The sequence below is a fragment of the Trematomus bernacchii genome, unplaced genomic scaffold (assembly GCF_902827165.1).
Source record: "Trematomus bernacchii unplaced genomic scaffold, fTreBer1.1, whole genome shotgun sequence".
Taxonomy (NCBI): Eukaryota; Metazoa; Chordata; class Actinopteri; order Perciformes; family Nototheniidae; genus Trematomus; species Trematomus bernacchii.
Genome location: NW_022987869.1, coordinates 1,355,125 through 1,426,730, shown reverse-complemented (window position 1 = coordinate 1,426,730; position 71,606 = coordinate 1,355,125). Strand labels below are relative to the sequence as shown.

The following is a 71,606-nucleotide window of genomic DNA, read 5'->3' as shown; positions in this document are numbered from 1 at the left end:
CTTTTGAGGCACTATTTTGGGGTATAATTTTTACATTTTGACCCCTTTGCCCGGTTATCACCAAAGTTGAGTTGGATGATTTCGACCATGGAGGAATGTCAGGGGAGTCCGCGGGGGACTCCTGCGGGGTCATGAGGCACTATTTTGGGGTACAATTTTTACATTTTGACCCCTTTTCCCGGTTCTCACCAAAGTTGAGTTGGATGATTTCGACCATGGAGGAATGTCAGGGGAGTCCGCGGGGGACTCCTGCGGGGTCATGAGGCACTATTTTCGGACACTTTTTTCCCATTTTCCCCCCTTTTGCCTGGTTCTTTTTATTTTTATTTTTTTTCCTGTTTTGGCCCGTTTGACCCGGTTCCTTCTGCCGGGGGCACTGCCCGGTCCCGGGTGCCCCCCCCAGGGCTCGCGTACAGCCGTTTCACCCCCCCACATTGACGGATTTTGACCCCTTTGCCCGGTTCTCACCAAAGTTGAGTGTGATGATTGCTGAGTCATGATGCACTATTTTGGGGTACATTTCCCCCATTATCAACACGGACTAGAGATGTCTCGGAGATGGCTCGGAGCCCACACCCTGGTTCTATGTAACCCTGGAGGAATGTCACATGAGTCGACAGGGGACTGCTGCTGGCTAATGAAGGACTATTTTGGGGTACATTTCCCCCATTATCAACACGGACTAGAGATGTCTCGGAGATGGCTTGGAGCCCACACCCTGGTTCTATGTAACCCTGGAGGAATGTCACATGAGTCGACAGGGGACTGCTGCTGGCTAATGAAGGACTATTTTGGGGTACATTTCCCCCATTATCAACACGGACTAGAGATGTCTCGGAGATGGCTCGGAGCCCACACCCTGGTTCTATGTAACCCTGGAGGAATGTCACATGAGTCGACAGGGGACTGCTGCTGGCTAATGAAGGACTATTTTGGGGTACTTTTTTTTCATTTTCACCCAAATTTCCCTGGATGAAATATTTTTTAGTTTTTTTAGTTTTTAGCCCAGTTTTGGCCACAGCGTTGCCTGGAGGATAGGACCGAGATATGACAGACTCTCTGGCCGCCTCACAAGTCACTATTGTCGGACACTTTCTTTGCTTTACCCCGGTTCTATCACTCTTTCCTCCTTTGACCATACAACCCGTTTCCTGCTGGGGTGGTGCCTGGTTCCGGGGTACCCCAAACCCTCTCATGGTCGGGGCACCATGTATTGATGCATCGGACCCAATGTTGCCATCACCAGCCCCGCGTTGGTGCGGAAGTGGGACCATCTGACCCGGTGGTAACCCAATACTTCCCTTCGTCCATGCACCATGAATTGATGCATCGGACCCAGTGTCGCAACCACCGCTCACGCTAACGCATATAAACGGAGAACTATAACATAATTTTGATCAAAATCATTATGTGTGTTTCAGGAAGGATGTCATCTGAATGCCCGGTGTGCAGACTCTTCTATCTGGCATTGAACAAACACCTTAAGCACAAGCATGCAGTGCGGAACTTGGAGGAGAGGGGAATCCTCCTGAAAATAGCCAGTGGAAGGATAAATGTTCGGACCAAACCCTGTCCCATCGCTGGGTGTTCGTACGCTGGGAAGAGACTGGACCGTCATGTAAAACATGACCACCCTGAGTTGTCCCGACATAAGGCACATCAGGTCATGGCAAGGCTGAAGCATAGTGTGGCACTGCAGTTGCTCCATGACCTCCGTGAGACTAACCCCATCATTGGAATGGCTACATCATTGGATATAGACAATGAGGAGGAATACCCCGGGCACCCTCCACCCTTCTCCCCACATACCGAGTGTGACAACGAGGACTGCAGGCAGGTGATGCTGGAAAATGTGGCATTGAGGGCTCAGAAGGATGCCCTCAATGATGAGGTGAAGACCCTGCGCTCCAGGCTGAAAAAGGAGCTAAAACCCAGGAAGCAGAGTGCTGCTGTTCTTGAGGAAGAGGACGAATGTATACGATTTAAGGGCCTGGCAATCCCAAATACCTCCGGCATAAACACAGTAGCCTCAGGCAGCAATACCCCTGTGAAGAGCCCGGTGAAGACTGTCATGCAGTCCCCAGTAACCTCCGGTAGCGAGACCCCTGTGAGGAGCCCGGTGAAGACTGTCATGCTTGCAGTAGCCTCCGGTGGGAAGAGACCGGTCAAGAACCCTGTGAAGAGCCCAATGAAGACTGTCATGCTTGCAGTAGCCTCCGGTGGAAAGAGACCGGTCAAGAACCCTGTGAAGAGCCCAGTGAAGACTGTCATATTACCAGTTTCCTCCGGTAGCGAGACCCCTGAGAAGAGCCCGGTGAAGACTGTCATGTTTGCAGTAGCCTCCAGTAGCGAGACCCCTGTGAAGACCCCGGTGAAGACTGTCATGTTTGCAGTAGCCTCCGGTAGCGAGACCCCTGTGAAGACCCCGGTGGAAACTGTCATGTTTGCAGTAGCCTCCGGTAGCGAGACCCCTGTGAAGACCCCGGTGGAAACTGTCATGTTTGCAGTAGCCTCCGGTAGCGAGACCCCTGTGAAGACCCCGGTGGAAACTGTCATGTTTGCAGTAGCCTCCGGTAGCGAGACCCCTGTGAAGACCCCGGTGGAAACTGTCATGTTTGCAGTAGCCTCCGGTAGCGAGACCCCTGTGAAGACCCCGGTGGAAACTGTCATGTTTGCAGTAGCCTCCGGTAGCGAGACCCCTGTATGCCGGAAGACCCGTGCCTCTAAGCTGGCTAATGACTTGCCCTCTCCCTCAAATTACTGGTCCACTGGGTGTGGACGGGGGAATACCATGCGTGAAATCACGTTGCCTAGAAGCATGGAGGCGTACCTTCAGACATACTTGGATCACTGTTTGGGTGTCGCTCCGACAGTAAAACAGAAAGACAATGTTGTGTCGAAGATCAGCCGGATAAAGAACTTCATAGTATACATGGCCCATGGTGTTAACCGCCTGTCAGACTGGCTGTTCCTAAGAAACATGAAGATGATCCGTGGCTGGAGCGAGTATATTGTAAAGCCGGGCCGGGCAGTCACAACATCAGAGTTCTTCCTGAAGAATGTGCACCAGTTCATGGGGTACATGTCTGAGTCAAAGCCCCGGGGGTGCAAGCTCACCCAGTCTGATATGACCCACATAATGAGAGAGGTGAAAGCCAACATGAAACACTTGAATAAGGCAGTCACTCTACATCAGTTTAAGGTGAAGAGGAACAAACTGGATCGTCTGCCGAGCCAGGCGGAGCTTCTCGCCGCCATGGCGGCCGCTGAGAAGCGCATCCCGGAGCTCCTCGACCTGATGGCCGGCACGCCGACCTCAACCACCCAGAAGCTTCTCTATGGCTATCTCACCCTCCATTGGAGCCTCCTGTATGGCCACCGTACGGGCGTGTACGCAAACATGAAAAACAGTGAGGTCTTAGAGGCAGCCATAAGGGGAACTGCTGAGGGCTACATCATCCATGTGCAGGATCACAAGACGGCCAAGACATATGGCGAAGCACAGCTGGCGCTTACAGTAGAGGAGTTTAGCTGGGTCATGCGGTGGATGGGGATTAAAGAGGCATTGCTGGGTCCTCAGAATGAATTCTTCCTTTTCACAAGGGGGAATCGGGCCTCCAAGAACCTGAACGCTCACTTGAAGAGGGCATGGGCTGATGCTGGGCTAGAAACAGCCGTCACCTTCACAATCCTGCGCACTGCCCTGGCTGACAATATCAAGCATCACCAAGATCCAGAAAGCCGGTCGATTCTCGCCAGGTTTATGTGTCACGACGTAACCACGGCGGACCGGTTCTACGCGAATGCGCCAGGTATAAAGGAGGCATTGAGAATCCGCTCCATGTTCAGGGCGTCATCAGATGCGGCAGCAGCTGCATCATCATCAGAAGGATGTCTACCGCTGTCAGATGGGGAGACCTCCGAAGAGGGCTGCTATAACAGTACAACTCTATCATCTTCACCTGATGGGTCATTGGAGCGGCAGCAGCAGCGGAAGCGGAAGCGGGAGGGAAAGAGGCCAATGAAGTCGGGACCGGGGCTGGTTGACACTCCTGATGATGGGGCAGGGGCCGTGGACTCAACCTGTTTGCCCTGGTGCACCGTGAGAATTAGACGCCTAATTTGGTCCCCTGAATCCCGCTAAACATTGTGAATATGTATACCGTGTATATAATTATTATTATAATCCTGTGTATACATTTTGTAAATAGTACAATATCTCCAGGGCGCATAACTGCACTTTACAAGCCAGGAAAGGTGCCAGAATCCTGGGCATACATTTTGTTAATAGTGCAACACCTCCAGGGCGCATAACTGCACTTTAAAACGTAGGTTAAGAAATTTAGTAGTACTGTTATAGTAGCAGTAGTACGTGTAAATAGTTTATGTTTTAGCCTCTCTGTACTGTCAACTGTGTTTTTTGTTCAAATAAAATAAAAAAAAAAAAAAAAACAATAACCTTGATGATTACCAGGGGCAGAAAAAGTGCCACTTTCCATCAGCACCGGGGAGGCACTCTCCTTGGTGCTGAACCCTGTGATGAGCGCTCAAGTGTTGGCGGAGGAGGTGTAAGCCAGAGGAGGGTGAACAAAAGTTAAAGTGTTTGAACCTCCAGCCCAGAAGGGGGGGTGATGCCGTGAAGAAAGCCGAATATGGATGCTGATGGGCGGACACAGAAGCACCATAAAACCACCCCCTTGTAAGGTCACCAGGGGCACGAGAATACCCTCCACAGAAGGGGGGGTGATGCCGTGAAGAAGGCCCAATATGGATGCTGATGGGCGGACACAGAAGCACCATAAAACCACCCCCTTGTAAGGTCACCAGGGGCACGAGAATACCCTCCACAGAAGGGGGGGTGATGCCGTGAAGAAGGCCCAATATGGATGCTGATGGGCGGACACAGAAGCACCATAAAACCACCCCCTTGTAAGGTCACCAGGGGCACGAGAATACCCTCCACAGAAGGGGGGGTGATGCCGTGAAGAAGGCCCAATATGGATGCTGATGGGCGGACACAGAAGCACCATAAAACCACCCCCTTGTAAGGTCACCAGGGGCACGAGGTTCTGGTGGGTGTGAATACCTGTGTTTAGTCCGTGGGGGAGTGCTTAACTGTGGGGGCCCGGGGACTCAGGGTGTGCAAGGTTATGGAGGTCCCACTGTTAGGGGCCCATGCTGGAGGTAATTAGTCCGTCCTTGGGGCTCTGTGAGCGGGCAAAAAGAGGTGATTTCCCCCTGGTCTCTGCTGGAGGTGCAGAGTCCCACTGTTAGGGGCCCATGCTGGAGGTAATTAGTCCGTCCTTCGGGGCTCTGTGAGCGGGCAATGAGAGGTGATTTTCCCGGTCTCCGCCCTGGAGGTGTGAAATAAACAGAGTCCCCCTGTTAGGGACTGGTGCTGGAGGTCTCTAGTCCGTCCTTCGGTGCTCTGTGAGCGGGCAAAAAGAGGTGATTTCCCCCTGGTCTCTGCTGGAGGTGCAGAGTCCCACTGTTAGGGGCCCATGCTGGAGGTAATTAGTCCGTCCTTGGGGCTCTGTGAGCGGGCAGAGAGAGGTGATTTCCCCCTGGTCTCTGCTGGAGCTGTGAAAGAAACAGAGTCCCACTGTTATGGGGACATGCTGGAGGTAATTAGTCCGTCCTTGGGGCTCTGTGAGGGGGCAGAGAGAGGTGATTTTCCCCTGGTCTCTGCTGGAGCTGTGAAAGAAACAGAGTCCCACTGTTATGGGGACATGCTGGAGGTAATTAGTCCGTCCTTGGGGCTCTGTGAGGGGGCAGAGAGAGGTGATTTTCCCCTGGTCTCTGCTGGAGCTGTGAAAGAAACAGAGTCCCACTGTTATGGGGACATGCTGGAGGTAATTAGTCCGTCCTTGGGGCTCTGTGAGGGGGCAGAGAGAGGTGATTTCCCCCTGGTCTCTGCTGGAGGTGCAGAGTCCCACTGTTAGGGGCCCATGCTGGAGGTAATTAGTCCGTCCTTGGGGCTCTGTGAGCGGGCAGAGAGAGGTGATTTTCCCGGTCTCCGCCCTGGAGGTGTGAAATAAACAGAGTCCCCCTGTTAGGGACTGGTGCTGGAGGTCTCTAGTCCGTCCTTCGGTGCTCTGTGAGCGGGCAAAAAGAGGTGATTTCCCCCTGGTCTCTGCTGGAGGTGCAGAGTCCCACTGTTAGGGGCCCATGCTGGAGGTAATTAGTCCGTCCTTGGGGCTCTGTGAGGGGGCAGAGAGAGGTGATTTTCCCCTGGTCTCTGCTGGAGCTGTGAAAGAAACAGAGTCCCACTGTTATGGGGACATGCTGGAGGTAATTAGTCCGTCCTTGGGGCTCTGTGAGGGGGCAGAGAGAGGTGATTTCCCCCTGGTCTCTCCTGGAGGTGTGAAATAAACAGAGTGCTACATTTTGTAAATAGTGCAATATCTCCAGGGCGCATAACTGCACTTTACAAGCCAGAAATAATGTTTAAATGGTCGGGGAAAGTATTTTTAAATGTCTGGAAGAGAGTTTTAGACAGTCATTTTGCACGAAATCATTTAACATAGACGCTCTCCTGAAAATGCACAGAATATGTGCTTTTTCAGGAGACCGTCAATGTTAAATGATTTCGTGCAAAATGACTGGCTAAAACCTCGGAATAAGTGTTTGAAAAGCGGGGAAAAGTTGTTTAAAATAGTCTGATACCTCCAGGGCGCATCACCAAAAATGTACAAGCCAGGGAAGATGCCTGAATCCCGGATACTTTAGGTCTGTCACTTAGGGTGACCGCACCACTCCGACGCTCCCGAGAGTGGACGTCCATTGTTTGTAAGGCACCTAAGAGGGAAAATCTGCCACTTCCTTACAGAGCCCCTCCTCCAACACACACGAACGCGCACATGACCAATGAGGGCACGAGATAAGTGTGTGCACAGATGGAAGGCTGACAGGCAGGTAGGCCATCCAGTTATTTTAGCCGGGCCGGCTAAAATGATTGGTCGTGCTTTTTACAGTACTACGGCTTCCACAGATGACATTTTGTTATGGATTTTTTGTCAAAGCACTTCAGATATTCATTGCTATCGGGATGTTAAGAGCATTCCATGGAATATAACAAAAAGTGTATCTCGAGCCGGTTTCTCAAACTTACCTACCCTACCTTTAAGTACAGTACTTGAATACATGTACTCAATGACTTAACAACACTGAACCTTATCCAATAAACTTAATAATACAAAAAATAAACATTTATATTTATAATCTTGTAGTGTCTCGCTACAGGAACTCAATGAGACGTTATATGTCTTTGCCCCACGAATGTAGAACAGAACACAGGTTACTGTGGGCCGTAAACAAGGAACTTATTATACATCAATGTTCGTGACTCTCAAACACTCCGCTAAGGGTTTTAACAAAGAAATGAAATGTGTGAGAAGAAGCTTCTTCAATCACGGGGGTGATAACAGAGAGTGAAACAGAGGGTGGGGTGAGACCAGTGTTCGAAATGGGGGGGAGCCAGGGGGAGCTTGGCTCCCCTAAAGAGGGGGGAGCTCCCCTGAAGGCCGACTTAGAGATAAATAGGGGGAGCCCAAAACAATCATGCATATTTGTGTCACACAGATTAGAAATGTTGAGTTTCTGTAAATAACAGTTCTGTAAATAAATAATAGTTATTGTTCATTACAGTTTCTGAATATTTGTGAATATTTGTGAATATTTCTGGGTGTTGCCATCTGTACGTGGCGGCGCTGCATTCTTTACGCTACTTACGTTGCTATGGTTACGGTGGTGATGCCGGCGCGGTATTTGAAATGTTCATATTGATATATTTTTTAACTCTGGCTTTGTAATAAAAAATATGGCAAAACGAAAACAGCCAAGCCTCGCAGCTTTTGGATTCACAAGCAAAGAAGCGAAGGAGTCTAAAAATGACAACGTGAACGGAACAACTTTTAGTTGGCCGGCTGAAAGCGGCGTTAGGGTCGAGTTTGACAGCTCCACACCGAGAGAGAGGCCTGCCGATGCGGAGCCTGAAGAGGCTTCAACAACGGCCACAGCCGCCGGCGCCACCTGCACTAGCGAACCTGACGCTGACGATGCCCATGATGACCTGCCGTTTAACTGGACACAGAAAAGATGGAGTGAGTGGAATGAAAGGAATCCATGGCTTTTCATAAAAAATGTGGATGTGAGATTTGCAAAGCGGCAAAAAGTATATTGATCTCACTGCCGCTCACAGAAAAATCCACCGGAGTGCACCTTTAAAAAAAAAAACATAGGGCTCCCCCGAAAGCAAATGGGTAATTCGAATACTGGGTGAGACAGAGGGTGAGACAGAGAGTGGGGTGAGACAGAGGGTGGGGTGAGACAGAGGGTGAGACAGAGAGTGGAGTGAGACAGAGGGTGGGGTGAGACAGAGGGTGGGGTGATAACAGAGAGTGATACAGAGGGTGGGGTGAGACAGAGGGTGGGGTGATAACAGAGAGTGATACAGAGGGTGGGGTGAGACAGAGGGTGAGACAGAGTGGGGTGAGACAGAGAGTGGGGTGAGACAGAGAGTGGGGTGAGACAGAGAGTGAGACAGAGGGTGAGACAGAGGGTGAGACAGAGAGTGAGACAGAGAGTGAGACAGAGGGTGAGACAGAGGGTGAGACAGAGGGTGAGACAGAGGGTGGAGCAGAGATATCACAGAGAGAGAGAGACACTGCTGCACACTGACACACATGAAGACTGTGGGCCAGTGGCGTAACAAGGTTGTGATTGGCCCCGGTGCAAATATTGTTTTGGGCCCATCGCCCCAAACATAAGCGCACGCTGATGCGCTCACACACGCACGGACATACACAACCACTCAGAAGCGCCACATGTATAGGCTATCAACAACAGCCTGCCCTGGCCTCAGACCACCACAGCCTGACAACGGCACAGCGAACTAAGAAGAGGATTAAACCTGTTTCCTTGATGTTTGTTTCTGGGGAATGGGCCGGTAGGCCTACATAGACCGGTTGCTATAATATAGCTTTTGATCTTGGCGTCGGGGGTCTCAATAGCGCCATAGAGTCCCCTATCAGTTGGGGCCCTTGGGGGAACTGTTGGACCACCGCCGGGCACAGCCAAATCCAGCCTCTCCTCCTGGCTGGCTGGAGAAGAAGGTTGCACAGCCACGGCCACGGATACAGCTTCACTTGTGGAGCTAGATGGCAATGATGGTGGTGAGCTATCGTTAGCCTCCGGCTCCGGCTGCACATCAACATTGCTAACGTTAGCGCTCGATTTCGAGGACGATGTATGACAAAAAACGGTCTAATTTCATCAGTTTAGCTGTTACATCTCCTTGTTCTCTCTTGTCCTTTCTCTTTTGAGCGCTGCTCTTGTGCTTTGGTTTGCTGTACATTATAAATGCAAGCTATTACATTTTTTATAATGCTACCGAACTTGCTGCTGCTAGCTACAGTACAGTACAGGTTGATTAAACGGTTCGCTCGTCACGCAAGGTATCACATGACATGAAAGGGAGCAAGGTCATTGGACAGACAAATTACAAATTAATTTAGGTTGCTTGGTTACTTTGAAGACTGCATGAACCGGTCAATGCCATTGGGGCCCCAAAAAAAAATATGAAAAAAGAATATTAAAAAAAAGATATTATATTTTTTTTTTGCATGGGCCCCTTGCCGGCTCGGGGCCCCGGTGCGTTGCACCGGCTGCACCGTCGATAGTTACGCCACTGCTGTGGGCTATAACACACACGCATGCACACACACACACACACACACACACACACACACACACACACACACACACACACACACACACACACTGACACACATGAAGACTGTGGGCTATAACACACACACACACACACACACACACACACACACACACACACACACACACACACACACACACACACACACACACACTGCCAGCACGCTCAGGTCTGGACGGTGACCTTTGTGTTTGTAGGCTACCGGCCTTTAACCTAGGAGGTCACAATACTCAAAGGTGAATGGGTGCACTGTTTGCAGGTGGTCAGAGGTGTAGTGTGTTGTAGTGTGTTATTGTGTGTTGTAGTGTGTTATTGTGTGTGCTGGCAGTAGTATGGAGTCAGAAGGATCCATATAGAGACTATATAACCAGCACGGCCCCTAGTAGACCCCCACACACACAACAACACAGACTATAACACCTCATACCAACTATGTGCAATATGTGCAATATATATATATATATATGCTGTTAAAAACTGTGCAATATATACCGGCTGCTAAATCCTCAGAACTGGTGTGTATTTTTGTAAAATGTGTAACTTTTTTATTATTTTTGTATTTGGGAACCTATCCATGTGAACATATTTTGGGGGTGGACCTCAAATCCAGGAGGGTCCGGGGGCATGTTTTTTTTTTTTTTTAAATGTTGGAGTTAAATGCATCAATCTGGTGCATTTTGAGGGGTAAATAAAGAGACTAGATCTATGGAAACACCCATATGAAACAGATGCCACATCATGTAGACAGACAGTCTTGCATTCACAATATACAACAAAACAAAACAAATCGCCAGTCCGGGCCTGCCAGCAGCCCTCGACTTGCTACAAACTTAAATATGAAAAGGTTCAATTTACTACGCACACACACATCATCTCTACAGGCATAGATTGCGCAATAATGTATTGCGCACCTTGGAGGTGCAGTGCAGGCATATTGTCATTCAAGAGATGCGTTTTTCTTTTAGCCTATTTACCTCGTTAACGTAAATAATACTCATTACATTGACACATGCATTATTTGTGATTAAAATAATGGTTGTTAGTAATGTATTAGCGACCCCTGATTTCACTGCGTCCGTGGGAGCTCAGACCCCTCCTTATGGGAGCTCAGCTCCCATTGGCTCCCACATAACTCGAACCCTGAAGGCATCCTGATTCTGATTCTGATAGGAAATGCCATCATTGAATTACCTGCTGCGGTGTGACACTGCGCACCTGATCTTTATAATAAAGGCTGACAAAAGTCATGGCTTCTCCATCTCTGCTGCTGAGGCGCGCGATACAGCAGCAGAGATGCTTCTGCGCGTGTGGAAGTCTGGCAGGGCGCTGATTGGCCGAAGATGACATCATCCACTCAAGATCTATCGTTGGAGAGAGGATGAGCTCATCGCTTGGAAGTCAGTTAGTGCGCGCAGAGTGAGGACAGAGGACAGTCTGCAGCTGCTGTGGGATTCTACAGGAATATATCCAACACTTACAGTGAGTAATATGTATTAAGTTACATCGATATTTTGCGTGAGATAGAAAAACACAGCACATGTTCACAATGTGATTATGTTCACAAAAGCCTACAGGGATGACATGCAGTGTTTGTTGTGCTCCAGATATGGGTTTGTCCCGGGAGAGGGACGCGGAGACCCCCCTGTCACTCATCCTGCCGCGGCTCTACCTGGGGGCGCAGAGGGACGTGACGCAGGTGAGAGGACTGCCGGAAGTCTGTTCACATGTCGCACAATTATCCATCATCTCTGTAAAAACACTCGTTCAAATCCAGTGGTCCAATTTGTTCTAGGTAGGGCTGTGCCACATGCAATAAATTTCAGCAAACATCCCAGTATATGACTTAATGCAACAGCAAAAAACAGGAGTTTTCAGTGTTAATTTACCAGTCTTACATTTGAATGCCTCCATAAACAAGCATTTGAGACTGAGGACTATGTACAAAAACTTAAAAACAATGGCATTAGCAATACCTTCAAATTCGAAGTTTTTTATTTATTTCAATTGTTTCTACTTTGTAGATTAAGACTGAAGACATCAAAACTATGAAAGAACACATATGGAATTATCTAACAAAAGAGTGTTAAAAAATCCAGAATATGATTTTTATTTTAGATTCTTCAAAGTAGCCCCCTTTTGCCTTGATGACAGCTTTTGCACACTCTTGGCTTCTCTCAGTCAGCTTCATGAGGTGTAACCTGGAATGGTTTTCAATGAACACGTGTGCCTTGTCAAGAGTCAATGTGTGGAGTTACTTGCCTTCTTAATGTGTTTGAGACCATCAGTTGTGTTGTGCAGAGGTAGGGTTAGTGCACAGGGGAAAGCCCTATTTGACTACTGTTGTAATCCATATTATGGCAAGAACCACTGAACTCAGTGAAGAGAAATGACCGTCCATCATCACTTTAATAAATGAAGGCCAGTCGATCCGGAAAATGTCAAGAACTTTGAATTTATCCTCAAGTGCAGTCGCAAAAACCATCGAACGCTATGATGAAACTGGCTCTCATGAGGACCCCCCGGGAAAGGAAGAGCAGGGGTTACCTCTGCTGCAGAGGATAAAGACATCAGAGTTACCAGCCTCAGAAACTGCGAATTAAAGCACCTTTAATTTTCTGGTGTCACTGTTGGTGATTTATTCAGAATTCAAGGCACACTTAACCAGCATGGCTACCACAGCATTCTAGCCAGCAAAATAAAAATCATATTCTTGATTTTTTAACACTTTTTTGTTTACTAGATAATTCCATGTGTTCTTTTATAGTTTTGATGTCTTCAGTATTAATCTACAATGTAGAACAAATAAATAAAGACTTAGAATTTGAAGGTGTGTCCAAACTTTTGACTGGTACTGTATGATGTATACAAGGGTGTAACTTTGGTTTGAGAAGTGGGGGGGACACAAAACAGGGGGTCCTCCGCAATGAAATATTTTCTCAATTTAATTCCATTTCCTGCCTTTCTACAAATATATTAGGGACTATAGTGTTAACAAATCCAAGAAAAATGTGTAGTGTATATAATGAGTGTGCACACTTATCTAGTATCCTATCCATGTGAACCTGTTTTATTTGTGATTACCTGACATCCTCTAGGGGGGTCCGGGGGCATGCACCCCCGGGAAGATTTGTTTCTTTAAATTGAAGTTGAATGCATCAATCTGGTGCACTTTGAGGGCAACATTAAGAGATTTATGGATACAGTTCTCAACACTCATATGAAACAGAACTGTATATATTTCAATAATCAAAAAGCCATTAGAATATGCTCACAACCAATAACAAATCATTGATAAACTCCTCTCTCCTATCTTTATCTTACCTAGTCTGCATTTTTTCTTTTTATTTATGCATATTTGACTAATCACTCCCCTTTCAAACTGTGTTTTTTATTTTTGTACTGACCTATAGTACACATTGGAAGGATTTCTTAACTTATTTTATATACAACTATATATTACATAGATGGAAATATTTGTTTACATAGATGACCAAACCGTTTGAGACCCACTGAGATAACTAGACTAAAGTTTACAACCTAATCACTCAGAGAGTCCTTTACCTCCCTGAGCTGACGTTATCTCTCTCAGTCCGACAGGAGAGGACTCTCCCTCTCCTTATTGTTGAAACAGCTACTAATCTCCATTAGCTCCGAGCTAGCACCAAATGCTAACAACAACCCCCGTAACTCTCTATGTCTCTCTCTCTCTGTCTCTCTCTCTTTCTATCTCTCTCTCACAAGATGCGCTCGTGCCACACACACACACAGACGCTCCTCCGTGACGATGACCGCTTGCGTAAAAAAAAAAAAAAAAAAATTAAAAGTGGGGGGGACACAAATGGGATTTTGAAAAGTGGGGGGGACATGTCCCCCCTGTCCCCAGTGGAAATTACGCCCATGGATGTATATATATATGATATATGTATATGTAGGTATATATATATATGTATATATATTACAGAACAACGGTATAATCAACAGTAATACAAAAAGCTGAAGATGTACCAAACTAATAATAATTGTTCTTATTCTTAAAATCAATGTGGTGTACGTCTTTGAAGTGCCTTTAAAAAACGCTGGCAGTCTTCAGGTGCTCCTCCAGCACAGTGTGCAGGAAACTAAATCCACCAATCCCCTGAAGATGCCAGGGTTGACTGAAGAGTCAGTCTCGTCATGCCCACGCAAAGCCAACTCAAAAGCCCCACAAAACTTCATTATTTTGGATAAAATATGCCTGTTTTATCCACCTCCTCATTGTGTTTCCGCAATCCTGTGGGCGTCGCCCAGCTGCGTAGCAGTTGCTTACTTGGGGCGATACAATAATCGCCCCTCTTGTATTAGTTTTGAGGACGCTGATTGGCTACATTTTATGACACACGTTCATATCTTGAATCAGCAATTGGCTAACCTGCTACAGAGACCCGCCTCCTTGGGGTGATTTCTCCATCGCCCCAGCACAGTACTTCAGTCATACAGTGTATAGGAAAAGTATATATTTTGCGCAAATTATTTTAAAATCATATTTTACACATATTTCTGGGTGCATTCTATATTTTAAACACACAAATATTGACAATGTATCTATTAGTATTATTATTATTAATAATAATGTTTATGTGTGTGGTTTAGGTAGGGCGGCGCCCTATCGCCCCCTATGGCCAGCCGCCTCTGTATCAAATCCAGTCCAATCGAATAAATACTGCATACTAAGTTGTACACTTAAAAGTAAAGTATTTACCCCTGATGGAAGAAGCAGGAAATAATATTCACTACGCTGCACACAGATCCTAAATAAGGCTGTGTGTGTGTGTGTGTGTGTGTGTGTGTGTGTGTGTGTGTGTGTGTGTGTGTGTGTGTGTGTGTGTGTGTGCGCGTGTGTGTGTGTGTGTGCGTGTGTGCGTGCGTGCGTGCGTGCATGCGTGCGTGCGTGCGTGCAGGAGCGGCTGGCCTCTCTGGGGATATCCTATATAGTGAGTGTGACCCGCTGCAGCCCCGAGCCGTCCTTCCTGCCCCGCTCCAGATGTCTCCGGGTCCCCATCGATGACTCTCTGCGGGCTGACTTGCTGCCCTGGATCCCCCAGGCTCTAGTCTTCATCGGTCAGCACGCTCACCCCCCCCCACTGTGAACAGAATGCTGCAAGCTTATCCCTCTATTTTATAATCCGTATGCTTTCAATATACATGTCCACATACTGATCGTGCTGCTGTATCTGTGTGTGTGTGTGTGTGTGTGTGTGTGCTGTGCTCAGACGCAGCGATGTCCTCCGGAGCCTCTGTGTTGGTTCACTGTGCGGCGGGAATCTCCCGCTCCCCCGCTCTGGCTGTGGCCTACATCATGTACAGCCCGGGGATGGACCTGGACCAGGCCTACAGGTACCACACACACACACACACACACACACACACACACACACACACACACATACACACACACACACACACACACACACACACACACACACACACACACATACACATACACACACACACACACACACACACACACATACACACACACACACACACACACACACACACACACACACACACACACACACACACACACACACACACACACACACACACACTGCAGTCTGATCTGAGCCGTCATTCATTCTACCCACCAGCATAGGCGTCCTTTATACTGGGGATGCATGGAGACCCCACCACTTTTGGAAATGGCCTATTTTTTCCACCACCTTGCATCAGGACTGTTTGTTAAAATGTTTGGAAAATAGCGTGCACAAAGAACTGTACACTTTGACAAGGTTATTTGCACAAGTACAATCTTTCTGGGTGTATGTCTGGTGACCCACGTGGTGCAGTTTGGACCTGCGACACCTGCAATAGTAATAATGGAATAGAGTAGAGAAGAGATTTGCAGCAGCGTAGCATAGTCACTGTATGTATGTACATTTGTCTACAAGTTGGCGATCATTTTAACCCTTTGAAGCCTGCAGCAAAATGTCACCCTTTTTACTGTTTTCTGCAAGGGTGCCTTGCTACTGAAATTACAAGTGTGTGTCGCTTTTGATGTTGGTGTGTGTGTGTGTGTGTGTGTGTGTGTGTGTGTGTGTGTGTGTGTGTGTGTGTGTGTGTGTGTGTGTGTGTGTGTGTGTGTGTGTGTGTGTGTGTGTGTGTGTGTGTGTGTGTGTGTGTGTGTGTGTGTGTGTGTGTGCGTTTGTGTGTGTGTATGGGCCTAATGTGAAACGTGTATTGAGTCCTCACCACAAGGGATTTCTTTTCAGTTCTGAGAATAAAGTCAGAATTGTTTTCTCAGAACTTCAACATACAGTTTTGCTCAGATTTAAATAAATATTGAACATGTGGCCCTAATCCTTTTCCATAATTACAAACACATTTAACATTTGACAGTGACATGTTGTCTCCATCCGTGTGTGTAGCATTTGTTGTACATTAGAAGGCTCCAGTACATTATCTAATTATGCTAAACAATAACTTCAAGAATTCCTTTATTTGTCCCACAATGGGGACATTTACATTGTTACAGCAAAGTATAGATTGATACGAAGAAGGTCAAGAAGTAGGACACTATTATATAAAAGGCATGCATATAGTATTTAAAATAAAAATTATTACAATTTACAGAAGTACACATTCAGGAAGATAAGTAATACAAATTAAAATAATACACACATACTGAGCCAGAGAGCATTGAAAGGATGTTCAGAACTGTCGTCCTGCTTTCTGTAGGGCGACAGCAGCAGTCCGTTTGGATTCACAGTCAAATATAATTAATTGACCCAAAGTCACAGCAAAGAAAGTGTCAGTGTTCATAGAAATTTCTCTAACCAGCTGTGCAGTTTCACCCATTAGTTTATGAAATGTAGAGTCCGTATCACTCATGGATCTCCAAACAGAATGTTTCTCTCTTCTCTCTGAAACTGAGAAGAGTTTCATGAAGACAAAGATTGACAAAGTTGACATTGAAACACACATCAATATGCAAAGAACATAAAAATAGAATATTTTAGTGGTAATATTGAATTTTTCAGTGTTCAGTTCCCTGCCATTACTTGTTTCTAGGCTAATGTTTTCAGTTCAAAGCCTTCCAAAATGTAACTGTGGGCTATGCACTCCTCTGTGGCCATTCACATGTTGAGTTCTGAAGAGGATACGTTCCTTAACTGTTGCACTCTTTATAATAATACTGATGTCTAACCACACCGTGGATCATTGTTGAATATCATGAGTGTGTGAGCCCTGCAGACCAGAGGCCCTAACCACTTCCTGTCTCTTTATCAGGTTTGTGAAAGAGCGCCGGCCCTCCATTTCCCCCAACTTCAACTTCCTGGGTCAGCTGCAGCACTTCCAGCGCACTCTGAGCCAGCAGCAGCCGGACCCTCATCTGCCCTCAGCAGAGGAGCAGGGGCCACACAGAGACAGAGACTCAGCAGAGGAGCAGGGGCCACACAGAGACTCAGCAGAGGAGCAGGGGCCACACAGAGACAGACCCCCGCAGAGGCCCTCACACTCACAGCTGTCAGGGACACTTGACACTTTTAATTTGACTCTTAATCAAACTCAGCAGCAAGTCCACAGGCCAGGTGAGGGTCCATCTGTAAGCCCCTGTGAGCCTGTCACACCTGCAGTAAAGCCCACAACACTACAACTCCCAGCAGCCTCTGCTTCTCTATTAGAGAAACGCAAAAGCCTCACCCTCCGTCTCACCCCTTTGGGCTCCCCAGCAAGTTGCAGCCAGCAAGCAAAGTGCAGCTCCACACCTCAAACTTTCCACAGCAGTGAGCTGGGTACCACACGGCCCCCCAGGCACAGGGAGCAGGCCCCCCCCCCCTCAAAGTGCAGCACATCAGAGATGAAGGAGCAGGGGCTGCTGACCCCCTTCAGCCTCACCCTCAACAAGCTGCTGGGCTGGGGGGAGAGGATCCTGCTGGGGGGGCTGTTTGTCCCCCCTGTTAAGATGGGACAGCCTGCGCTGCCGTACAGGTGCTGAGGGTGCTGTTTCTGTTTGTGTTTGTGTCAGCATGTTTGTCAGATTAAAGCAAACCACCTGCAGGAGATCTGAGAGAACTCCTGTCTCCTATTTATTTATTGCAGAACTGAAAATAAGGATTATACTATACTAATAATAAACACCTACACAGTTGCATCATGTTGGCAAAATGTGACCTTGATAAGATTCATTTATGTAAAAAGACTTGCTGCCCACTTGCGTGAGATGTGTTTACTGATGATGATTAAACATGATATGTCCAATGTGTCTCATCTCCTTCTTATCAGTGCGGTTTAGAGCGGCACTTCCCAAGATAGATATCTAGTTTGTAGGTCTCATACGACTCATCACTATCATGACACCAGAAATACAAAAGTAATGACAACTTAAAGCAAGTATAAGCAATAAAATACTACCTCTGTTCTAAACCTTTACTTGCCTAAGAAGCCATATCTGAGCAGTGTTCTCTCTGAAGATCTCCCCTTTTTCCTCACATTCCACAGAACACCTGCGGGATGTGAGGAAAGGCAAATATATTGTGCAGGCAGGAGTGCAAAGGTAATGATGTGGTGAGGGTGTAGTCATGCAGACTTGTGTGCTGGTAAAATGGCCGGCAGGATTTTTATATGGTGCAATCTATTGGCCTGCAAAAAGCTCTACAGTGGGCCTAATGCCAGCTGAAAGAAAGATCCTCCATGTTCCCAGTAAAACATTTGAAATTCAGCATTTCAGAAGGTAATCAAGGCCAGATATCAAGCAGGTAAAATGCAGAACATCAGGGGCTGGCTGTGAGGGGTCAGTTTTATTGAGAATATAGTAGTGTAACCACTATTGAATGATTTCAACTAACACTACAAAGGTTTTGGATGTGGAAACCCCTTCATTGTTTTCGCTGATATTGTGCATACACTACATGTTCCTAAATGATAACGGACTGTACACAGAGATTACAGTAAACATTTAGTGTTTACTGTAATCTGAAGCATAGCAGACCGGAGGGATGGCAAGCAGTGAGGTTTTATTGTTCTATGGGGGACAAAGTTTAACAGTGCAGTGGAGATGTAAGTCTGTTTGTTTTTGACTTTCATTCTTGAGTATTATATTTTCTTTAAGAATGAAAGTGATTTACCAAACCGGTTGTTCAAGGGTTGTATTCCATCAGCTTAATGTGGCCATATCATTAATAAACTCATGCTATTATTTTATTAGCAGTCGTAACAAAAGTTACATTTCATCACATTATTGTCATTATAATTGCAGCATTCATTCTGTTTTAACTGTGTCATTGTTTTTATGGATATTGTGCTGCAGTCAGACATGTAGCTTCACGCCAGCGGCTGCAAGACTGCAGCCTGTTGGCGGGGGGCCAGAGAGAGGTATGTGCTGCCTCAGGGCAGCTTTCTCCAGCATCGAGGGCTGTACACGGTTTACAGATAACATGAATAGTCACTATAACCTTTCAAAGTTTACCATGAAGAAGTGGCTTCTCATTCTCAACTTACATGTGTTGTTCCAGCTCAAACATTACTGAAAAGTTTGATGGTAAACTAAGGAGACAACATCTGTTTATTTAAATAATGTCATATTATTATGGATAAATATAATGACAGTAAATATTTCGGGCCTCGTGCTGCTTTTCAAATGCGCGGGCCAGTCGGTTAAAATTATGTCACGGACACTCCACATGACCAAATAAGGAATCTGACACATGATGGTGGAATTCGTACCGATCAGATTTCACTTCTAATGAGAAGAAAGCTAAAGTGAGTGAAGTACCGACTAGTGTGTGTGTGTGTGTGTGTGTGTGTGTGTGTGTGTGTGTGTGCGTGTGTGCGTGTGTGTGTGTGTGAGTGAGTGTGTGTGTGCGCATAAGTTTCTCGAGGAAAAAGAAAAGAGGAAGCAGTCCCGCCCCCAGAAGAAGCTGGAGGTCGAGCAGAGAAGCAGAAGCAGCTCCACGGATCTGTTTTAGCCCAAAACCTGAAGCTAAAGCTCGGTTATTTTAGTCTTTACTTCGGCGGAGCGGCGGTGGACTCAGGGACTTTTGTGGCCAGGACTGTTAGGACATGAGCTTTAGTTAGAGGAGTTCCATTTTGTCGCTAAAGTCGTCCATGCCGCGCTCCTCTGCTCACATTCCGTGAAGAGGCGGATCTACTTTACTTTGGATTGTTGTGCTGCTGGGCGGTTGATCGGAACAGGGCCGGACCAGAGGCAGGATGAGTGCAGAAGAAGAACGATTCAAACTGGTTGTGGTGGGTGGGGGCGGGGTGGGGAAGAGCGCCCTCACCATCCAGTTCATCCAGGTATGAAACATCTGTAACATCTGTCCTCTGTACAGTTTGTGTGTGCCATGTTCAAGTCTTTGTTGAGGCCTACCGCCAGTCTGCTCTGCATCAGTGGTGAAAGTAACACACTGCACTCAAGCACTAGTTACATATTCTTTAAATTAGACATCAACTTTATCTGCTGCAAAATGTAAAAGACTGAACATCCATTTTTTTAAATCAAATGACATTTTGCATACTACTTACTGAACTTTTAAGTACATCAAGATTTGATGCTCATACCTCATGTACCACGTTTGTACACTAAAGTGTTATTACTTTCACTTTTAATACGAGATTTAGCCTTTTGGCAACATTGTTTTTTATTTACATCCCATAACAGCTTTCACCTCACCTAATACAGTTATGTGCAATCTGTCTACACAATACATTGAATTAAAGTGGACCTATCATGCTATATTTGAATAATATAGTATAGGACCATACCTATATAAGGCATATTTATACTTTTTTTTCAAAATACCAAACAGATCATGCATTTTAGCCATGCCTCATTTTGCTCAATTTGACATGTTTTAGCTCTGTTTTTGCAAGGGCAGATTCTGTGAGAACAGCACCCCCTACAGGCGCCTGGCATATGTACTACAGCGTCTCCAGCGCTTTCGAACGGCAATGGCCGTGGCTGTCTCCTCCTGATTGGTGGAGTTGGCCCAATAGCCGTAGCGTCAGGACAGTGTTCAAATCTGGATCAGTTTTTATCAGATCCGTTGCAGCCCCTTTTTTAGAGATTTGGGTATGGAGGAAAATAGAGAGGGTTGTGTTTTCTGACACTTGGTGAGTTCCCTGGAACACCGGGGACACATATTCATGTATAAAAGACGTACAAAAGTGCATTTTGCATGATAGGTCCCCTTTAATGTAAACGTTTCAGCTTTATCAGTGAAAGGAACCTACTCTGAAAGTTGCTCTGTTAAAGTATTTCATGAAGTAATCCTCACACAGAGGATGTTCCTGTAAGGGATTGGCTCTGTAGCTCTGGCTCACTTTAATTCACACATTGACTGTTAATCACATCACACCTTCATGTGTGACTTTGATTGGCTGCTCGTATCGCCTCACCACAACACAGAAGAGAACATGACCCTTTTTACCAGCTACGGGCAAGACCAGTAAAAAACTCAGAGTTATGAAGTGGTTCATGGGAATTCTGTCTTTTCGCTGAGCCAGATCATTTGGCTCAGCTCAGTGATGAGAGGGAGACCGTTCTGCTCTTCACTCCCACTTCTGGCTTTTATTATTGTGCCAAATGTTTTCACCTATGATTCATATGTGTGCGCACATGGTCCCTTTGTGTTCTGTTTTAACAGTGAAGGAACTTTTTTTATCCCCAACACGCATTCGCAAATTGTTATTTTGTATTAATTACAAATGTCATACTTCATCGTGCTGCTAGTCAATTAATTGTATTGCCCGGGCAGCCATTGCTCCAAAGAGCCACGTTTACCCAGTGACTGTGGCAAATGCAAGTAAACATACATTAACATTAAATATAACTTTTTCTAACAAAGCCAAAAATTAACTAAAGAACAAACTAGAACTAAGGTAAACCGTTGAGTGAATATAAAAGCGGACGATGCCACCGTGAGGTCGTCCTTTGGTTTGTGGACTTCTGTTAAAGAATTTGGCATTTTGTCAGACACAGGAGGGTTAACCTGGAGCAACTAACCGTGAACAAGACACATTTAGTAGACCAAGATGTTACTATTATCTTTCCCTGTTAAAGATTTCAACTCGTAGGACAAAAACACAGACAATTCCAGACCGGACTGAAACGTGGTATTGACTTGTCAATCACAAAGAAGACCGCCCTAAAGCATACCAATGCTATCATCTCATTTACTGCAAATGGGACCATGATTTACAAAATAAACATCATGCTGTATTGAAGAACATTTGAGATTCTTCTCATCGGCACACGGTCATTATAAAGAATGTTATTACCAGTATCATTAGGATTCTCCTTGACCATAACATACTTGTTCATTAGCAATTACTAATGTCCAATCTCCAACTGTCAGTATGGAGCCATGTACTTGTTGAAGTATTGAGCAGCATAAACAGAAGTACTTTGTTATTAACATTGAGTGTATCCCACAGTCCTACTTTGTGTCAGACTACGACCCCACCATCGAGGACTCCTACACCAAGATCTGCACCGTTGGGGGGAAGGAGACCCGGCTGGACAGTAAGGCTCGTACTTCTTAATGTTTGTCAGAGTGTGTGTACGGCTTTGTTTGAAACGCTGAGGGTGTGTTGCACTGTGATATGACACAGTGTTTGCTCTCTGGAGCTTTAATTCCCTTGTTAGGACTTGTACTTGGCCAGTGTGGAGGAAGCCAGGCTGGTGTTGGCTCACACTGCTGTCTCCCTACACACAAATGTGAATCATCCTGTGTACAGCTACTGTTTCCGGGACTCTGGCTGTTCTTCAGACCATTTGTTTACTGCACTGCGGATTGAACTCCACTGTGAGAACCCTCTGAATGTTCTCCCTTCCTCTTTACAAACATTACTGTCCACTCAAAGTAAAGTTAAGCTTCTCTGCTGAACTGAAGTATTATAAGCCATCTTTAAAAGCACTTAGATTAGTTATCTGCTACACAATATGTCTCAGAGTGATTTGTACACAGATGTAGCAGTGTGTGCTGTGGGTGGTGTTCAGGGTGACACACACACACACACACACACACAGATGCTCTGTCAGAGAGCTCAGCAGGAACATGTTAAGGTCCTGGGGCCTCATTTATAAAGCCTTGCGTAGGATTGGCGTGGGAAGGTTGCTTACGTAGGACAAAGCAAATAAATACGCACAGACACTTTCCGATTCATAAAAGACTGCGTACGGCACATCCTACGCCGGTTTCCTTTTATAAATCACAATCAACTCGAAATGCGGCGCAGCTTTTGCGGGCTTCACGTCACGCCCATAAATAGTCAAATAAACGCCCATTCATTCATTCATTTTGACTGACTGCATGAAGAAGATCGCAGGAAATGAGGACAGAACAGCTAAAAAAGACATCTCACACCGTGTCAGATTTTGGTTCTTTTGGGGAGGTGGAGATAAATCATATTGTTTGGTGGATGCAGTTTGAACCAGAGTAGCAGCATGGAGGTCGGATCGTCACCAACATAAATAAATAAGTGGTCAGAAAAAGGTTAATGACAAAGAAAATACACATAACCTTCCTCAGGCAGTGTGTTTGTACCGGGGACATGAGACCCCCCCTTGATGAGAAACTGTAAGAAATGATCGGGGAATCCCTCCGGAGTGGAGTCATGACGACTGGATCTGAATTATTTTGTTGTATTTGGTGGTTTGTGTTCCAGCTGTCGATCAGCAACTATATATCCATAATCCACCAGTTAAAGGAAATACAATGTGTTGTGTTATATTAGCTGTACACAGGGTTCCCGCGGGGTCTTAAAAAGTCTTAAATTTGATAATATGAATTTAAGGCCTTAAAAAGGTCTTAAATATGGCCAAAAAAAAAAAGAAAGGTCTTAAATATGATTTAGAAGGTCTTAAAAATGATCGGATTTGAAAGGTACTTCTGTGTTGCGATAGCGTCTAAATGTGTTTTGGGGGAAATGTCCGGGCTGCAAAGTAACCAGTATGGTAATAGCCTTTCAGTTCCCCCCAACAATTTGTATTGAAATAAATCAACATGGAACCAGTAATCACTAACTTTGTTTCCGCCGGCCCCTTATTGGAGAACACCCAGCTAGTAACCTAGCAACCAAGCTTCAGCTAGCGGCAGACAGAAACTCATGTATCTTCGAATAAATATGGGGAAGTGTAAGTTCAACCGTTATTGGTTGGAAAACATCGAATTTAGTGCTTGGTTGAAACCAGGGGAGGGGAACGTGTTTAAAGCCCGCTGCACCTTTTGCAAAATAAATTAGCGTTTGTTTGGCTAATGTAGCGTTAGCTAGTGCAGCGTTAGCTAGTGCAGCAGCTCCCGCAACAACACATTGGGACCTCCGGGCAACGTTTGGGTCTACGTCAACCCTAAAAGCGGAGGTGCTGTAGACGCTAAATACCGTAGCTAAACACCAATCATACAACAGCAACGATGAAAGATTGTAGCCAAGGCAGCAGAGCTCTGAATATAGCTCTTGTCACTCTCTCACACACACACACACACACACACACACACACACACACACACACACACACACACACACACACACACACACACACACACACACACACACACACACACACACACACACACACACACACTAGGGCTGCTCGATTATGGCAAACATCATAATCACGATTATTTTGGTCAATAATTGATATCACAATTATTAAATACAATTATTAATTGACTTTGAAAACATCCATTTATTGAACTTTAAAACAAATAATAATTTGGACAGTATCTTTTTAACTGTTGATTACCCTGAACGTATAATTCAACTGAAAAAATAAATTAAATAAACGATACATTTAAATAAATAATATCAAAAATAATAAATACCAATAAACAAGATCAACAAATATTTTGGAGCGCACTTCCACAAGCTACTAAACATATACAAATATGATAAATAAAAATAAATTAGACTAAAATTAATTAATCAAATATGTTGTAGTGCACTGTCACAACCTAGCAAAGCAAAATAATCGATTATGTTGTTTCGTAATTGCGATTAAAATATGATTAATTGCACAGCCCACACACACACACACACACACACACACAAGCACACAGAGACACACACACATACACACTTTTTGTCTAACACGCTAACACAGTTCTGTACTGTTATGCTGTTATGTTCAGTCATTGTTCTTATGTTGAACATGAATACATTTATGGGACGTATTTCTTCTTTCATAGCAATTTTCCTTCATACTTTCTTACCGTGAAATAGGTCTTAAATTCTATTCAAAGTGGTCTTAAAAAGGTCTTAAAAAGTCTTAAATTTGAGTTGGCGAAACCTGCAGGAACCCTGTGTACAATTTACCACATATGGTGTTCTTAGTTTCCATACCTCCTGTGTTTTACGAGCGACTTATCAAGTAGGCTATTGGCGAACGGCATAACACATGATTAAACATGATAGTATATAAAACCATGCTCGTATCTATACAACCTATAGAAATGCAAAACTGCGTCAGTTTAAAGTAATTCTGTCCTTCTGCTTACCGCATCATTTATGAGAATACATTTCTTAACAAGAGAACATAATCGAGGGGTGATCTATAACATTTCCGTATTTATTTATTTCTCCAAGTTATGTTTTTGTGTGCACTGAGGAGTCTCAAACAGGCGGTTGTTAAATCATTTTAATCAATTTGTGAAAATGAATTCTTCATTTGATAAATGAGGTAACATTTTATTTATGGTATTATTTCCACATCTTTCTCTCCATTATTCCTTCTGCCAACGGTGTCGCAGTTTCTCGTCTCTCCCGTTTTTGTGCTTAGGGTCAGAGTTTGGGTCAGTCAGAGTTTGCGTGGAGGACCGCACATTTTCCCGCCAAGTTAGTTTTTTATAAATCGCAAACATTGCGTAGAAACTGGCGTACGCCATCTTTTGAGCGTACGCACCGTTTATAAATGAGGCCCCAGTTCCTGCCTCATCACATCAGCTGCTTTAAAGGAAAACCTCAAAGACTTTGACAATTATTAAGATTAAATTAAAACATAATAACTTCCCAAATTGTGTCTCTGTTTCTTTATAAGGTATCTCAATGACTGATTTTGGTGCGTAAACCAACATGATATTATCAGTATTTTTGTCTTTATGAATGAAATTAATGGAATTCCTTTCCATTAGTTCTTTGTAAATGTTTCTAAGTAAACAAGTACATATGTCATTTTTAGCAACCATCTTTTAATAAGTAAATAGACTTAAAAACTGTAAACCAATTCAGTATTGGAAGAGTCTGTGAGGATTCTGGAACTATGTACGCAGTAACGGGAGCTGTTAAACTTCCAGCTGGTTTCTGAAAGAGGTTTATCAGAAAACATGCTCAGCTCTGTGACGTGAATCTTCTGATGGAGGAAGCTTACGCTGGAACTAAAGTGAAGCAGTGTGCCCTGCCCACTCCTACATGAGTCACCTCACACGCAGCACACCCTGTGATGACACTCTTCTGTGTGAATATCAAATATGGCCGACAGTCCGATATAGTATAGTATTGTCACATGTATTAAAATATTCAAAAATCACTTCATGCATCATCCTCAAGTCCTGTTTGGATTTTTGTTGGGTTGGTATTGAATCCCAGCTTCAAACTAACACTAACCAGCTCAACACAACTTCTCCCAGCATGCAGCACACCTACACATGCACCACAGGGACTGTTTTTACAGCTGATAGCCCTTAATTACCTGTTTCTTTTGGCCCCTACTGATAAAATAACTAATTATACAAGTGTTCTATTTTAAAAAGAAGATCATAACCTGCAGTTTATGTACACCTGACCTCACAAACACCCTTGAGCGTTTGTAGAGTATTTTGCCTCTTCTTCTTCTCTGTGTTTGCAGTCAAATTGTGAGAGAAGCCTTTCCTTTACCTCAGTGTAAAACTGTTACCGATGGCTGATGTTACCGGTGGCTGATTTTATGTTTGATTTAATAAAGTGTTGAAAGTTCAAAACATATAAGCACTTCAACAAATTATGACATAAGTTGTAAAATGCTTAATAAGCACCGTAACCACATGATCTGCATTTCTCGTCACCATCAGTTGTTTCCTTGAACGGCCGAATGTTGTGTCACAGTAAGGTTGCAGTCGAATTGTTCAAAAATCAGCTCCTATCGTCTTTTCCTATCCACTATCCCTTGACCTCTGAGTGAAAGGTCACGGGGTTAAGGGATAGTGGATAGGAGAATTCAAAAGGATTTAGGAGAAGAGACTGCGGTACTTTAGAGAATCAGACTGCACTTTCACTATCCGACGTGTTTATGATGCACCAGCGGACGTCATAAATGTGCGCCTGCTGCTGTGGGGAAACTATGGAAACTACAGTTTTCTATACAGTGGACTACAACATGGATGTTTAATAAGAACGAGGGACTACTGTAAACTCATCTAGAGACTCTGCACCGTGCTCTGATGCTGTTGTTTTACGCTTTAGGAAGGTGGACAACAGAGGAACATATACTCTTCATTAGGTTGGAACTGAAATAAGAAGTAAAGTGAAACTTATTGTTATCACTCCCCCCCCCCCCCCCTCCGTTCCCCACGTATTCATCCACATGAATCCCAATACGAATGACTATGAAAATATTTCAAAATCATTACAAATGTATTTATTATTAACTTGTTAGGCCTTAACCTATCACTGTGTATATCACCATTCAAACATGTTTAAAAGTTTAAGAAACCCCCAACATCTCAGTAAACACTGTGAAATGTTGACTTTATTTGATCAGTTCATATTTCTCCTTTGATTATTATAGTGTTGAATATTAAAAACAAAGCACCTAAGCAAGTTGCTGCATACGTTCTAAAATGCTGAATAAGCACCGTAACTTCCATGATATCATTTGTCGGTCACGATCGGTTGTTTCCGTGAACGGCCGAATGTTGTGTCATGTTAAATGTTGTGACCACAAGGTATTGTGGGACAGCATTTTCTCCTTTCCTTTTCGTAAAGGATGCTCCAGTGTGTCCTAAAGGAGATGACAAAGGAAGTATTGAAGCTCCTTTCCTATCATCTAGAAAATCTGAACCACCTTCTCTTTTATAGATGAGCCACTTCTTTAGTCACCGAAAGCATTTTGACTTTGTATTAATGTCTTAATTTCTCTCTCTCTCTCTCTCTCTCTCTCTCTCTCTCTCTCTCTCTCTCTCTCTCTCTCTCTCTCTCTCTCTCTCTCTCTCTCTCTCGCTCTCGCTCTCGCTCTCGCTCTCGCTCTCTCGCTCTCTCGCTCTCTCTCTCAGTCCTGGATACAGCAGGTCAGGAGGAGTTTGGAGCGATGAGGGAGCAGTACATGCGCTCAGGAGAAGGCTTTCTATTGGTGTTTGCACTCAACGACCGGGGCAGGTAATGGGAGTTAAGCGGAGCTGATTGGATTGGTTCATATTGGGTCAATCTGTATATGACACATTCCTTCCTGTGATCAGAATGCATATGATTGTGTGGTTCTTGACACCGTGCTGATTACTCCCTGTGTCCCCTGGCAGCTACCACGAGGTGCAGAAGTTCCACACGCAGATCCTGAGAGTGAAGGACCGGGATGACTTCCCCATGGTGCTGGTTGGAAACAAGGCGGACCTGGAGCATCAGAGAGTGGTCAGTACCTTCATGCAGCTTAATGGAGTCGCTTAGCTTTCCATTGTCCCTGCTTCCTGGAAAATACTGCAGTGCAAGTCAGGGAAACGGATCAGTTATTTCACAGGGTTTGGAAGTTTCAGGGAGTCTAAGAACATACAAATGTAAATAGAACCCCCCCTAGTGTCTTCAGATGGTATTCATTGTTCTGTAGGAGGAGCCTGGGACTTCAGATGTAGCTGTTGTGCAATCAGGTTCAGGTTCTTCATTTCTGTGACAATATAATCTTTGTTGAAGCCACTTTTGTATTCTCTAGGACAGGCTGTTTTTGTTTTCAGATAAACTGCTCAAGTCAAAAAGTCAAAGTCAACTTTATTGTCAATCTTTCACTTTGTGTACAGACAGAGAGATCGAAATACCGTTTCCCACAATCCTGAATATAAAAGTACAAATATTTATAAAAATATGTATAAAATATGTATATCCTATATATATACACAATCAACAGACAAATGTATACATGTGCACACATTAAGATAAAAACACCCACAACAATCAATATATACAAAATAACAGTCACTTCAATATCTTTGGGAATTATTGCCAGATTGTCCATAGCAGCGTAAAAAAGTGTCTGGTGCTGGATTTGAGTGTGTGGGGGTGTTAAAGTCCAGTGGGGGCAGGGGGGGGAGGGAGGGGAGAGAGTTCATCCTCCCGACAGCCTGGTTGAAAAAACTGTTCTTTAGTCTGGTGGTGCTCGACCTCAGGCCTCGAACCTTCTCCCTGAAGGCAGGAGGGTGAAGAGGCAGGTGGAGGGATGGGTGGGGTCACTCACAATGCTGAGTGCTCTGCGGGTGAGGCGGGTGTTATACAGGTCCAGGAGTGATGGGAGTGAGGCACCGATGATCCTCTCAGCTGTGTTCACTATGGGAGTGATGGGGGGTCAGATTTTCACAGATTAGAACAAACTCGAAACAGCGCCACAGTTTCTCCCCGCAGCGAGCCTCCAGTGTTGAAATGTCTGAGTTTTTGCTTTACGCTGTGCGCACTCCCGCGAGGTGCATGCATATCTCTGCGGGTATAGTATGCATAACACCGGCGCTAACAGTTCACGAGCATACTCTCTCCTCCACCCCCCCCCCCAGTTCACGAGCGTGCACCCGTGAACTGCACGCTGCACCAGGGGGCTGAGCACACATCCTTGGGGGGTCCCCGTACTCAGTGTGATGGTGCCTGATGTGTTGTTGCCGACCCGTACAGATTAGGGTCTGGCAGTGAGGAAGTCCAGCAGCCAGTTGCAGAGAAAGGGGCTGAGGCCCAGGTTTGTTAGTTTACAAACCAGCTGCTGGGGGATGATGGTGTTGAACGCTGAGCTAAAGTCTATGAACAGCATCCTAACATAAGAGTGTTTAGTGTCCAGGTGGGTGAGGGCTGGGTGGAGAGCAGAGGAGATGGCATCCTCAGTGGACCGCTTCGCTCAATATGCAAACTGAAACGGATCCAGGGAGGGAGGGTGGATTTGATTTGCTTCATGACTAGCCGCTCAAAGCACTTCATGATGGTGGAAGTCAGCGCTACGGGGCGGTAGTCATAGAAGCAGGAAGGTGATGACTTCTTCTGCACAGGTATGATGGTGGTTACCTTGAAGCACGAGAGAACAACAGCCTGGCTCAGGGAGATGTTGAAGATGTCTGTGAGGACATCTGTGAGCTCAGCTACACAGTCCTTTAGCACACGACCAGGAATGTTGTCAGGCCCAGAAGCTTTCCGGGTGTTAATCCTTAACAGTGTGCTCCTCACACTGCCTGGGGACAGACAGATAGCCTGGTCGTTGGGTGGAGGCGTTGTTTTCTGCGCACGTGTGCTGCTTGAGGTTGTTCAGCAGAGAGATGTCACTGTCACAGGTCTGTGGTGGAGGTTTGTAGTCCTTGATAGTCCTACCCTGCCACAGGCTCCGTGTGTCTCTGCTGTCACTGAAGTGAGCTGTAGTCTTCCGGGTGTACTGTCGTTTGGCTTTCCGGATGCCACGGGATAGGTCGGCCCTGGCTGCTCTGAGACCAGCTGGATTGCCCTCTCTGAAGGCAATGTTGCGGGCCCTCAGCAGCCTGTGGACCTCTCCTGTCAGCCATGGCTTCTGGTTGGCCCTGATGGTGATGGATCTGGTGTGGGTCACATCCTCTATGCATTTGGTGATGTAGCACGTAACAGTTTCAATATATTCCTGGATGTTGGTGGTGTTGTATGTGGCTGCCTGCTTAAACATGTCCCAGTCTGTAGTTTCAAAGCCGTCTTTGAGTGCAGCTGTGCTGTCCTCTGACCACACACGTACCTCTCTGGAAACTGGTTTGGTGACTTTCACTCGGGGTCTGTAGGCCGGTTTTTAGCAGTGAGGTGGTCAGAGAGTCCGATGTGAGGGAGGGGAGAAGCCTTGTAAGCTCCTTTTGATTGTGGTATAAACAAGATCCAGAGTATTGTTTTCTCTTGTTGGGAAATCAACATGTTGATATATGTTTGGCATGAAAGTTTTTAGGTTTGCATGGTTGAAGTCCCCAGCGACGATGAGAAAGCTGTCTGGCTGTGCTGTTTTTTGTTCAGATATTGCACGGTACAGCTCACCGAGTGCCTCCTCTCTGTCTTTGTTGTTGGGGCTTGGGGGAAGTAAACAGCTGCTAGAAGGATGGCGCTGATTTCCCCTGGGAGATGGAAAGGCCTGCACTTCACGAACATACACTCTGCCAGCGTTGAACAGTGTTTGCAGATAACCACAGCGTCCCTACACCAAGCATCACTGATGTAAACAATGACCCCTCCACTGCGGGTCTTCCCCCCCTAACCGTGGCTTTGTCTGAGCGGTAGCATGTTAGCCGGTCGAGCTGAATATCAGAGTCTGGGATGTTGTCATTTAGCCATGTTTCCGTGAAACATGGCTACACACAGCATTCTCTCACCTCACTTTGGGTCGCCCGGAGAAGTCTTATGTTGTCCATTTTATTATCCAGGGAGCCTACATTAGCCATGAGGATGCTCGGGATAAGGTGTGATGGAAGCCCAGGTTGCTTTGATTAGCGGCCTTCAGCTCATCTGCATTGTTGGCTCTCGTGTCTCTCATCTTCCTCTTGACAATACCCCATAGATTCTCTATAGGGTTCAGGTCAGGCCAGTTTGCTGGCCAATCAAGCGCAGTAATTCCATGGTCACTACTTTTGGCAGTGTGGGCAGGTGCCAAGTCCTGCTGGAAAATGAAATCAGCATCTCCATAAAGCTTGCCAGAAGAAGGAAGCATGAAGTGCTCTGAAATGTCCTGGTAGACGGCTGCGTTGACTTTGGACTTGAGAAAACCCAGAGGACCAACAGCAGCAGATGACATGGCTCCCCAAATCTTCACTGACTGTGGAAACTTCACACTGGACTTCAAGCAACTTGGACTGTGTGCCTCTCTTCCTCCAGACTCTGGGACCTTGATTTCCAAATGAAATGCAAAATGTACTTTCATCTGAAAAGAGGACTTTGGACCACTGAGCAATAGACCATCTCTTTTTCTCCTTAGCCCAGGTAAGACACTTCTGGTTCAGGAGTGGCTTGACACGAGGAAGGCTCAGTTGTAGCCCATGTCCTGGATAGGTCTGTGCGCGGTGGCTCTTGATGCACTGACTCCAGCCTCAGTCCACTCCTTGTGAAGATCCCCCAAATGTTTGAATGGCCTTTGCTTTACAATCCTCTCAAGGCTGCGGTTATCCCTGTTGCTTGTGCACCTTTTCCTACCACACTTTTTCCTTCCACTCAACTTTCTATGAATATGCTTGGATACAGCACACTGTGAACAGCCAGCTTCTTTAGCAATGGCCTTTTGAGGCTTACCCTCCTTGTGGAGGGAGTCAATGACTGTCTTCTGGACAACTGTCAAGTCAGCAGTCTTCCCAATGATTGTGAAGCCTACTGAACCAGATTGAGAGACCATTTAAAGGCTCAGGAAACCTTCACAGGTGTTTTGAGTTCATTATCTGATTAGAGTGTGACACCGTGAGTCTACAATATTGAACTTTTTCACAAGATTCAAATTTTCTGAAATACTGATTTTGGGGTTTTCATTAGCTGTAAGCCGTAATCATCAAGATTATCCCCCCCAATCGGCGCTCGTGAAAGTTTCTTTTCGAGACTGTGTCTCAGGGCTTCTTAACATTTATGAAACTATTAATGTTCCATACCCAATTAGCGGGAAGAAACTCCGCTAACTGACAATATGAACCATTTTTAGCTAAAAGAAACACAAGAGTAATACCTAGCCTCTGAATTAGCCCTGAGCGAAAAAATGCTAATTAATGCTAACGCACTTTTTCACAGAACTCACAGTAGAAATGCCCTTATTACTTATCGTAACTGCACAAACAAGATATCGACTAGCAAGCTGAGATTCCACAGATTCCATACATGTAGTGTCATCACTGTACGACCAGAATTCGCGGAGCTATCAGCCAGAAAAGAGAAAGAAAACAACATCCGGTTTCAAAACCATAACAATAATTACGTCTTACCTTTTGTTGATTTGTGATCAAAAGTTGTGTTCAACGGAATAAAAACGCTGCTCAAGGTTAATCCAATGTCTCTGTGTCACGTTGACATTTTTACTGATAATCCATCATCATATTTATGGCAATAAACTGGGTATAAAGTTTAGCAGTCCAGGGCTTCAACTTTCAGATATGCTTCATTTGCATCACTATCACTCCGCAATGGTAATGTTTACGTGGATTTGGGAACTGCCCATCGATTCTATTGGATCTAATGGTTAAAAAAAAGGTGTCAATCACCCAAATCGACCAATGGGTTCCAGAGATATGGTCCTGCGTAAAGTATATATATTTACACAGCAGACTCTACGCAGTGTTTACAACGTAAGGAAGCCGGAATTGCAGGACCCAGAGCGCACGGAGCACAGAGCGGACAGCAGATAACAGAGCAGAGCGCACGGAGCACAGAGCGGACAGCAGATAACAGAGCAGAGCGCACGGAGCACAGAGCGGACAGCAGATAACAGAGCAGAGCGCACGGAGCACAGAGCGGACAGCAGATAACAGAGCAGAGCGCACGGAGCACAGAGCGGACAGCAGATAACAGAGCAGAGCGCACGGAGCACAGAGCGAACAGCAGATAACAGAGCAGAGCGCACGGAGCACAGAGCGGACAGCAGATAACAGAGCAGAGCGCACGGAGCACAGAGCGAACAGCAGATAACAGAGCAGAGCGCACGGAGCACAGAGCGGACAGCAGATAACAGAGCAGATTACAAGATGTTTTTTTTACAACAGTTGTATTTGGATGGAATGAATACCTATAGTGATAATTCAAAGTAATAAAATGAGTTTTACAGTGAAAAAGGTCAAATGGAACTGATGGTTCCCAAATTACCCAGAGGTGAGTCCGCCTGGACTTTCTTTTTGCTAAATCTCTCTAAAAAGGTCAAATTTCACTTGTTTTGCATCAATCTTGATACAGGGTACTTATTATATGTTATAGTTTGGATTCCTAAAGCTTTTAGTCTACTATCCCATCATTCAAGGGTGGTTTTCACTATAAGTAATGTTTTTTTTTAGGCGGAGATTAGAATTTACATGTTTTTACTATGTTCCATCTGAATTTACTTTAAAATAAAAACATCCATATTGATTCTGACACTTCTACATCCAACTCACAGATGTAACCTTGCTTTGAGAAAAAAGATTATTAATTTACCCCTTTTAGAAGTGAAGTTTTTTTATTTATTTTTAATTAATTAATTAATTCAACAGGGACAATGCACATTGATTGACATTTCTGTAAATGCGCCAGAGTTAGCCAACAGGCTATTTTCCATCTGCAGTCCCTGGACAGATGTTGAAAGTCATCCTAAAAAAAAAGAAATTCACTTCAAATGACAGGTAAATACAATCAGTAAAACAACATTCAACATAGATGCTTATATTATGATAAAAGCATATATAAAAACATAAAAACAAAACTAAAAGACATATTCCCAAAGCAGACAGATAGCAACAGGTCAAGGCACATGTACAAACAGAGCGTTGTAAAGTGCAGATTATGTTAGTGTTGACAGAGCTGATTTTCCACTAACCATGTTTTAAATTAGATTTAAATAAAGTGCAGGTGTTTTGTTCTCTAATCTTTACTGGGATTGAGTTCCACTGTTGTGCAGCTTTAAAAGAAAAAGAAGATTGGCTGAATGAACTCTTCCTGAATGGAACAACGCAGTCTCCTCTTGTTGCAGCTCTTGTTGACCTACAGGTGTGCGTATGGTGATAAAATGTCTTAGCGGAGGTGAGGTAAGGCCGTGTATTATTTTGTACATGAGGCAAGCATTTGCATATCTCATTACATTTTCCCAGCTCAACAAGTTGTACTTTGTGAGTATTGAGCAATGATGAGAATAAACTGATTTCTTATCTACTATTTTAAGTGTTTGTTTGTATAATGATTCCAGGGGTTTAAGAGTGGTTGTACAGGCGGGATGTGAGCAGGTTGTTAAGCAGTATGTGACGTGAGATAGAACCATAGAGTGCATGTACATCAGAGCCGCCTCTGTTGACATGCAGTCTCTGGTAAACCTCACATTTGACTGAATTTGACCCTGTTGCAGACCTTTTTCACCTGAGCCTTAAAATTGACTCTTGAATCAATTAAGACCCCCAGGTATTTGTACTGTGAGACCACCTGTAGCCTCTCCCCTATAGATATAGTCATTTGTTGTGTTAATGGCATTTTCGAGCCTGAAACCTGAAAAACAGGCTCAGGGTTTAACAGGTTAAAACAAATAAAGCCTTGAAATATTTCACTTTCTGTGTAATGAATCCATATAATATATGAGTTTCACTTTTTGAATTGAATTAATGAAATAAATTAACTTTTCCACGATATTCTAATTTATTGAGATGCACCTGTATATAACAGGCCTAAATGACAATCTTTATTTGTATGCTTTAGTTTAGTAGATATCTACAAACACAGTCGATATTTTTCTAAAACCATTTAGTGCTTCACATAATAAAATACACAACGGCTGTATCCAGCTGTAGGTGTGTGTGGTACAGTGTGTAGGTGTGTGTGGTACAGTGTGTAGGTGTGTGTGGTACAGTGTGTAGGTGTGTGTGGTACAGTGTGTAGGTGTGTGTGGTACAGTGTGTAGGTGTGTGTGGTACAGTGTGTAGGTGTGTGTGGTACAGTGTGTAGGTGTGTGTGGTACAGTGTGTGCGTAGATGCGGCGGACAGACAGGTCGCAGTTGGTTTGGTGTCCTCTGCTTACTTTTAATACTTGTAAATAAAACTTTTGGCTCGTAATTTCATTTCCCCATTGTAGTGAGTGGGGGGGTATATCCAGTCTCTGATTGCGTTACGTTATTATGAGAGTGCTGTCATACTTGTTTGATTCTGAAATTGTATATATTTATATATATATGTGTGTGTATATGTCCGCATCTGTAGCCTGTTATTGTCTCATTATACCGCACTGTCAATGAATTCAAAGTAAATATATAAGTCATCATGAACACATCTGTCCATCAGACAGAGGGCTGCTGTGCCTCCTGTCATCATTAATGGACGTCGCTTTTATATGACCGCAGTTAACATTCCTCTGGTTGTTCTGCTACCTGGGGAAACTTTCTTTACCTCTTTTGTTGAGTTGCCTCTCGGTGAAAGGCTCTCTGGTGAGCAGTGATGCAGTGTATGTGGAGGGCTTTCAGTGTGAAAACAAAACACAACCTGCCAGCATGCTTAATTGTATTATTAAATGAGCTTATATGGAACCAATCTAATAACTGTTGGTGTCATTATTTTACAGCCATCAACATAATACTCCATAATAATCAGTTAATGCAAAAATGTTTGTATGGCCTCTACTCCAACAGCAACAGTAACCTGGTAGATTTGTTTTATTTAGTTATGTTGAAAAGCTAACTTATGGCGCTTTTCCACTGCAGCACGTAGCACGGGGTAGTTCCGGCTCAGGGCTACTTTTTCACCTTTTTTCTGGCCCTCCAAAATCGAGGTTCTTACCGGGCCAACAACCGGGCTGAATATGCTAAACTAGTGACGTAAACACTCTCGACTGCTGATTGGTCAGAGAGAATAGCTGGCAAGGGGGCTACAACTACAACAACATGAACATATTTTACTGTGATTTAATAGTAATACACGTTTCAAAATGATGCCGAAGTAACAACAGACTGATAACGGTCTGCAGACAAGACGGCAGGCGAAAAACCTTTTAAAATGCGTGTTTTCTGAATGGAGATCGGATCGATCAGTCTAAGCTAACGTTGTATGCTCCGTCCACACTCACAACAACGGCCTATACAGACATAAATAAACCAGTGACTGTATTCACCATGACACAGACAGTCTGTGGTTTGTACTTGTGTAACTTTTGTCTAGTTTCTGAACAGATATGAGGAGCTGTGAGCTCTGAGTGCTAACGGCTAACGGCTGATGTTTTGGTTTTTGTGGTTCGCATTGAAGATGACGTCACGGCAGTTTTACGCAGTGTCGCTGTGCCCGCCGCACAGCCGATCGCCCCGCCTACACTGCGTTACTATAGTTACTACCCCAGTTGGTAAACTGTAATGGAAACGCAGCATAAAGTGAGCCTGGCCTACCAAGGCCTAACCATACCGTACTAAGCCGCGCTAGGTCCTGCAGTGGAAAAGCACCATTAGTCCCAGACATATATCCTCCTATATTTGTATAAAAAAAAGCCTTATCTCTCATGGGGACAGAGAGTGACAGGAGGAGGGGCCAGTGGATCAGATTGAGTTTGCTCTGTGTGCAGATCTCCAGGGAGGATGCCCAGGCGTTCACCAGAGAGAACAGGATCCACTACATGGAGGCTTCTGCCAAGAATCGCCACAACGTGGATGAATGCTTCTTGGAGCTGGTACAAATTATCAGGTGCAGTTGGTCAAATATATGTTTAAAGGCTTGTTAGATGCCAAAACACTGCACACGGGTTTGTACAGGGATCCTGCGGGTCCTTAAAAAGTCTTGAAAGCATGAAATCATTACTCTGAAATGAAGGCCTTGACTGGTATTGATGACTTGATTTAATTAATACATACATTTCTAATACATGGGAAGTAAGAATGTATTAACCTTTTATTTATATTTGATAGAAATATCAAAATATGTAGTTGGTTACATCTACTTTTAACCATAATTGAAGCTAATGCCTTTTAAGGTCCAGGGCCCAGGAGTTCAACACTTGTAATCCCTATCTGATCAAATCAGATTTGGATTTTGGGTAGTTCAAAACCAAACAACAGGATTAGGATCACTTTGATATCCCATCAGATCAGGAAATCCAATCCAAGCTTTAATCTGGATCAAATCTTCAAAATGGGTAGTTCAACCCGACAACACAGGATTGGGATCAGTTTGATCCCAAAAAACTGGATTATCTTGATCCCACCAGAGGGGTGGATCTCCAGTGGATTAGCAGAGCTAAATGTACTGTACAATTGATTTTTAAATATGTTTCAATTTAAATAAGATGGCAACGTTTGTTAACTGAAATAATACACAATTTTTAGCCTTCATGGGAAATACATTTTATTTTTGCTCACGTTTGTGGTGGCCTATTTTGTTTTCAACCAAATGTTGATGACATAAATGTTTATGCTCGTAAAAGTATCACAACAAAGATTGTCAATCACAAATGTAATTTAGATTAAAGTAAAAATATCTTCAACAAAAAAAAAGTCCATCATCTGTCATCACCTTTCAAATTAAAAAATATAATTAGACATTATAGATGTCTCTGCAATGTGGTCTCTTGTCTTCCTTGTATTATCTTTCATACCCACTAGATGGAGATCGGTAGGGTTAAAGCTCTGATATTCAGGATCTAGTCATCTTGAAAAGTCTGAATCTGGATCAGGGTGATCCTATCCTGAATTGCTTTGAACTACAGGGACAAAATCTGGCCGACTTGTCTGATCCTGGATCACAAAAAATGAGATTTCAAAATCTGATCGGATCTGATTGAGATTAAACGTTTTGAACTCCTGGGCCCTGGAGATCAGTATAGCATCCAAAATGGTCTTACCTTAGAATCTGATTAATACATTAAAAAATAGATGAATATACATGAAACCCTCTTTACTGGTTACACACATGTTCATGGACACACACATAGTAACATTTGACCTCTGCATTGGGGAGCACCTTGCTCACGGACTTGAACCAGCGATCATCTGGTTCCAAAGCCAAGTCTACAGACTCAGCTACCAGCAGAAAACAGTGGCTACAGTACGGGACTATACAGTTTAACGCTAAGATTCTTCTTACTTAGACCTTATTAAGCTGTTTGAACCTGCATTTATTAATATTCAGTATATCAAAAGTCAATCAAATTACACTTTGTAATATCAAGGGGACACCCCCACACACATGACCAGGGAGTCAACTTTAGAAAGACTCATTCCTATCTTTCTATTTATATTCTTCATCCACAGAAAGTTTCAGGAGATGGAGAGTCCTCCCCCCCAAGCTCATCACACAGGGAAAAAGAAGAGCGGGGACTGTCCCTGTGTCCTGCTCTGAGCACTGTTACTATGGACACCAGAGCCCCGCCCCTCTACAACTTGTCCAAAGAAGAGAGAGAGAGTGTGAGTGTGTGTGTGTGCGTTTGTGCGTGCGTGCATGTTGGGAGAGAAGGGGGGGAGAGAGAGTTAAGGTGCGTCCGATTCTTACCAAATGGTTTCATTTGCACTTTTGTCAAAAGCAAGTTCTATATCAGTGTAATCTTTTTGTAATGAGTGGATGTAAAGGGATCAGTAGCAGGTTAGTAGTCAGTAGTATAGTTAGTTTGGTGGAGAAACAGGAAGTCAGTACTGTGTTTTAATTGTCACACATGCAGACCGCACACAGTAAGATTTAGACTGTACATTTAACTTCTCCTGTGTGAGTAGCAGTGGGCTGCAGAGGCCCGGGGTTGGGGGGGCAGTGTGGGGGTTTGCTGCCCAGCTCCCAAGCCAAGTCCCTACATACTGAGCAACTGCTGCTCCCCCAATGCTTGCAAAAAGAAAAAATCACATTCACAATATGTTGTAGAAATGACTGCTGTTAGGCAGTAGGAGAGTACAGCAGGGACATCATCATCACAGCTACACAAACAACTATTCCAAAACGGTGTCTTCAGTGTTAAATAATTGACATGCCAATGTAATATTTCAACTTGCTCATGAAAGGAAATCAAGGCCAAGCCACAACATCCTTGAGCTGTCCGACCCAAAGCCTTCCTGTCTGTCTTCTTCTGCTGTTCCCTTTAGTGTTTACTTCCTGTCTGTCTTCTTCTGCTGTTCCCTTTAGTGTTTACTTCCTGTCTGTCTTCTGCTGTTCCCTTTAGTGTTTACTTCCTGTCTGTCTTCTGCTGTTCCCTTTAGTGTTTACTTCTTAGGTTCATCTCAATGTCCCTCCTCGACTCCTCTCTTCCCCTCCTCCGGGACTTGACCCGGAAATCGATCAAGACACGCCATGTTGAAGGACGTCCCAATACTTGAAATGCACAGTTGAGGAGGGGTGAGGGAGGACGCTTCCAGAGGAGACGAAAGGGAGGATACACGAGAGCAGCTGCACAGCCTCTGCTCACTGCAGCTGATCTTACCGTTAAAGGAGGATCAGAGTCATTCAATGTTTAAAGTGCTTCATTAGGAGTAAAATATATTAAATCTCTTAAACGAATGAGGAGATCATACTCTATAAAAACATTAAAGTGTGTGAAATATACTTACAAATTCAATAATAATGTTTTGATTATAAAATAGTAACTTAGAGTTCTTACTTGTGGTTTTTTGATGCATGTGTGGATAAAACCCACAGCACGTCAAACATTTAGGATATATACAAATACAGGAAGCATAACTAATACATATGTGAGTGATTTGTGTCTCGTCTGTAGGACAAATGAAATAACAACATCCAATACAAAAGTTGATCTGAAACAAGCTCAAATACCATAATGAGATGAATCCATCAATTATTATTATAGTTATGATTATAATTATAACTTAAATGAAATGTTATACCTGGAAAAACAAATACAGGACCGAAAATAATACATAGAAAACTATAATAAAAGAGATGAATGGAAGAGATGGACGAAATCATTTCAATGAGAAACTGAATCCCAGGTTTGAAGGGATTGATGTGAAGTCCAGTGCCAGGTGATGCACTGCGCCACCAGAAGTAAAGGGCGTTGTTTATAGAGACGCTGGAGTGAACGAGGACATCCCAATGAATACCTGAGGACTCCTCTGTCCTCGCGTCTCTTCCTCGTGTCTCTCGCTCGCGTCTTACGGAGGCGGAGCTAAGACGCAAGGAAGGGACGCGAGTGAGGGAAAGGAGGAGGTGAAATATTCAATTGAGATGAGCCTCTTGTCTGTCTTCTTCTGCTGTTCCCTTTAGTGTTTACTTCCTGTTTGTCTTCTTCTGCTGTTCCCTTTAGTGTTTACTTCGGTCTTCTGCTGATTTCTCTGTCTTTCAACTTCTTCCTTCTCTTCTTAAGTTTCCTTTTTTCACTGGGTACAGTTAGCCATCAAGGATCCAAAGTTGTGTGCTATCTGCAAATATAACACTGAATTTTCAAAAAGTATTCCACAGTGTCTCTGATGAAGTATCATAAATGAATGTGTTTTTTTCACTCCTGCTGATGTTAAATTGATCTAAATTCTTTCTGCTGTTGATGTGACTGCACATTAGGGCGTCCATAGCAACACTCTATCAACAAACAGCAGGCTGCTGAATGTCCAAATTGAACAACCAGATTTGAGTATTCAACGAAGCTGTGAAAAAAACCAAAGATAATCCTTTCAACTGCATCTCATGGTCTTCACGTGTTCTCAGTGTTATTTGTTGGCAGGTGTTATCATGTCACTGACGTTTCTTACCTAGCTTACATGATACATGACAACTAAGCCATCTCCATGACAACTGAGCAAGCATTATTCACCAATGATAACTCTGTTTTTAATCTCACAGAAGCCTAAATGCTGCCCAGCCCCACATAGCATTTCATCAGAAACATAAACCAGTCCAGGTGTGCTTGTTGGTGGTCCAGTCTTTTGTCATTTGGCAGTCTTACTCTACAGACGTGAGAAATCCTTCTTCCGACCCCGAACTGTGCAGTAGCCCCATCCCACCACTGGAGGTCACTATTTCAGCCAAGGGAAGAGCAGCCACCCCCCACCCCCTTCATAAACGCACTCAGACAAGGCCTGTTAGTCTTAGTACAGTATATTATTATTGTTGGAGCTCACTTCAGGCCAGAGGTGTAGGGACTGAATGTCCAGAGTTAAGCCCCCCGTGCTCAGATATGTATTATTTTATTAGTAGTGGGTCCAATTCACATCTTTAAGGACCTTACTGCTCTTTATTTGAAAGAAAAAATATAAACACAATGATGCACACCAAGAAAAATACTTTGTCAAGTTTACTTGAAAAGAGAAAAAAATCCCTCACAGTGTAGCCAAATATCTGCGTTCTTATTTGTCATGTGTAGTGCTTTGGGCAGTTTTGTTTTACTTATTTTCATATTAATATCTATCGTACAACCTGCAATTCAAACCACTTTGTTTTTATTATTGAAAAAAAAGTGAAATGTATTTTATACATCATTAAAACATTTATCCTAAGATTTATTTCTGTCGTTTCTTGTATGACTTACAGGTGTTGGTTTATGAATAGAATTTCAGATGTTGTATTGGAAATGAGATGTACGCTTAGTGATCTGAGTAAAGTTCGGACACTACAGTCCGTTTACCTTTGTTTCAATTATTTTTCTTTCTTAAAACAGCTAACAGGAAAGTGACTGCCATGCTTTTTGTTTTTGCCTTTTGTCTCTCTGATTGGAGGGGCGAGATTTTTGGAAGTTAAAGGTCTCCTATTATACTGTTTTTAGGCATATATTATAGGTCTCAGATATATAAAAAACATGTCTCTGAAGCAGTGGCGGCTGGTGCTAAAAATGTTGGGGGGGGGGCGCAAAAAAAACCAGCCTACAACACCACTGTAATGTTGAAGGAAATGTATTGTGATTCATGGACACTAGCACTAATATAAATGTTGCCCTCCTTTCCTTCTGGCCTGCACATTTCTCAATGACTTTCTGATTAAAGTCAGTCTTCTCTTTCACCAGACTCTTTTCCATTGACAGCATGGCCAATGCATTCAACCTCTCCTGGGTCATGGTGTTTCGAAGAAAGGTTTTAATCCTTTTCAAAGTGGAGAAGCACCTCTCAGCTTCCGCCATGGTCATGGGTGTGGTGATGAGGATCTTTAGGAGAGTAACAGTCTCTGAAAATAATTTGTCAAGATTATTCTCCATGAACAACTGGAATAGGTCCATAGCACCACGACAGGCTTTGAACTCTTCCTTGTTGTAGATGAGACTAAGCTCTGTCTTCAGCTTGCTTCCATTAAGCATTGGGTATGCCTTCAAGGTGTTCCTCAGTGCATCTTCAGGAAATGCCATCTCTTCAAACCTGTCCCCCTGCAGCAAGGTGGCACTGACAAGGTGGTTTGTGAAGGAGAAATGTTCCCTGGTGTGTCCCAGTATGGCATCACAGACCTACAGAGAGAAGAAGAAAAAAAGTAATATGTAAAGATGACAAAATGCCCGTTTCACCTAAAGTTACCAACAGGCAACAGTTACATTTCTAGCACTAGAGATGCAGAAGTGTGCTCAGAAGGTACAAAAAACTGTAACAACCCTGTTTCTTCACAAGCATTCAACTATTTCTTTAAAACCTTTTTCCACATGGCCTTTACTCAAAACATTCAATAACTTCTACTAATGAATCACAGGTTAGTTTCACCAAGAAAAGATACATTTTTAACTGTTCAAATGTTAGCTATTTATAAGTAGCTATTTTGGTTCAGCTCCTTGCAGTCACATTTCATGCTTTTCATATTAGTTCCCAATTAACACATTTCATCAAAGCAAAGTAGGTCAAAAGTTGGCTAACATCCTTCCACAGAGATTACAATAGAAATACTGTCACTGATCTCTACACCATAAACTCACCTCTGCTGCAATCCTTTCATGGTCCTCTGGACTGAGTGCCCGATGCCTCTTTGTTGGCTGAGAGCCACTGCTTTGCTCAACCATGGAATGGTCAGAATCTCTGCGACGGACAAAGATAATTTATAATAACAATAATGAGAAGATGGCTGCATTGTCTTTTGGCTCCTCTCCAACTTTGCCCTTTTTCGTATTATTTCAGTGTTTGTTTACTTTTTGTCGTGTGCGACATGCGAGCCGACCACACTAACTCTGCTATACAATATAGCAGAGAGGAACTTCTACAGTTCAGAAACGTTGTGGACAACAGCCCACCGTCAGACAATGGAGATTCGCCATGGCTGCCTGTTGCTGTCCTACCTGAGAGACGCAGGAGGAAGACAAAGCGAGGGTCCCGGGCCGGGCTGCTGGTCAGACTGAGGAAACGAGAGAATCGACCCCCTCTTCCAAGTATTCTTCTGGCTAATGTTCAGTCAATTGAGAATAAACTGGATGAACTCAGAAGCCGGATTGCTTTTCAACGGGAAATTAAGAACTGTAACGTGATAAAAAAAATTGCACGATTCGAGAGCAGCCAGGCTGTGGGGGCACAGAAGGATCAGGAGCCTTGCCCTTTTGTTTTAAACAGGGCAGATGTGTGTAAATCCTTTAAAAGGGTTAACCCACACAAGGCTCCTGGACCTGATGGCATCCCTGGCCGTGTTCTCAGGGTGTGTGCAGTTTAGTGTTAATTTCGTCAGCTATTTTTTTATTTTGTTTTAGTCTTAGTCCTGTGTTAAATTTCCTTTTTAGTTTTAGTCATATTTAGTCACCTTCATCCTGTTTTTATTTAGTCAAGATTTAGTCGACTAAAAGTCTGAGCATTTTAGTCTTATTTTAGTCGACTAAAACAGTACATATTTTAGTCAAGATTTAGTCGACTAAAAGTCTGAGCATTTTAGTCTTATTTTAGTCAAAGAAAACTAATTATTTTAGTCTACTTTTTGTCAATGAAAACTGTTGAGTCTTTTTTAGTCATCAGATTATATAGAACATTTCAGTCAAATTAGTCTAGCCAAAACCAATAATTTGTCATTTAGTCAAACTTATTTCACAATAAGATGATATCTTGTCCTTATTTGATGAAAAACACAGGTTGAATGATTAAGAATGCAGCTTTGCAGAGAGTATCTGGTCAGGTTTGTGGTGTTTTTACCAGCTGTGTTAAGGCTACATTGCTTCCCTTCTGATAAAACAATGCATTCGCTTTTTTTCTCAGCCTCATTGTAGCGAAAATGGGCCCAAATATCACATCGTTTCTTTCTCCCAAGCAGTGGTGGCGTTAGACTTTTTCGTTGTCAGTCATTTTGACGGACAGGATCGTAATATTTCCGTCATAATCCATTATTACCCGTCGAGTGCACAATTTATCACTCACTCGCGCTGACGGGGGGGTATTCGGTTAACGCGAGTGCGACCACTGCTCCCAAGCCCTGTTGTTGCCATTTTATTTTCTGTTAAATAAGGTTAGTTAGACCATGAGTTAGACCCGAGTCTTCCTGACAGTTCATATTGTGCCGCTGCCCGGTGTAATTCAAATGTACCGCTGCGCGCAGCACAGACACACAGCTGCTGCCCAGCCGCAGCACCGGAAATGGAACTGCTGGGAGAAAAACTGACTTTCGGAGATGTAACGTTATCTTTAATAATATTTCGTCTCCTCATTTTTCGTCAACGAAAGTAAAGAGAGATTTTGGCATAGTTTTTATTTAGTAAACTACATTTTCGTCTCGTCACTTTTCGTCAACGATATTGCATGATGATTTCGTTACAGTTATTGTTTACTGCCGTCGGTGCCGTCTCGTCATCGTCTCGTTTTCGTCATGGAAAAAAAGGTCGTTGACGAACATATTTCGTCATAGTTTTAGTCAACGAAATTAACACTAGTGCAGTTCAGCTGGCAGAGGTGTTCACAGACATCTTCAACAGGTCCCTGTTGCAGTCTGTAGTCCCCACATGCTTCAAACACTCCACCATCGTTCCTGTCCCGAAAAAGACAATAATCACCTGCCCCAACGACTACCGCCCAGTAGCACTCACCTCCATCATCATGAAGTGCTTTGAGCGGTTAGTCAAATCATTAGGCGCTTTCACACCAAGTACTTTTCCCAGGGATAGTTCCCGGAAATCTTTAGTTCCGGAACTATCTAGTAGATCGCGTTCACACCGGAATAACTCCCTGAGGGAGGATTAGGCAAATGAAGAAATGAAGCCGCTGACGTCACTTCTTCTTCTTCTCCTTTGGGTTTACTGGCAGGCCGCAAACAACTTCACGGCGTATACTGCCACCCGAAGTCCCCGGCCGGAAGTCCCCGGAGTTGGGGACTGAAGCTTTCAGAGTAAATCGCCAGAAGCGCCGACACCTCCTCATCACTCCACCACTCCCATGTTTTCTTTTTTATGTTGCCATAAGTTAGTCTCTCTCCGTTGGTGCGCTGGGCTAATGCTAATGCTAATAATGCTAATGCGAGCAAATAAAATGGCGGCTTCACAAAGCTTTTCAGAGTTTTACGGGGCGGGGTTTGCAATTCGCCCAGCCAATCAGAAATTGGAACCTTTTCCTCCCCAGGAAAGTACCACCTCTCTAGCAGGGACTGAAAAGGGGTGAAAAGGTTCCCGAAAAAAAGTTCTAGTTCCAGATCTTTTTGGTGTGAACGCAAAATCCCAGGAACTATTGGAACTATTCCTGGGAAAAGTACTCCGGTGTGAAAGCGCCTATACATCACCTCCTCTCTCCCTGACTCTCTGGACCCCCTGCAGTTTGCCTCCAGAGCAAACAGGTCCATAGACGACGCCATAGCCCTCACCATCCACACTGCCCTCTCAAACCTGGACCAGAGGAACACATATGTGAGAATGCTGTTCATTGATTACAGTTCAGCTTTCAACACCATTGTGCCCTCCAAGCTGGTCATCAAGCTCAGAGACCTCGGGCTCAACAGCGCCATCTGTGATTGGATTCTGAACTTCCTGACGGCAGACCCCAGGCAGTGCGGGTGGGAAACATCACATCCTGGCGGACCCTCACTATTGCGGTAAGCGTGTTGTCACTTCCGGTTGTTGTTGTCACCTCCGGGTATCCTGTGTGTCTGTTCTGCTGCTGATAGCTTATATTATCTTAACTTAAATCGATTGTGTTACAATTCTTGATCACAGCAGCTACCTGACGTTGTAATCACACGTTACTACAGCTTAACCTGTTAAGCCCGGAGCCTGTTTTTCAGGTCTCAGGCTCGAAAATGACATGCCCAGAACAATTGACTATATCTTCACTTCTAAAAGGCGTAAATTAATAATCTTTTTTCTCAAAGCAATGATAAACCTGTGAGTTGGATGTAGAAAAGTCAGAATCAATATAGATCTTTTTTATTTTAAAGTAAAAAATAAAAACATTACTTATAGTGAAAACTACCCTTGAATGATGCGATAGTAGACTAAAAGCTTTACATAACATATAATAAGTACTCTGTATCAATATTGATGCAAAACAAGTGACATTTGACCTTTTTTAGAGAGATTTAGAAAAAGAAAACCACTTCTGGGGTCATTTGGGTGCATTTTCCATATCTATGGCCCCCCTTGGTCGATTTTGATGATTGAAACCTCTTTTTAACCGTTAGAGCCAATGGAATCGAGGGGAGTTCCTAAAATCCATCTAAACATTAGTCATTGGTGAATGAGTGATGCGTAGCCAGAATGCCCAATACCGGAAGCTGTCGTACATTCTCGTAGCAGCTAATATGAAATCTCCGTTATTGACATAAATATGAAGATGGATTATCAGTAATCATTTCAAAGTGACACAGACACATTGGATTAACCTATGGATTAACCTTCAGCAGCGTTTTTATCGTTTTAATGCCATTGAACACAACTTGTGATCAGAAACAGCAAAAAGTAAGACAAATTGGCCGTGTTTGCTACCTAAAGCTACGTTGTGTGATGTCTGGTTTTGCTTCCCATGTCGCTAGTTCTGATCGCTCAGTGATGATACTTATATATCTGGAATCTGTGGAATCTCAGCTTGCTAATCGATATATTGTTTGTGCAGATCCGATAAGTAATAAGGGTATTTTACTGTGCGTTCTGTGCTAAGTGCGTTAGCATTTTTTCGCTCAGGGCTAATTCAGAGCCTTTGTTATTACCCTTTTGTTTCGTTTAGCTAAAAAGTGTTAATATTGTCTGAAAGCTGAGTTTCTTCCCGTTAAGTGAGTATGACACATTCATAGTTTGTTAAATGTTAAGAAGCCCTCAAACGCTGTTTCTGGCAACACTCTGACTGGTGACCTGAGGAGAGGAGTTAGTGGTCTGGCAAAGAAACTACTGCATGAGTGGGAGGAACTTCGACTCAAAGATGGGCTGTTATACAGGGAAACCAGCCAAAGAAGTTAACTAGTTTTGCCTGAGCAGTACCAGTCGACAGTCCTGAAATATCTCCATGATGATATGGGGCATATGGGGACCGAAAGAGTTCTGGGCCTAACTCGAGACCGATTCTATTGGCCTTACATGAAACAGGATGTTGAGGTTTATGTGGCAAGAATGTGCCCTTGCATCAAACAGAAAAAGCCTGTCTCGCACATCAGAGCGCCTATGGGGAGCATTACCACCACCACTCCCCTAGAGCTTGTGTCGATTGACTACCTACACTTGGAGACCAACAAAGGAGGCTTTGAATACATTCTGGTTGTGGTGGACCATTTCACCAGGTTTGCAAAAGCCTATGCCACCAAAAACAAGTCCGGAAAGACCGCTGCAGAAAAACTCTTCAATGATTTTATTCCACGGTTTGGTTACCCATGGAAACTGCACCATGACCAAGGAAGATAATTTGAGAATGAGCTCTTCAAAACCTTGCAGCAGCTGAGTGGAGTTGGTCACTCCAGAACCACCCCGTACCATCATCAGGGGAATCCTGCAGAGAGTTTCAACCGTACCTTGCTTCAAATGCTCAGAACCCTGGAGGAAAAAGAAAAGGAAAGATGGAAAGAACACCTACCACAAGTCATCCACGCCTACAATTGTACCCCCCCCCCCCCCCTAGCGGTAATTACTTGCGGTACCAAGGTGGTCCGGCGGTACCGAAGTGGGCCGGTCGAGAGTCCCGGGCAGATTTGTAGTCCCAGTCCGCCCCTGGTCCCGGTAAGCTAAGATCGTACTGGGAAAACACCATTCATGTTGTGAAGGAGAGGATTGCGGAGGGGCCTGTTTACAAAGTGTCTCCTGAAACAGGTGGAAACAGATTACAAAAACTACACCGCAACCTGCTTGGTCAATGACTTGTAACGATCAGCTATTATGAATAGCTGTGTTAAATAAACGCACAAGGGGTTCTTGATATGAAATAATATATTAAAGGTAAACAGAACTGATAAACGGATAATCTGCTCTTTCCACAAAATAGTCCCCACGGAAATGTATTTACTACAGTATATGCACACATTCACAAAATAAACAAAGACAGGTTTTATACGTTATTCATGTGTATTCACCGCTTTTGAGCCAAACAAAACAAACAAAACTCAACAAACAGTCCGCTCGGTGATAAACCGAGATTGTCTTTACTGCCTAACCCAGGCCATAGTTCATTGACAAAAAAAAGCTGTTACTCCTGCGCCCGTCGGCAGAAAAAAACTGGAAATGTTTGTAGGCCCATTGAGGCTATAATCCACAGAAAGAAAAAATAGGATGATCGGCGTGGCCCAAAGGCGCGATCTCACCCTGTTTGAGAGAATCTCTCTCGATCTGTGCGCGTCCTCTCCAAGGAGACGTGCTTCCAGGTCGGGCGATGCAATATCCACAATGCAGTTACTTTCCTTTACTTCCCCGTAGCATTTTAAGATATGTATACATACTGAGGAAAACTTAAATATCCCGCTGCATACCCGCATTCGCCTCAGACTTACCTGTGGACTTACCTCAGCAGTCACAGAAATCGCCAACTGAAAATAAAGAGAGGCTTTACCAAGCACCTACACGTTCCAGGACCACAACTCCGACAAAGAGCAGGGAGCAGTCAGTCAATTACAAAAGATCAGAGAGAGTGGAACCCAAGCAGTAACTCTTCTGATGAAGATGAACCACACTACTGGCTGAGAATACCAGTAAGGAGAGGACTTGAGAGTACACAACTACAGCCTGCACCAGGGCATCAAAGAAAGCTTGGTGTGGCAGCTAATGAGAGACCTGAACAAACCCGACTACTCTTATCTGAAAGACAAACCAGAAGAAGTGTGCGCGACAGTGAAAGAAGAGAGAGCATGCCGGTTGTAGAGAACACAGAACATATGAGGACATATGAGGAAGAATGGACAGGAGAGGAGCACTTACCTGTTGATCCAGTGCCAGCAGAATGTGAGCAGGAAGACCTGATGTGGCAAGAGGAGAGACCAGTAGTGCCTCAGACGACCAGTGGGCATCCCTCTGATGGTCAGGCTAGTCAGCCACAAGCTCGGAAGTCCACTCGTGAAAGGAAGACTACTCAGAGGTTCACATATGATTCATTAGGCCAACCATCCTACCAACCACAGACAGTTTGCAACACAGTGGGGGCTTATGGGTCACCGTCAATGCCATTCTGGGAAATGCACACACACCCTATGACTTACCACGCACACACCGTTCAGGACTCTGCCATACACCACACCATACCAAACCATACCGTATACCCCAGCCATGCAGTACACTACACCACTATTTGTATACTGATTAACACACAGACACACACATACTACATTTGATCGTTAAGAGTGTTTATGGAATGTAAGAGGTTTTAGCTTTAAGGGTTTGGAAATGTCGGGAGCCATTGTTTAGTTGTCAGGGAGCGTGTGGCACCCCTGGGATGTGTGACCACAATAATGTGATACGTTTTATTATTGAGAGCTATAATATGTATTTATTTTCGTACATTTGTTTATTTTATTTCACTAACGGGGTCGATAGATGCTGTGAGTAGTGAGGCGGAACGTTTGTGGTCGATTCAATGGTTCCGGGGTACCGATTAAAGGGACGGACGTTTCCGGTGTTTCCTCAGAAGTGATCTGGAAGGAAACTGAACACAACGGCCGTTTCTCAATCGCGAGTAAAGCTGCTTCAGAGCCACTATTTCAAGCATACTACGTCATTGAGTGCCGCCGAAGTACTGTTCCAATCTCCAGCATACTTGGAAATCTACCGAGCCTGGCGTACTCCGTTTGGAGAAATATCGAGGCTGCACATGAGTAGACTCCGCGGTCTTAAAATCCCCACAATGCTTTGCGCACGGACCAATTTTCCCAAATCTGTGGCGGAAGATGTAAGGCGGGGCGTCTCATATGACGCACACCTGCACACTTGCTAGCCTGTTCCACTCTTTGTTTTCCAAATGCCAGGAAGTATTCTTGACTCGCTTCTGAAGCAAGATGCTCGGCAGACATGTGCTACCAAGCAAGCGTACTCGCGATTGAGAAACACCCAACGTGTCCTCATTACTTCTGTTTCACCTGCACAATACAGGTTGGTAAATTGTGCATAAATCACAATGAATCCCCCATAAGGTTTGCGTAGATAATATGTGACGGCCCGCTAACCGTTAAAGAGTTTGTAGCGTTGTTTACATGTGTAAAGCCGTTAAATAGTGTGTGTGTGTATTAGCCTAGCTGCCCTGGTACGGCGTCATTTTGGGGACAACGTAGTCTGACGCAGTAAGGATATAAGTTTGTCAGTATGTCTGAAGGCTCCCGCGCACTGAGTAATTACATACATGTATAGTGATTGTGAGTTTGTAATAAATGTGTACTTTGTAAGGGTTATAAGTTAGTTACTGTTGGTAAAACAGTAAGGTTGTTTGTTACACTTAAATACGTTTTTGTAATGCATTTTATTGACCTGCCATTAATGGCAGAAGGTTAATAGTCAACATGACAGTTAAAGGGGTCATGAAATACTACTTTTAAGTGAAAGTAAAAAGGAAGAGTAGTATTTAATACAGGTTAATACTTTATATAAATGTATCTAAGGTACAACAGATTTTATTTTATATTATATATATTTTATTGAATGTGAAATTAAATTCGAAATATGTGTTTATCACATAAAAGAGTAACATACAGGGTGAATGTATGTGAATGGTGTATTGAGGAATGTAAGTGGAAACTGAAATGCATAAGAGAAGTAATATGTTTATATGATTTTGTGTAATAAAACAACCTCAGAAGTGATCTGGAAGGAAACTGAACACAACGTGTCCTCATTACTTCTGTTTCACCTGCACAATACAGGTATTATTACTGGTACTGTGGTCCTCATATCGGGGACCCGTAACACACGGATTTGAAAGTTCCATCTAACGTTGCTGGATGTTGGCAGCCTATAGGCAACTATTTTATCAAGAACACCTGTCCGCTTGGGTGATCTGGAAAAAAAGCTGGCAAATCCACCAAGGTCAGAAAATAAATACTCACTTTGGATATGTGAGAGGTGGCTTGTTGCATTATCAGGTTGAGCTGATGTGCGTAGCAGTGGATGTAGTGGGCATTTGGGTACACATCTTGTATCTTCCTCTGAACACCTGCAGTGGCACCCCTCATCACGCTGGCTCCATCATACGACTGGCAGATGAGCTTGCTTTTCTGATCCTCAGGAAGGATGGCAGAAAGACGCTCTTTTAATGCTGTCGCAATGGACTCAGCTGTAGCTGACTGCAAAGGGATGAACTAAAAAAATCCTTCCTGCACGTTGTGTTTATCATCAATGTAGCGCAGCACAAGAACAAGTTGGCACTGTGTGGCAATATCCATTGTCTCATCTGCCTGGATTGATAAAAAATCACTGCTCTGGGCTTCTTTGATGATGTGTTCCCTAACAACAGACAACATACAGTCCAGTCGCTCGTTCTGCACGGTTTTTGAAGTTCCCTTAAATACAGTTGCGTTCTCAAGGTGCTCTTTCAACATTCCATCAAGGGAGTGAGGGATGCAACAAAATCCACCAAGCCACGGAATATCCCGGGATTATCCGAGCCTTCACTCTCTTCATGGCCACGCAAAGCCAACTCAAATGATCCACACAATCTTAGCCTCATACTGTTGTCTAGATGACCGCGTGCCGTTTGCATTTCTCGGTAAGATGTTTTATATTTTGTACCCCCGTCGTTGTCCACAACGCTTCGGTGCCGACACTTTGAAACAGCAAGCAGGGAAAGCAATAGAAGGCATTGCCAACAGCACATCTAGCTAACCAGCTCCGTTTATCGTAGCAAGAGCGGTTATGGCCCCGTTTGTAAGCTCGTCCTCGATCACTTGCCTGCTGATTAATTTTTTAATCGGGTCGGTCCGGTCCAAGCTCCTTTATTCTCTTTTTTCTTCCAGTGGACGCCTTGTGAAAGGGTGTTTTTGTAAAGAAAAAACTGAATTTTCTGCACTTGAATTTGCCATGACAATATCATCCTGAAAACTAATGGCGAGTGTGAACATAAAAGACAGCGTCATGGTCCAATCACATCAGGTCCGGGGCGCAGAGAGCTGCACCCCGTGGGGAAATCTGAAGCCGCCAATCAGCGAGCAGCTTTTGGTCACCTGCTTACCAAAAGTTTAACGACTTCCATTCACTCTTATTTGGCCAGCGTCCATCAACCAGGAAGTATATATTCACACAAAAATACCCGAAATGCGCAAACATTTTTTACGGAGGAGGAAACACGTTTATTTCATATTTTATATATAATAATTTATGTTTATCATGTTTAAGTTAACTTTCTTCTCGAGATATTATGAGAGGGGGCGGCCCCGCATTGACCAACCGCCACTGCTCTGAAGTGTTTTGCTCAAAATACCAAACAGATCACCCATTGTAGCATGCCTCATACCCAGTGGCGGCTGGCCAATAGAGGGCGATAGGGCGCCACCCTCCCTAAACCATACACAAAAACATTATTATTAAAAAAATTAAAAAAATTAATTATATAAATTGTCAATATTTGTGTGTTTAAAATATGGAATGCACCAAGAAATATGTGTAAAATATGATTATAAAATAATTTGCGCAAAATATATGCTTTTCCTATACACTGTATGACTGAAGTACAGTTCTGGGGCGATGGAGAAATCGCCCCACGGAGGCAGGTGTCTGTAGCAGGTTAGCCAATTGCTGATTCAAGATATGAAAGTGTGTCATAAAATGTAGCCAATCAGAGTCCTCAAAACTAATACGAGAGGGGCAGTGGCGTAACAAGGTTGTGATTGGCCCCGGTGCAAATATTGTTTTGGGGGCCCCCCCCCCCATACATCAGCGCACGCTGATGCGCTCACACACGCACGGCCATACACAACCACTCAGAAGCGCCACATGTATAGGCTATCAACAACAGCCTGCCCTGGCCTCAGACCACCACAGCCTGACAACGGCACAGCAAACTAATGGCGCATTTCCACTACACGGTCGGCCTCGGCCACACTCGGTACGGCTCGGTACGGCTTGGCCGCGTTGGGCCTTAACAGGGCCGACTCACTTCATGCTGCGCTTCCATTACAGTTTAGGAACTGGGGTAGTTACTATAGTAACGCAGTGTAGGCGGAGCCGTGACGTCATCTTCAATGAGAAATCCAGAAACACAACACAGCCGTTAGCTGTGAGCACTCAGAGCTCACAGCTCCTTATATATGTTCAGAAACTCGACAAAAGTTAAACAAGTACACACCACAGACTGCCTGTGTCATGGTGAATACAGTCGCTGCTTTATTTATGTCTGTATAGGCCGTTGTTGTGAGTGTGGACGGTCGGGGCATATACTGCGTTAGCTTAGCCAATCTCCATCTAGAAAAACACGAATTTTAAAAGGTTTTTCGCCTGCCGTCTGTCTGCAGACTTGACAAAGCATTAATTCATGGTTTTTACTAACCGGTATCAGTATGTTGTTACTTCGGCATCATTTTGAAACGTGTATTACAATTAAATCACGGTCAAATATGTCCATCTTGTTGTAGTTCTAGCCCTCTTGCCAGCGCTCCTCTCTCTAGTTTAGCATACTCAGCCCGACTCAGCCCTGTTTGTTGGCCCCGATAGAACCACAATTTTCTAGGGCCAGAAAAGAGGGGAAAAAGTGGCCCCGCGCTGTGCCGCGCCGGAACGAGGCCTAGTGGAAGCACAACCAAAAAAGGGGACGGCACGACACGGCACGCTGAAAGCGAGCTACGCGCTGCAATGGAAATGCGCCATATGAAGAGGATTAAACCTGTTTCCTTGATGTTTGTTTCTGGGGAATGGGCCGGTAGGCCTACATAGACCGGTTGCTATAATATAGCTTTTGATCTTGGCGTCGGGGGTCTCAATAGCGCCATAGAGTCCCCTATCAGTTGGGGCCCTTGGGGGAACTGTTGGACCACCGCCGGGCACAGCCAAATCCAGCCTCTCCTCCTGGCTGGCTGGAGAAGAAGGTTGCACAGCCACGGCAACGGATACAGCTTCACTTGTGGAGCTAGATGGCAATGATGGTGGTGAGCTATCGTTAGCCTCCGGCTCCGGCTGCACGTCAACATTGCTAACGTTAGCGCTCGATTTCGAGGACGATGTATGACAAAAAAAACGGTCTAATTTCGTCAGTTTAGCTGTTACATCTCCTTGTTCTCTCTTGTCCTTTCTCTTTTGAGCGCTGCTCTTGTGCTTTGGTTTGCTGTACATTATAAATGCAAGCTATTACATTTTTTCTAATGCTGCCGAACTTGCTGCTGCTAGCTACAGTACAGTACAGGTTGATTAAACGGTTCGCTCGTCACGCAAGGTATCACATGACATGAAAGGGAGCAAGGTCATTGGACAGACAAATTACAAATTAATTTAGGTTGCTTGGTTACTTTGAAGACTGCATGAACCGGTCAATGCCATTGGGGCCCCAAATTTTCTTTTTTTTAAAAAAGAATTAAAACAAAAATGTAAAACATTTTTTTTTAGCATGGGCCCCTGGCCGGCTGTGGGCCCTCGTGCGTTGCACCGGCTGCACCGTCGATAGTTACGCCACTGGAGAGGGGCAGCTGGACGACGGCCACAGGATTGCGGTGAGGAAACACAATGAGGAGGCGGCGGGGGGTGTGTGTGTGTCTACAGAAGGTCCAGTTGTGATAGACACGGTTCGCCACTGATATATATATATATATATATATATATATACATACATATATGTATGCAAGTATTGCTAATACCATTGTTTTTAAGTTTTTGTACATAGTCCTCAGTCTCAAATGCTTAAATTGTTTATGGAGGCATTAAAATGTAAGACTGGTAAATTAACACTGAAAACTCCTGTTTTTTTTGTTGCATTAAAGTGGACCTATCATGCTATATTTAAATGATATATTGTAGGGCCATAACTATATAAGGTATATTTATACGTTTCTGTTTTCAAAATACCAAACAGATCATGCATTTTAGCCATGCCTCATTTCGCTCTATGTGCTGTTTGCTGTCTACGGGTCTGATTCTGCTGACCACGCCCCCCTGCAGGAGAGGTGAGCCGTGCTCTGATCAGCTGCTGGGCTGTCAGAAGAGGGGGAGAAAAAGAGATCTCCGTCCTCCGTGTTTTATTATATAGAGTCGTTATTCATTTGTTTTAAAGCTCAATAAATAACAAAGAAGACCTTTGACCGGCACTTTTCTAATTTTGTCCGGAAGATTTAAACTTTAACGGACATCTTGACCGGCGAAAGTAACTGAAACTGAAACTCTGCCGCATGGTCCCCTCGTTCCTTGGAAGAGGCGGAGAAGTGGGTGTTTGTCATCTGCTGGTGGACTAACCGGAGAGAATTACAGTGCTTGCCTCGATTGCTCAATGCAATCCCTCCCCGCAAGCGTTTGCAGCGGGAGCAAACGCTTGCCTCGGGGAGGGAGAAAAAAAGCCACAGCGGAGAATAAACAGAAGGGTAACCATGGTAACTATGGGCGGGAAGTCTTACAGGCCTCTCCAGCGCTTTCGAGCGGCAATGGCCGGCCGTGGCCCAACCCCACATTCCCCTGATAGGTGGAGAGTTGGCCCAATACCCGTAGCGCCACCGTCCTGACGTCAGGACAGTGTTCAAATCTGGATCAGTCTGTATCAGATCCGTTGCAGCCCCTTTTTTAGAGATTTGGGTATGGAGGAAAATAGAGAGGGTTGTGTTTTCTGACACTTGGTGAGTTCCCTGGAACACCGGGGACACATATTCATGTATAAAAGACGTACAAAAGTGCATTTTGCATGATAGGTCCCCTTTAAGTAAAGCCCCTAACTGTTGTGTCCCTAAAATTGTACTTGTAGAAACAAACCTACACTATGTCCACAAGCTTCTCAAGCAACGAAACAAACAGTTCATTAATTAAAAGTGAATCATTTAAAATATCACCTTAGGCCCGTTAAAAACGTAGCTACGGCCCTGCATTAAACTGTGGAGCGGCGTTCACAGACCACGGCTCACACCGCTGCAGAGGGAGCGAGCTGTCCCAGCACCTGAAGGTGTCCCCTGGGAGCATTTCCCCTTCCACTAGTTTTGTTTTTACTAAGGACGACAGCTTGAAACAAAATATTAATAAAACGCTGCCGTTTGAATCGATAGCGTTTAACAGACGGTCGCTGTTTGGGGCGTTACGTTACAAAATACTACACAGACAGCGCTAGCTGGGAGATTGATCACTTTAATTTGCTAAACTATGCGGTACTATTAAATCCACGTAAATTACACATCACAGCAATGAAACATTAAACCAGGATACTGTAGTGATCACTGATTTACATAATTCACTCATGGAACTACAGGTTGGGGGTATTGTTCCGCACGGTCACATATGTTGACCAGTGGCGAGCCGTGAGCTTTATACCTAGGCCCTCTGACCCCCACCCCTTCCCTCGAAAAAAGAAAAAAAAAGAGTTATTACGTCACAGCGTATACTTCAGCGGAATATCAAAACAACGGCCCAGGGTGCAAAACGCATCAATGACAGCGACCCTCTACCACACAAAACAACACCTGTGAACCCAATTTGTGTTCTTTGACATTGAAAATGATATTGCATTGTGTTTGTTACTTTCATTGCCGTTGTATGTCTTAAGTGTAATTTGGCATGCTTTTATTTTGAAGGCGAGTTCACGCTGTTGACAGGAAGTTGTTGTTGCTATGGAAACAAGAAAAGTTTCACAGCGGGCGGAACTTGTCATAATGTCCGCGATAATAAAACCCACCCATTTAGAGGGAAGATATGATTGGTCAATTGTACTGTCATTTGACATTACTCTCTCGTTCAGTTCCTATAGCGGGCCCTCTGTGAATCGCAGAGAGGGCCAGGCGAGCTTCTTTCATGTAACCCCTACATTCAAACAGAGAATGAACAGGCAGATTCGAAGGATTTATTTCTTTGGAAATGTTATTTTAAATACAATTAAATCAAGTTTATCGAAAGTTTTTCGGTAAAACTAATGAAAAATATAACAAAAATTAAATTAAAAAAATATATATTTAAAAAAAATATTTTTTTTTTAATGTTTTTAAATATTATTTTTTGGAATATCTTAGGCCCTCACAGAGGGCCTAGAGGGCCCTGACGGCTCGCCACTGATGTTGACTGTACCTACACTGTTGACCACCAAGTGCTCCTTACAAAGCTGACGTATTTAATTTTTCAGCAGATTCAATACAGTGGGTTAAGTCTTACTTATCGAACAGAAAACAGTGTGTTTTGGTCAACGGAGCCAAATCCCCCTACCTTGTGAACTCTGTTGGGGTTCCACAAGGTTCCATTCTTGGACCATTACTGTTTTCTCTGTACATTAATGACTTGAAATTATCTCATCCTGTCTCTCAAATGCTTTGGACAAGGTTCAACACTGGCTGAACAACATTTGCTTACAGTTAAATGCAAAAAAAAACAGTATGCATGATGTTCAGTAAACGACCAGTCAAAATCGAAGGATCCAATGTGTTTTTAAACGGAGCAGAAATAGAACTAGTCTCCCAGTTCAAGTATCTTGGAGTCATAATGGACTCGAACTTTACTTTTAAGAAACATATTAAGAAAGTATCCAATACCATTAAATTCAACTTGCAACATTTTAAACAAATTAGACCTTTCTTAACTGTCAATGCTGCAAAGTCATACCTCCACTGTATCATTCTATCCCACATTGAATACTGTTTGACAAACTGGTCGTTTGCTTGTGCCACAAACCTGAAACCTATAGAACAGCTGTACAAGAGAGCTATCAAGGTGTTTGACAGAAAGCCATATTCATACCACCACTGTATGTTACGGTTTTGTATTTATGTTTTCATTTTCCACCTTTGTTTTTAAATGTTTTCCTCCTTGTGTCTTCTCTGTTCCTTCTTCCTGTGTTTGCCTTCCTGTCGTTAGTTTCCCTGTGTGTCTGATTGTCTGATTGTGTTCACCTGTTGCCCTTGTGTTTCTGCCTCCCTTACCCCAGCTGTGTCTTGTCTTGTGATTACCCCTCTCTGTATTTAGTCTTGTCTTCCCCTGTGTGCCTTGTCGGTTTGTTATTGGTTTTTCCTGTCTCCCTCCATGTCAGTCACGGTCAGTTTTGTTTGTATTCGCTACCTTGTGCTATCTATGTTTTTTCATGCCTTGTTTTTGTGCTCATCGGCTTTGGAATAAAGCTCGCCTTTTGTTTATAGACCTTTTTCCTTTTTGAAGTCTGCATTTGGGTCCTACCTTTGCCCAACCCTAACACTGTACCATCCTTGATAAACACAATTTCTTGAGTTTTGACAATTTTAACTTTTAAAAGTATGTTTTTTTTAAATAAATGTTTACATGGACTGGCCCCCCCTCCCTTAGGGGAATTCATCCACAAAAAAGACACTGGACGCTGCACTAGGTCAGAAACCAGAGGAGACTGTGAAGTCCACTGCAGACGGACCACTTTCGGACAAAATGTCCTTTCCATTAAAGGCAGCTCATTCTGGAATAGCCTCCCAACTGAGATACGGGATTGTCCCACTCTCAATAGTTTTAAAGGTCAACTCAAAGAATGGTTGAGAAACAAACAGACGTGTAATCACCGCTAAATGCACTTTAACACAGGGGAATCTCCTCTTGCACTTTATGTAGCTCTTGTATCTTCTCTTGCACTTTATGTCGTAGCTGCTATATTGTATTACCATGTCATAAATACTTGTGTATGCTGCCCTTGCTCTCTTGCACTTTTTGCATATCATGTATTTTGTTTTTGCTATGTTTGTAAAATGTAATTTTCTTAAATGTTTTATGTGAGGGACTGCGTATGGAAATGAGCTCAAAGCTAAATCTGGCACTGTTACGCTTGATACATTTGAATGTTTTAAGTGTTCATTACTGTGCATTGTCCCTGCCAAATAAACGATTAAATAAATAAAATGTAAAATGTTCTAGAACCGCCACTGGGCACAGCCCTACCTAGAAAAAAATCCACCAGCCGCCACTGCTCATACCCCTCTATTTCAGCCCTGTTACTAAAGTGCTGATTCTGGGTCTAGCCCTTTAAATGTAACTGAGCTGCTGCTGGCCACGCCCCTATGGAGCTGCTGCTGGCCATGCCCCTTTGGAGCTCTGCATGCCAGCAGTGAGCTCTGTGAAGAGAAGGCTGTCTACCAGCAGAAACTCATCTAAACGCTGCCGTGATTAACGCCATATTATGTTCCAAACCACATCAAGCATTATTTCTGAAACAGTATGGATAGCTCAAATGCTTTCTCTCTCGCGGGTTTACCACAAGGACAGTACCTTGTATATCTGGCTTCTTTACACATATTCTCTCCAGTACAGCGTTAGCTCTGATTGTTAGCGATGCTTGCTAATGTAAACACAGACCATATTACTACCAAAACATGTTGCGCATTGTTTCTGATTCGGGCCGTGGGTGTAAAGCCAGCCCACATTTTAGTAATGTCGTCATGACGCAGCAAATCTGGATCAGCTCCGTTGAACCCTCGTTTTTAGAAATTTGGGTAAGGAGGAAAAGAGAGAGGGTTTTATTTTCTGACACTTTGTGAGTCTCCATTCACACCGGGGACACATATTTATGTATAAAAGACATTAAAAAGTGCATTTTGCAAATTGGTGACCTTTAATTAAAAAACAAAAGTTTGATAGGAGTTCTATATTTTCCGCATTAGGCTACCTGAAACGTTATTACTAATTAGACAGTTCCAGGGTTCAAAAGACAGCAAAATCATATTCTAAGTTAGTAAACAACTATTTTGCAATATGAATATCAAGACATTCAGAAGCAAATAAGTTATAGAGATGCTTCCTGTGCCTCTAAGACATTATAGACAGAATGCAGGGGTTAGTGACACCCTGCTGCTGCTCTTGCAGAGAGAACTCAGCATTTATAGTAGGCCTATTGGCATAGAGAGGCGAAGTCCCTCCCCTTCCGGTTGAGCTCCATGGGACCTTATTTCGGAAAAGTTATGTATTGAAGTCAATGGAGAGAGAAAGATTATCTTTCGATCCCGTTTGAATTGTGCCACGAATTACACATATGATGTTTGTCAATCTTAAATAATAATTTTACAAGTCAAAATAATACAAATGTGTCGTAAAACTGTGAAGTAACACTTTTTTTGTGTGAAACCGCTCAATGAACTACATCTCCCGTCTCGCACCACCAACCCGGTATCACGGCAAGACGTGAACATGTGACGATCTACCATGCTGGGAGACGTGAATATATCACGGTTTCTAGTGATGTGTCGGTCGCGAACGAGCCGGCTCAAAGAGCCGGCTCTTTTAAGTGAACGACGGGAGCCGGCTCGCGCCCGCGAACGAGCCGTTTTTTTTTGTTATTTTGTTGTTGTTAAGTAATACAAGACAGAATGATATGATGATCTCCGCGCTACAGCTGCTCCGTGCATGCATGCAGTGACATGTAATATCCAAGGATTAGAGACTGTTGGATGCTGCTGTTTTGAGCATTGCAATACATTTATTTTTATTATGTTTTTTTATGATTAGAGACGGTTGGATGCTGCTGTACTGAGCATTGCAATATATTTATTTTCACTATGTTATTTATTTATGATTATCCTTGGGCTCGGCAAAGATTTGATGTCAGCTGTTGCTGTCTTTTTTTCTATAGTTAATACTGAAATAGAGCCCTGCTGTTTAGTCAGGGCCTTTTCTTTAAATATAATTTTAAAATGTCGATAGAGTAGCCCATTTTTTAAAATGTCTATGCTTAAGTTTTTATCTCAATCTCAATCTTTATTTATTTATATAGCACATTTAAAACAACCTTCAGTTGACCAAAGTGCTGTACAGGCAATACATATTAAATAACACAATGGGAGTACAATAATAAAACAATAATTAAAAACATGATAAAAAGCACAATAACTAGAAAAATATTTTTTTAAAAACACATACAAATGTAAAAATGTAATGTTCAACTAGTATTAAAAGCCAGTGCAAAGAGGTGAGTTTTTAGCTGAGATTTAAAAAGTTCAATAGACTCAGCAGTCCGGATATGTACTGGGAGGCTGTTCCACAGTCTAGGAGCTGCAACACTGAAAGCCCTGTCACCTCGGGTTTTGTTATAGGTGTTGCTATCTGCTTTGTGTAGCGTGGTTCGACAAGCAAGTCTGTGCATTCATTGGGTGGTATCAGAGAGATACAAGGGTCTGTAAATGCAATGAAAACAATTGGCCACAGCAAATAATTGATATTAAACATGTCATTTTTACTTTTGAATACTTCCGTACAAAGGATGTATTGAATAATTTAAGTGATATGTGTACACATATAAATCATTAGTCAAAACAAGGCTACATTTGATTGAATTATAAAAGGTATAATATGTGGTAAACTGAAGAGCCGTTTGGGAGCCGAAAGAGCCGGCTCTTCTTGGTGAGCCGAGCCAAATGATCCGGCTCACCAAGAAGAGCCGGAATTCCCATCACTAACGGTTTCGTCCCTTCAAACGTGACAGTTACACGGTATTGTTATCATGGCCCAACCAGTGGAGAAATACCCGGAAGTGCCTAGCAAATGGTCTACCGCGCCTATTGGTCGGTTTTTATTGTCAAAATTAGATGTTTTTAATTTATTTTTTAATCGTCACACTCGATTTTGCCGATTTTCTTGTTGCCCTAGCTGGTCGACACCTCTTTTAGCAGAAAGAAAGGCTACATTAATGTATTAAATCGATGTTAATCCATGTGTGTGGAGGTGAGGATGTGGAATTAACGGACGTGACGTTGTGCAATTGCGTTGCCAGGCAACGCAATTTACAAACTCTTCAACTACAACCCTAATTATATTTTAAAACATTTTAGACAGCCTCACGAAATACTTTAATGTAAATTAAAATGTAAATGTGAAGGAATGTGTGTAATGTGGTGATTGACATTATTCACCCACGGATCTATGGGTTGGGGGTATTATTCCGCACGGACATTTTAGTTAACCGGACTTACTGTTGATGTGAAATCCGAAAACATTTAAAAAAAATAAAATAATACTTTATTCCGAGTTTGCTTGCTTTTCTCTTTGGAGGTCATCACATAACGGCATTGTAATACACGGTTTGGCTGCATTAAATATGACACATCTGCCGTAGTTCTGTATTTATAGAGCCCTGATGAGAAGACTTCTGGACAAACAGGAAGCACTGCCGCCAAAACTGAAAACGTGACGTGGATCATAAATATATCCGCAATTAAACAACATCTTACATTTATTTTCACACAATACGTCTCCTTGCAGTATCAATAATAATTCGGCTGACTTTTATATTTGATCCAATTGGTAGATAGGCTGTATTTACACCATAACGGTGCACAGTTGATAGAAAGGCACATCTAGTGGTTAAAGCACGTTATTGAATTTGATTATTTGATTATTTTTCACAAAAATGAAACCATCAATAGCAGAAACAGAATTAACTGTCATTAGTAAACCACCCAAAAAAAAAGATCATAAATGGTTTTGTTTTATAATATATATTTTAAGGATAATAATAGCAATGTAACACTGTCTATGACACTTACTGTATAACACTGATTTGAAAAACATACAGAAAAAACTAATTCACTGTCCTTAATAAAGTATTTAATACATTTCAGGTGTGCTGTTTTGTTTAGATCATTGACATCTGGAGCTCTTTTAATGTCCTTTTTGATTATTGTTACACCAGGTCTTGTCAAAACCTTTATTCCATATTCAATATCCATTACTAAACAAAACAGCAATTCTACTCCACTACAATTCAGAGGTTAACCTGGTATTTTTACTCCACTACATTTATTTTAGTTACTTTGCAGATTCTGATTAATGATGTGAAATATAAACAACCCTTAAATCAGGCTTTAGTTACACCTGAGTAAAATTCAGGGAAAGGTGATTGTCAAGTGCCAACAATCAGGAGAGATATTTGATAGTTGCTGCTTGAGAAGACTAAACATTTATCTGCAGATCCCTATAAAGTATATTCATTACTCGTTATTCTCTACTAATAGTTCATTAAAGACTGTATATAATGGCTATTTTGCATATCCCTTTCAAGATTTCAAGATTTTCTAAGGATCATTGACATATCATAAACACAACTAATTCAATAACGTGCTTTAACCACTAGGCGGTGCACACAAGGTACACACAGCCATAATAACTTTGTATTATTAGTGTAGGACACTTGTGTATGTATAACATCTGAAGATGTGTAGTTTTATTCATGTTTTCACATAATTGTACAGGATATTGCTATATTATTTCACATGTTTTACTTATAATATCTGATTTGTAAAACATCACAGACAGAAAGGTATATCCGTCATTTAACAGTAAGCTATTGAAATTCTGAATCCATAGATGTGTCTCCCATCACCCAAATCCCCTGACTATTCTCTCAACTCAGTATTTACATTCTTATATTCAAAGAAAATCAGTAATATCTTTAAAAACGACAAGTCCTTTTATATCAGCTGTGCACCGTTATGGTGTATAACGTATTTTTTTTCGGATTTCACATCAACAGTAAGTCCGTTTAACTAAAATGTCCGTGCGGAACAATACCCCAACCCATAGATCCGTGGGTGAATAATGTCAATCACCATATTACACACACCCCTTCACATTTACATTTGAATTTACATTAAAGTATTTCGTGAGGCCTTCTAAAATGTTTTAAAATATAATTAGGGTTGTAGTTGAAGAGTTTGTAAATTGCGTTGCCTGGCAACGCAATCACACAACGTCACGTCCGTTAATTCCACATCCTCACCTCCACACACATGGATTAACATCGATTTAATACATTAATGTAGCCTTTCTTTCTGCTAAAAGAGGTGTCGACCAGCTAGGGCAACAAGAAAATCGGCGAAATCAAGTGTGATGATTAAAAAATAAATTAAAAACATCTCATTTTGACAATAAAAACCGACCAATAGGCGCGGTAGACCATTTGCTAGGCACTTCCGGGTATTTCTCCACTGGTTGGGCCATGTTAACAATACCGTGTAACTGTCACGTTTGAAGGGACGAAACCGTGACATATTCACGTCTCCCAGCATGGTAGATCGTCACATGTTCACGTCTTGCCGTGATACCGGGTTGCGCACCACACACCAAGACGGCCGTCACGTTGGCACATTTCACTTCTTTCTTTCAGAATGAGGCGAAAAGTATTAAAAGAGGTGAAAATCACTACAAGTCTGGGCATGTTGAGAGCTGTACATACACACAAGGGGAGTGAGTCGGTTCTGTAAGAGCCAACATGCGGGACCGGGATTCTGGGATTTGTAGTCTTTCTAGTTGCGTATTTTTCATAGTCTTATATTTCAACAGTTTTATGACAAACTGTGACTTTTTTTACATGGAAATTATTATTTAAGATTGACAAACATATGTGTAATTCGTGGCACAATTCAAACGGGATCGAAAGATAATCTTTCTCTCTCCATTGACTTCAATACAAACTTTTTCCGAAATAAGGTCCCATGAGTCCCACCGGAAGGGGAGGGACTTCGCCTCTCTATAGTGAACATGGGTGTAATAATCAGGGGTGCACATTGTCACTACCCGATCGGTCCACCTGCCCGATCTGTACTGCGCATGTGCGAGATGTTCCGCCATATTGGACAACTACATACGGCAACTCTACTAGGACACTTGACACAGTGGCTTTTGGCAAAGCAGAAAAATAACCGAGAGAGATGAGTTATTGTTATTACAACGTGACTTCACTATTATTTAACAACTCTTTTTATTGGGTTCTTTTATTTGTGGTTAAATACATTGTCAGAATAAGTGAGACATGGATTTAACTTCTGTTAGACAGCTATATGCCATACATTTTTGCATACATTCACAGTAAATGTTTATTCAGTATGATATATGCTACGCTTTATTCATAACTCACAAATCCTCTGAATGTCATACATCTCTGCAATCAACGGTGCTAAAAATCACAGCTTTAGGTTTAGTCATGTGGAACTAATAAACTCGAGTCAGGCATGACCGCAGAGACAGGTTCAGCCACGACTCGAAGTCCAGGACTCAGATCCAGAACTCAGGATAGAGGATCCAGGACACAGGACCGCAGCAACAGGATCAGCCACGACTCAGGATCCCGGCGTAGATAGACACCAAAAAGAAATGTGGGGGAAGCTGGGTTAATCGGAACATGAGAGTACACAGGTACAGACAGAGAGAAGGAAGAAGTAAGGTGTCCCCCGACAGTCTAAGCCTATAGCAGCTAAACTAACGTGTCTACGTACATGCACTCCCTTAGGATAGGGTGAGGGAAAAGGGTAGCAAGTAAGAAGTAAGAAACAGAGGTGGAGAGGCACAACGTATCTACGTACATGCATTCCCTTAGGATAGGGTGAGGGAAAAGGGTAGCAAGTAAGAAGTAAGAAACAGAGGTGGAGAGGCACACGCAGGGAGAAAGGTCCCCACTGGAACCTTAATTGGAATTGGTGAGAGGTAAGGAGGTACGCTGTGAATACGGTCTAAACCAGGGGTCTCCAACACGTCGATCGCGAGCTACCGGTAGCTCGCAAGCCCTCAATAAGTAGCTCGCCAAGCAAATCCAAAATGTAAAAATTACACCAAAAATAAAGGAAATGTAATTAAAAGAATCTACCTTATGCATAAACGAAACCTCAATCATAGCGAACTCCTCCCCCCACCCCCCACAATGAATATCGACCAATCACGTTCTTGCTTGATTTGCGGGACCAGCGTTGCAGTCTGGTAGAGATGGCAAATCCGGATCCTTTTACGGACTCAGGGTCTTCTGAGTCAGTCATTGAAGAGATCCGGATCATACGAGTCATTTGAGTCATATGAGTCAGCATCACCAAGACCGTAGAAATCCTATCGGTGAAACCGAAAAGTTGTTGCATTTCACGAGCATATTAAACTGACGTTATATTAACCTCCGCTACACAGTGTATTTTGCTTTAATAAAAAATGTTGATCACAAAAAAAGGGTTATTTTGCGATTTGGCAAATCTGAGTCTGCTGTTGACTCGTGCATGAGGACGAGTCTGCTGGATCTCTGGATCTGCTGCTATACAGCTACGGCTCTGAGTCCGCACGAGTCTGCTGTGTTTTGCACAGTGAGTCAGGATTTGCGAATCTGAGTCTGCTGTTGACTCGTGCATGAGGACGAGTCTGCTGGATCTCTGGATCTGCTGCTATATGGTTACGGCTCTGAGTCTGCTGTGTTTTGCACAGTGAGTCAGGATTTGCGAATCTGAGTCTGTGAAGTTCCGCTGACTAACTCGTAGGCTACTGGTCTCTCGATCATTGACCTGGATTCACGGATCCCGCGATTTTGATTAAGTCCATTATGTTTCCGGCTCTAAATGAAGTTTCAGTGTAGACTTCTAACAAAATTGTCATGTTGTGCAACAGTCTCCTGCGTGTAATAGCTGCATTTCCAATAAGGATCTTACTTGGCAAAACGTTTATTTTGAACATAGCACACAAACAAACAAACAATGACAAATGATAGAAAATTGCAAAACAGTTAGAATATATAAAATGTCTTAATTATACAATTATTATTATTAAACATATAATTATATCTATTCATATGCCCCCCATATTTTCTCATGGACTGCGTAATCATTGCAATACTGGTGTTTGTATGTGTTAAATGTGTGTAAAGTGGTGTCTTTTGCTTTAATAAAACATATTGATCACAAAAAAAAGGTCATTTTGCGATTTAGCGAATCTGAGTCTGCTGTTGACTCGTGCATGAGGACGAGTCTGCTGGATCTCTGGATCTGCTGCTATATGGCTACGGCTCTGAGTCCGCACGAGTCTGCTGTGTTTTGCACAGTGGGTGTTTCTCAATCGCGAGTAAAGCTGCTTCAGAGCCACTATTTCAAGCATACTACGTCATCGAGTGCCGCCGAAGTACTGTTCCAATCTCCAGCATACTTGGAAATCTACCGAGCCCGGCGTACTCCGTTTGGAGAAATATCGAGTCTGCACATGAGTAGACTTCGCGGTCTTAAAATCCCCACAATGCTTTGCGCACGGACCAATTTCCCCAAATCTGTGGCGGAAGATGTAAGGCGGGGCCTCTCATATGACGCACACCTGCACACTTGCTAGCCTGTTCCACTCGCGATTGAGAAACACCCAGTGAGTCAGGATTTGCGAATCTGCGAATCTGCGAATCTGCGAGTCTGCTGTTGACTCGTGCATAATATAGCCGCGGGAGCCGGATGCTGGAGGAGGGGCTATGCTCGTGCACATGACGAGTATGGATCTCTGGATCTGCTATGCTATTACGGTTAGGAGCCGTCGGCTCCTCTGAGTCCCCACGAGTCTGCAGGAAGTTTCACTGATCCGCGTCCCCTCCCCTGAGCCAAACGATCACTTCTGGCAGCTATCCTACTTGCTAAAGGGTAGGCAGATGGACTGGGGTACGTTGTAATGTGATTTTACATGTTATAAAGAGAGTAGCGAGTGACGCAATTTATAGTTTTAATTTGTACGTCACACCAAGTGTGGGACTCAAAGGACTCGGGTTAATGGAGAGGGGAGACTCGTCACGACCAGCTCATTTCTAGGATCCGGGTTAATGATCCGGATGAATCAGGACTCACCCATCTCTACAGTCTGGAAGAAAAGCAATGTGGAGCGGCAGCTCACCGCTTCATAAGGAGTTTAACCTTTCCTTCTGGCAGAATCTACACCACACATCAGCCCCATTGAACAGCCTAGTCGTGCCAGCCTATACAGCACATGAGGGGCAGAGTTTTACTCTGTGTGTGTTGCAACTTGCATATTTATTGCACTTGACGCACACACATGCATGGCGTAATTTCCACTGGGGACAGTCCCCCCCACTTTTCGAAATCCCGTTTGTGTCCCCCCACTTTACAAATATGTTTATTTTATTTTTTTAACGCAAGTCGTCATCGCCACGGAGGAGCACACAGCCTCTGTGAGCGAGCAAGCGAGCGAGAGAGAGAGAGAGACAGAGAGAGAGAGAGACAGAGAGAGAGACAGAGAGAGAGAGATAGAGAGAGAGAGAGAGAGAGAGAGAGAGAGAGAGAGAGAGAGACAGAGAGAGAGAGAGAGAGACAGAGAGATAGAGAGAGAGAGCACACCTTTATCTATTTAATATAGTTGTAACAAATAAAGTAAGAAATCATTCCAATGTGTACTATATTGTATTTAAAAGGGGAGTGATTAGTAAAATATGCATAGAAAGAAAGAATGCTAACTAGGTAACATAAGATAAGAATACACAAGTTTAAATGATTTGTTATTGGTTGTGATCATATTCTAAAGATGTTTGGATTATTGAAAAGTATACAGCTCCCTTTCATCTGAGTGTTGAGAGCTGTATCCATCAGTTCATGTTGTGCTCAAAGTGCTCCAGATTGATGCATTTCACTTCAACATTTAAAAAACAATCTTCCCGGGGGTGCATGCCCCCGGACCCCCCTAGAGGAGGTGAGGTCCACCCCCAAATAAAGCAGGTTAAAATAATTAAATTGAATACAATTTATTTTAGTAAACACTGCAAACGGGTCCCACAGACCCAAACAGCACACAAAGGTTAAAGGTCAGCATATAATAATGTTTAAATGTGCTAAATATATACACTGCAAAAAACAATAAAAAGAGGAGTAAAAGTAGCTCACGACTTGTTTTATTTTTTTAAAGTAGCTCTCATCCTAAAAAAGGTTGGAGACCCCTGGTCTAAACACTCCCCGGCCGGAATAGGCCTCTGCAACCTGTTACCCTCTAATAGAACCTCGAGAGGTCAGAGAGGGGAAAGGTTTTGGATAAAGAGAAAATAGAATGAATAGATTACAGGAGTAGAGAGTATGAGAAGTAGAGAAAGAATACATTTAGAAGAATGAGAAGTCCCATGAAATAAATAAATGTGTATTTAAATGTACATTTATTGCCTTATTTATTTATTTCAGAATGTATTTCATAACCTTATTTATTTATTTCATAGGCATATTTATATATATATATGTATTTATTTAGTTATTTAATTTGGCTTAAACGGCATTCCATAAGAAAAAAGTACCAATTTCGATTGGCTGGGCGAATTGCAAACCACGCCCCGTAAAACTCTGAAAAGTTTTGTGAAGCCGCTATTGTATTTGCTGGCATTAGCATTATTAGCATTAGCATTGGCCCCGCACGCCAACGGAGAGAGAATAACTTATGGCAACACAAAAAAAAACATGGGAGCGGTGGAGTGATGAGGAGGTGTCGGCGTTCTGGCTATTTACTCGGAAGGCTTCAGTAGAAGCTGCTGGGAGTCCCAGCAGCTTCTACTGAAGCCAGTCCCCAACTCCGGGGACTTCCGGCCGGGGACTTCGGGTGGCAGTATACACCGTAAAGTGGTTTGCAGCCTGCCAGTAAACCCAAAGCAGAAGAAGAAGAAGTGACGTCAGCGGCTTCATTTGCGTAATCTTCCCCCAGGGAACTTATTCCGGCGTGAACGCGATCTGTACTTAGTTCCATGGGGCTACGAAGTGCTGGCACTAAGTGCTGGGCACTAAGTACGGCAAAGTACTTGGTGTGAAAGCGGCTATTAACTCCACCAGTGGCGGCTCCAGAGTATTTTTGTTGGGTAATCTATGGTAGGGCTAACCCATACAGTGGTGGGGCTCAAGTCAGTATTTGCAATGTAATTACATACACGCTCCCCCCGACAGTGAAACGCCACGTGTGAGGTTTAGATTATTTCCCTGTCTCAATCCAAATTGAACTGTATGAAATAAAAAGGCACATTTGTCTTGTAGTAAATAAAAAGGGCGACCTGGAGCCAATCCTGCAATTTCCCCACAGGTGAAAGAGTCTCCCCCCCAGGAGATTTTTTGAAATACTAACATAAAATACACATTCTGGTACTCTCTTGAGAAGAAAAATAAATAAATCTATTACTACACATTTTAAAAAATGAATGCCATTTTAGTTTTTTGTTACTTTGTTCTGAAAGCTGAACCTGCTGCTCCTCACAGAGAGAAGAGGGAAGAGGCTGTGTGAATTACTTTACATTGTGGATAAGGGTGGATAGCCCCCATTGTTCTGTGTGTCAAAATGAAAGACAGCCCACACACCTATCAATCATCAAACCGTGGGGTCTTATTTCATTACGTGTTGATTTCTATCAACACATAATGTTGTATCGATGTATATAGAGATGTACTACAGCAAAAGTATTCTCCGTCGGGACTTCCTGCAACAACACCACGCCATTATCGTGATTCTGATTGGCCAGAAGACATTTGTTAGATATTCTTGAACCCCGAGAGCAGGAGAGGCTGAAAAGAGTCAAGGCAAGCTTATAAAAGTTAACAGCATTTAATTACACAAAAGATGCGGTGGTTTACAAATGAAATTGCAAGCGGAGACACTCTCCCCATGTGTTGGTCAGCCCAGGTCAGGAGGAGAAACTGCCCGATTCTTGGCTTGGTCTTCCTGTTGTCATCTGAGGTCTTCTCCTATTGGCCAGCGTCGTCGGGGGGGGCGGGTCCAATGCAATTCCTGCCTTTTTTGTTGCTAAATTACATCCTTCTGGTGTCTGTGGTTATTTAAACATTCCCTGATAAACGTTATTCAGCGTCAATAAATGAGTGCTAATCCCAGTGTGTTTAGTGTACAACATCACATGTCATTTCACCTTCAATTCACGGTTTCAAAACGTTAGCCACATGCTAATGCTAACCGGAAATGAAGGATTTTCAGAATAAAACTGCTTTTAAGCTGACGGAATGTTTAAACTAAATTATGCCA

The 71,606-nt window shown here is 43.4% G+C and overlaps 2 protein-coding genes across 2 annotated transcripts; both read left to right on the top strand.

Moving 5' to 3' along the window:
• Nucleotides 1-11,063: 11,063 nt before the first annotated feature.
• si:ch211-195b15.8 (dual specificity protein phosphatase 8) lies at nt 11,064-17,962 on the top strand. Its single transcript, XM_034113651.1, has 5 exons — nt 11,064-11,209; nt 11,335-11,426; nt 14,668-14,827; nt 14,980-15,103; nt 16,997-17,962. Exons 2-5 carry the CDS (start codon nt 11,337-11,339, stop codon nt 17,703-17,705), a joined length of 1,083 nt encoding a protein of 360 aa, XP_033969542.1. The 5' UTR covers nt 11,064-11,209; nt 11,335-11,336; the 3' UTR covers nt 17,706-17,962.
• A 1,609-nt stretch (nt 17,963-19,571) lies between these two features.
• rras (RAS related) lies at nt 19,572-41,967 on the top strand. Its single transcript, XM_034113623.1, has 6 exons — nt 19,572-20,005; nt 22,145-22,232; nt 27,955-28,057; nt 28,198-28,306; nt 37,104-37,222; nt 38,785-41,967. The coding sequence occupies exons 1-6, from the start codon at nt 19,919-19,921 to the stop codon at nt 38,870-38,872; spliced, it is 594 nt and encodes a 197-aa protein (XP_033969514.1). The 5' UTR covers nt 19,572-19,918; the 3' UTR covers nt 38,873-41,967.
• The last annotated feature ends 29,639 nt before the right edge of the window (nt 41,968-71,606 follow it).

Bases quoted from the DNA above. Each gene is read 5' to 3' on its own strand.
- si:ch211-195b15.8 (XM_034113651.1), top strand. From the start codon at position 11,337: ATGGGTTTGTCCCGGGAGAGGGACGCGGAGACCCCCCTGTCACTCATC. The intron at 14,828-14,979 runs GTCAGCACGCTC...TGCTGTGCTCAG, and splicing joins CCAGGCTCTAGTCTTCATCG to ACGCAGCGATGTCCTCCGGA. The intron at 15,104-16,996 runs GTACCACACACA...TCTCTTTATCAG, and splicing joins GACCTGGACCAGGCCTACAG to GTTTGTGAAAGAGCGCCGGC.
- rras (XM_034113623.1), top strand. From the start codon at position 19,919: ATGAGTGCAGAAGAAGAACGATTCAAACTGGTTGTGGTGGGTGGGGGC. The intron at 28,307-37,103 runs GTCAGTACCTTC...CTCTGTGTGCAG, and splicing joins ACCTGGAGCATCAGAGAGTG to ATCTCCAGGGAGGATGCCCA. The intron at 37,223-38,784 runs GTGCAGTTGGTC...CTTCATCCACAG, and splicing joins GAGCTGGTACAAATTATCAG to AAAGTTTCAGGAGATGGAGA.